Below are 53,362 nucleotides of genomic sequence, written 5' to 3' on the forward strand. Positions count from 1 at the left end.
ATGTTCAAGAACCCAAGTTTTTCCTCACCATAGACAGGCAAACAAAAAGGTGTTGGGTGGTTTTTGGCTGAGTTAATGTTTTTGAATGACAGGGTATATCGGGGACATGAAATTATGACTGACATGAATGCTCGGTTCAAGATTAGTATATCATATTCTCAAGCTTGGAGAGCCAAATGTTATGCCTTGGAATTGTTGAGGGGGTCGCCAGAAGCATCGTTTGCCCAACTGCCGGCTTATTGTCACAATTTAAAGCTGAAAAATCCTGGGTCGGTAACTCATATCAAAACAGATAGAGATGGACGCTTTGAGTTGCTGTTTATCGCCATTGGTGCTACGGTTAGTAAATCAATATAATTTTGTTGACTCATTTTTGTTAGTTACATGCATTTCACATTTAAATGATTATATTTCTTGTGTATATTATTTTGTAGATTCGTTCGTTTATTACTTGCATGCGTCCAGTTATTATAGTTGACGGAGCACATTTGAAAGGTCGATACCTTGGAGTAAACTTATTAGCAGTAGCCATGGATGCTAACAATGGGATATTGCCAATAGCTTACGGGTTGGCAAATCTGAAACCTCTGATTCATGGACATGGTTTATGGGGCATCTTAGGGATTGCATAGGTCCTATTAGCAATCTGACAATCATATCCGATAGGGCAAACTCAATTGACAACGCTGTTAGAAGGTGTTTTTCCAGATGCTTTTCATGGACTTTGTGGTGTTCATTTGTATAGAAATCTAAAATCAAGGTCTGCTGGTATAAAAAGCACAAATGGACATACTGGAAGGCTGTAAAGCTTATCGGGAAGTGGATTTCAATAAGCATATAAATTGTTTAAGACGTGTTTTGCCTCAGTGTGCTCAAACACTAGAAGATGTTGGGTTTGAAAGATGGTCAAGAGTACATCAACTTGGAGCAAGATATGGTTTCATGACGTCTAATAGTGCAGAATCAATCAACGCTCTAAGTCGTCATTCCCGAAAATTACCCATTACTATGTTAATGGAGTTTTTTTCGAGCCTCTATTCAACAGTGGTACTACAAGAAAAGAAACCATGCATGTATTATTTCTTTGAATTCGTAACTTATCATATTTATATATTTTACTAAGTATTGTTTATTTAAATTTACAGGAACATTGGAACATCGTGTTACACCATGGACTGAAAAAAAGATAACGAAACGTGTTGTGAAGTCAACGTCATGGAGAGTTGAACCATGTTCAAACACTTTGTTTCAAGTACTGGATAATAACTTAAATGGGCTAGTCGATCTAAATGCAAAGACGTGTAGTTGTATGAAATGGCAAACATCTGGTTATCCGTGTGGCCATGTTATAAAAGTTGCTCTTCATTTAAACCAAGATGATTCAAGCGCATACGCTATGGATTGCTACACTACAGAAGTTATCGACAGACTTATGCCGAGATTGTCTACCCTATTCCACATCCTTCTGAGTGGGACATACCAGATGACTTACAAACAGTTTTGCCACCAGCCATGGACAGAAGGCTACCTGGCCGACCAAAAAGTCACGATCGTATACCGTCTAAGGGTGAAGAGAAGAAGAGATCGACATGTAGTCGGTGCAAGGAAAGTGGTCATACAAGGTTGACATGTGGATCACCAGTGCCATCAAAATCATCTTTTCCTCTACCAAAATATGGATCCTCATCAAATCCAAAGCTCATATGGTGTCAAGCAAAAGGCAATCATCTTTAAAATCCCAATCACAATTGGCTTCACCTTTTGGGACTGTTAACTTAGGTGATTTTTAAATGCAAACGTTGTATTATGTGGATTTTATGTGTGAACTTTTAACATTTCAGTTGAATTAATGACTCAGGCCAACCATTTTGACTTAACCAACTCTTGTTATTCAGTTGTTATCACTATTAGGCATGCATTTGACTATCGCAATACGGAAATTACAATCGCAACGAGAGAATCGCAATGCGAAATGAAAATCCCAACATGAAAATCGCAATGCGGAAATGAAAATCGCAACGAGAGAATCGCAATGCGAAATGAAAATCGCAACGAGAGAATCGCAATGCGAAATTATAAACGCATTGCGATTCTCTCGTTGCGATTTTCATTTCCGCATTGCGATTTTCATTTCGCATTGCGATTCTCTAGTTGCGATTTTCATTTCGCATTGCGATTTTCATTTCGCATTGCGATAGTCATTTTTGCCTTCAACATAATGCAGATTGAAATCAACAAAATCAACCATTACATTTCAATCAATTAAACAAGCACAAATAAGAATTATGTTCGCATCAATTACACAAATCAACTTATACAAATCATCTTTTACAAATCAATTAAACAAGCAAAAAATAAGCATAATTCTTATTTCCGATCATCTACTATTGAATCAACTTTTACAAATCATTAAACAATCAAAAAACAATCAATTAAACTATTGAATCAACTTTTGCAGCCATACATCATTTTCACGCAGTTCACTTCTGAGATTAACCTGCAGAAACCAAACATTTGCTCAAACAACACTTTCTACACATCTAAAACCTACAAACAGCAAATTTCGGAATTCTAGGTACTTAACCAAACATTTTCAAACCAAAAGTATATAAACTTACCAATTGTTTATGGACATTTTATAACGCGGATGCAGGTAGGCAGCGTCTCGTATATATCGATTTAGCCATATAATGCCGAAACCACAAGCCTACTGCAGCTCTATCTCTATCGGTGGGAGGTAGATACTTGATGCTTCCCGTCGTCAAACGCTCCAACGCCAAGCATACGAGAGGACCACAATCTCCTCTGGCTCCGCTCGTTTGTTGTGGCGCGTCTCGTCTCTAATAACTGTAATATTGAGCTTCTTTGGCTTCTTGTTTCCAGAACGAGTCCAATAATTGATCGCATCCAAGAATTTAGCCAAATGAGAGCTCCATCCCTTAATAACATCTCTTAAATCAGCCAATGATATGTAATTTATCATGCTGTCATACACTATTGTCTTAAGGGATGGGAGCTGAAGCTCGACGAGAATCCAATGTTTACGTTCCAAAACAGGGATAAACACCTGCAATCATAAGTAATAATTCATTCATTTGCGCACTTATTTCATAAAACCTTTAAACTCATTCTAAAATAAATACTAACCTTATCGACCTCCCACCATGCAGGATAAAGTTTAGCTTGTCCATTGCCCAAATCAAATGATTCATCTCGTGCATTCTTCAAGTGAACGGCGTGAAAAGACGTCGGCATAATGTATATCGTATTTTTATTTTTCTTAAGTTTTCTTATTATTAGAAGACGTGTCACCCACGCATCGATATGCTGTTTTACAAAAAAGACATATATTAGTGACTTACATAAATTTAAAAAAAAAATTAATCAAATTGAAATATAAGAAAAATATAAGACTTACCCCCCCATCGAAATAGCCATTGTCTTCGACCCCTAATAATACGCCCCACCAAGACCGATCAAGCAACAAATAGATATCATCGGTGAGCTTGCATATGTCAGTGAAACACCCCTGGCTCCGCTCATGTAGATAAAAATCAACAGCGGTCTTAGCCCAAAGGGTGTTATCCAGAATTGTGTCCGGTAGTTGTTCCCTCTCCTCTTCAAATACCGGTATGGTACTGGCCGGTAACTCATACGAGAGCCAACTTGAATCCATCATGTCCGGCACGTCAGAGGGTTTCTCAAGAAGCCTACATATGACGCCATGTGAATCGGGCTCTTGAATGGTGGGAGGGACCTCTTCAATGATGACAGTGGCCTCTTGATCGGTGGGAGGGGACTCTCGAGGAATGATAGGGGGGCCTCTTCAACGATAGGAGTGGACTCTTGAGGGATGACAGGCGAGTCGGGCTTCTTCTTGCGGTGTCTTCGCACTATTGGGGTGTACGGAGACTTAATAGCACGTGCACGCTGTCTGATGCGTGAACTCCGTCGTGCAAGCATAACCCGACGTAAAGCATCCACTCTATCGGGCCGCTAAATAATTAAATACAAAAATCAGTAAATAAACAGACATGATATTTAAACAGTGAAAACAAAGACAAATATGTTTCAAACTTGCATTGTATTCACCCAAGTCATTATTCTATCATAGTTCACAAAATGCATCAGATAACAAAGAAAAATATGTTTCAAACTAATACCCTGAAGTTAGTATTTGTCTTTGTTTTGTCTATTGGTTGAAGTAATGCAATCCATTCAAGTTTCAATTTGCAGAAGAAGAAATAGTTTACTTTCGCAACACGAAACCAAAATCGCAACGCGAAATGAAAATCGCAACGACAGAATCGCAATGCGAAATGAAAATCGCAACGAAAGAATCGCAACGCGAAATGAAAATCGCAATGCGATTTTGGTTTCGCGTTGCGATCTTGTCGTTGCGATTTTGGTTTCGCGTTGCGATTCTGTCGTTGCGATTTTCATTTCGCGTTGCGATTTTGGTTTCGCGTTGCGATTTTAAGTTTCGTGTTGCGAAAGTAAACTATTTCTTCTTCTGCAAATTGAAACTTGAATGGATTGCATTACTTCAACCAAAAGACAAAACAAAGACAAATACTATTTCACAGTGTTAAAGAATACACAGTTTAGCAGAATTGGCAGCAACCGAACAAATTTACTTTCAACCAAAAGACAAAACAAAGACAAATACTATTTCACAGTGTTAAAGAATACACAGTTTAGCAGAATTGGCAGCAACCGAACAAATTTACTTTCAACCAAAAGACAAAACAAAGACAAATACTATTTCACAGTGTTAAAGAATACACAGTTTAGCAGAATTGGCAGCAACCGAACAAATTTACTAAGCAATCTAAGTGAAATGGCTAATCTAAGTGAAATTACGAGTAAATTTATCATTAAGTTAAATATGGAAAATCTTAAACTTACCTCGTTGCGTAGAGTATGAACCTCATTCTGCAACGATACTATCATCTCACGTAGAGCGGTAACCTCACCACGTAAAGTTGACACCTCCACACGCCATGCACCATCGTTATCGCGTAGAGTACCGATCTCCTCACGCAAGGCATTGACCTCATCACGTAACTCCCTTGACTCATCCCGTGGAGGTGGAGGTGGAGAACAGGGAGATAGGAGTCGTGGCATCTTTGCCGGTCGCCTATCATGAGGTGATGGTGGAGAAGAGGCTCGATGATGTGACGGGATAGGTGATGGCTCTCGTTCTAGAGGTGTATAGTCGGGTCGATCGGGTGATGGCTCTAGGTGAGGTGATGGCTCTCGAATTGGAGGAAGTGGATGCTGTTCATCATCCGTGCCATCAAAAAAACTCTGACTAGCTTGCCACCAATCAGTGGTAAGCTCTTCCTCCGTGGGTGTCAGTCTTTGTAATGGAATGTTGGCCTCCTAAAATATAAAAACTCAAACAAAGTTAAACGTCTACTATTAATAACTTGTTTATATATTATATGAAAGTATTTGTGTTAACTTACATTATTTATTGTCGCATATGGTATTAAGTCTTCCCAATCCAACAGAGTTTTCCTCTTCCAGGAAATAGCCCTGGGAATATCATTTGACGTTTTTATTGCATATGTACGCATGCTGGGGAAAGCCTCGAATATCCAAATCTACAAACAATATAATAACAAAATTAGTAATTGTTAAATAATTAATTATAATTTTAGAAACATTATATAGAAATTCTTACCTTAAAGGCCCAAACAAAGCCTGACAAAGTGTATTTGGACCCATCGCCCCGCAAACTTTTGCGGTCATCAAAGGCAGACGACAACTTAGTCCAGGTAGCTTTCCATATATACGAACCCCACGGAAACAGATTCCATGCATTCAAGTCCTCTACCAATATTATTAGCTCCCGATGAATAGGTTGTCTGGCCTCTCTGCCTAAAAAGCCGGCATACACAAGTAGTAGAAGGCATACTCGGACAACATCGACGTCATCCATCCGAGTGAAACCAACTTTCTTATTAAACAATTTCTTCAGGTCGTCGACATGTAGGTTCGGCTTCTCCATTGACTCATCCGGAAAAACCCGGGATAACCATGATGGGCGGGCGATATGACGAGTGTACCGGCCTACATCATCGTGTCCGAATCGTAGACCAGTGATTAAGCAGAACTCCTTCCGCCCAAAACAAGTATACGCTGGTGGAAAATGAAACCATATCTCTTCCTCACCACGTTGTATACTGTCGGGTAGATTTGATGTCATGGTCTGAAGCCATAAATGGGTCAAATTAGCATCTCCACCCGGATGCTGTACTCTCAGCCATGGCCCGAAGCAGGTTTCCTCAAACAATTGTCTTTGAGCAGGTGAAAGCTTCGAAGCAATTGTAGTGGCCAGGCTGACTTTATTTCTCAAGGTCAATTGAGCCGAAAAAAATTTCTACAAAAACAATAAACATACCAAGTTAGATATACCAAAAACTACACTGTGAAGATATACCAAAAACAATAAACATAAAAAGTAGTAGTTATTCTTGAAACTAAAATTTGCAACACTGTTTTGTCTTTTGGTTGAAATGAAAATCGCAACGAGAGAATCGCAACGCGAAATGACAATCGCAACGAGAGAATCGCAACGCGAAATGAAAATCGCAACGAGAGAATCGCAACGCGAAATGAAAATCGCAATGCGATTTTGGTTTCGCGTTGCGATTCTCTCGTTGCGATTTTCATTTCGCGTTGCGATTCTCTCGTTGCGATTTTCATTTCTCTCGTTGCGACAGTCATTCTCTCGTTGCGATTTTCATTTATCTCGTTGCGACTCTTCTGCAAATTGAAACTTGAATGGATTGCATTACTTCAACCAAAAGACAGAACAAAGACAAAGACAAATACTAACTTGAAAATCGCAACGAGAGAATAGCAACGCGAAATGAAAATCGCAACGACAGAATTGTAACGCGAAATGAAATCTAAGTGAAATGGTTAATCTATTATTGAAATGACCAGTAAACTTATCATCAGTTTCAATATGAAAAACCTACAATAATGCAAACATTTCAAAATAAAAATAATTAAAAAAACTAACCCTCGGAGGTTGATTTTCCATTTCTGAATATTGTGAGGGATTTCTGACCGTGAATGGTTGTGAGGGATTTCGCCGGAGATGGGGACGGAAATCTTCGGAGATGGGGACGGATTTCTTCGCCGTAGAGAGTGAGAGATGGAGATGGGACTGAGTTGTGATTTTAGGTTTTAGGTTATGAGTTGCGATTACGGGATTTTGTCTTAATATTCGTTTTTGTAATTTGAAAATAAAATACGCGTAGCGATTATAATGGCGCTTTAAATATCGCGTTGCGATTTACGGATACGCGTTGCGATTTTATGTATTATCGTTGCGATTTACGGATACGCGTTGCGATATACGGATACGCATTGCGATTTACCCATACGCGTTGCGATTTACGGATACACGTTGCGATTTACGGATACGCGTTGCGATTTATGTGTTCGCGTTGCGATTTTCATATTCGCGTTGCGATTTTGGAAAATCGCAATGCGAATTTGTACTATCGCATTGCGATTTTAAAGAATCGCGTTGCGATTTTGGAAACTGATTTGCGATTCTGGGGATCGCGTTGCGATTTTTATTTCGCGTTGCGATTTTGTTGGTCATTTTGGCAAATCCAAAAAAAGTTGGTTAAAATCGTATATTATAAGGCATTTTTGGTCACTGAGACGATTTTCTCTTTATAAAATTATTGAATAGAACAAACAAAACATAAAAAATATAATAGAATTATATATTTATAAGAACACAAATGCTCTTAAGAGAAACTAGGCTCTCCACGTTTGAAAAACCAGAAATAAGCTGCTGCTTGGCATAAACCGTCGAATTTTATGCAAAATTCACCCTTCAATGAGTCTTATCTCGATGATTATATATGAACAAACACCCGTCGCCTTCGCTCCTCTGAAAATCGATCACAGAGGTCATGCAATGATAAATGAACGTCAAAACAGTCCTTTTCCACGAATACTCCTTGCCATGGATTCCCAATGAGACTCCATGCACAGTATTTTTAAGAGTAAACTTCTACCATGGTACGGTCAATTATCACTACGACCTTATGATCATCGTGCAAGGCATCGTATCCAAACCCACCAAATGATGGCACTGGTTTAGGCTTCTTTTTGAGACCATGACTGCAAAGAATTATCTTGGTTTGCCTGGTTGATGGATTAACCAACGCTACATTTCCTGGATAAACAAAAACACACAACAAACCATTGCATGAATCCCACACCTGCATATTCCAACCAATATCTATGATTCTCAGGCCGAGCTTCCCTTCGTGTCCACTAAACAACCGTTCATAATCCGATTCGAACCGACGAGGAGGACACAAGACGCATGTGCCTCTCTCTGACTCAACAGATTGGCTTAGTTCCATCACACATCTCCCTCTCTTGGACTCAATAGATTGGTTTAGTTGCATCTTCACAAACCGATCGAGTATCGGGGATTAGGTTGCACCATTCCTTTACACGAATCTGCTATGGCCATATCCATAGTATTTGTGCATGGAACAGAAATCACTGGATTCCCTTTACACGAATAATATGCTAAAACTATGCTTCAAACAATTATTGGCATTATTCGTAAGTAGAGATGTAAATGAATCGAGTTTGAATTAATAAGATTGGGTTTACATTCGTTTGTTAATATTTAAAGTTGTTCATATTCGGTTTGTTCGGCGTTCGCGAATATATTCATTTAAAATTTACCAACATTTTCATTTATACATTCGCCAACGTATTTATTTAGTGTTTACTAACATGCTAATTGCACACTTTCTTTTAACCCTTTATTTGCCTACAAAAGAATAATCAAATGGATAACTCCATTAACGTGTACAAATTTCAGACACACAAACACATTTTAAAAATATACTATATTTTTTATTATTAAATTATTAAAGAATTTAGTCAAACAATAATTTTGGATAAGATCAAATTTTATAAAGAATAATATCGGTTTGGTTTTGAGTTTAGATGAAAAATCTTTGACCCGATATGAGATGATAATATAATTCTCCTATATATTTAAAGATAATTGTTATAATATCTCTCTTTTAATATTTTTTTAATAAGGTCTCTATTCTATTAAATGAAATTATTTTTATTCATGTCAGATCAAATACGAATTTTTATCTTAAAATTCAGGTCAAATTTCAGATCCGTTTAAATATGCATGAAAGATATATGATTCTCGAGTTAAATTGATAAAAAAACCGACCCAACCCAATATGTTGTATCCCTATGTAGATGAAAGGAAACTTGGATATAAAAGGCAAAACAGCATCTTGAATGTATTTTTGCTACTTTCATGGCATAATTGAATAAAAGGAAAAGACATGTACAAGTACTATGTTGACAATGTTGCAAGAAACGAGGGGGGGGGGAGTGAAAAGTTAAAAAAAATAAGGCAAGGGAGTGAAGTGACTAAACTCCAAACAAAGTAGGCACCAAAAAATACATGTTTCTCGTTACCTTCATCACTGTCATCATAGCATTGTACCCCCCCGCCCCCAAGTATCCCTTCACGGGTCTCCCTTCATCTCTTTGCTCTTCATAGGTTATAATGATCCCGTGAAAGCCATGGTAATAATTTGTGAGGGATTGGGTTGATTAGGTTTAAGGTGAAAAATATTCGATCGGAGACAATAATATATTTTTAAACGTAAATTATACGTTTTAGTATCATAATGATTACTTTTGTTTGGTTTTGATTATCCAACTATTATATTTTTGTAAGATTATATCTAACATTACACTTTGATTTTATTTTGGTCATCCGTCGTTAAAAAATTAACAGAACTACTGGCGTGATATTTTTATTTTTTAATGATGACATAACATTATCTTATGGTGACATGTAGCTACCACCGTTAAAAAATTAACGGTGGATGACCGAAATGAAACCAAAACGTAGCATTAGGTATGATTTTGAAACAAAAAATATTTAGGTGACCAAAACAGAACAAAAGTAATAGTTGGAGTATTAAACATGTTATTTTACCTTTTTTATATATGTTTAGAGATAATTACGATAATACATATTTCTCTATATTTTTTAATTAGGTTTTTATTTTACAGAATAAAAATAATTTTTTTATATTTGAATCAAACCGGGGTAGGTTTTAACCATAAATTTCGGGTCAAATTTTAAATTAAGTCGAGTGAGAGATATAATACTCGGGTCAGATTTAAATCAACAAAAAATTCGATCATACCCGACCCATTATCATACCCAAATAAAATCATAAAATTTCATTATTAAAATCGAGTCTTTTTTTCTGATTTCGTCCTTGATTTTATCATATGAATTAAAAAGAACTAAAGTTTTGTTTTCCCCCTCTGGAATCATCCCCAACTACGTGTATATATCCCATAACCTTAAACCCTCATTGGGACCAACCTACTCGTAGGTTGGAGGGGAAATTACCCCCGCTACAAAACTTTGATGGTTTAATTGTTTTTAAGTCATTAATATTTCTAAAATCATTACAATTAAGTCCTTACTCCTTCCGAAATTTGTTGGTTTAATTGTTTTTTAGAACCCTTTTAGTTTTAAAATGAAACTATGCCTTGATGTCTAATTTTTCTGGTTTAATTACTTTTTAAGACCTTTCAATTTCAAAATTAGTAAAATTAAACTATAACTCCTTTAAATTTCATGGTATATTAAATTTTAAAAATCCTATTTGTTTGAAAGTTAAACAATTCATCCCTCCATAGTTCAATCCTAGATCCATCATTGACCCTCACCGTCTATCTTCATATCCCTAGTCCCTAAGTAGCTTAATTAAACACCTTAAAACAGAAATCTCACTTCTTATACATTTTTAAACCATACGTACCTTAATGTGCATAATTTTTAGGGTAAACTACGTGTTTAGTACCTAAACTTTCAAAATTTTCAAAACCATACAAAACGTTTAGTTTTTGTTTCATTTTAGTACCCTCACCTTTAAAAAAACGTAATGTGTTTAATACCTAAACTATCAGTTTTTACCCGTTTTAGTACCTAGACTTTCAATTTTTTTTCAAAAACTTAACGTTAAGTATTTAACGGGTACTAAAATGAAACAAAAACTAAACGTTTGATATGGTTTTGAAAATTTTAAAAGTTTATGTACTAAAATGAATTGAAACTGGTAATTTAGGTACTAAACACGTAGTTTATCCTTTTTCATCATATTTTATATCAGTTAAACCGATTTTCGGGTTCGAATCAGAATCGATCAACTTGTTAATAAGCATTAATGTTTTGCTTATGATCCACTTCTACCTAACTATGGTACAATCCTTACAAACCCTAGTGATTGTTTTAGGGATGCGGACAATATTGGCATGAATATGGTACTAACAACAACCGAAGGTCCACCTCTTGTTGTCATGCAATCACAAAGGGTGTTACAGTTAAACGTGGCAGCCTTCTCTAACAATAGGGTCAAGTTCCCATTAGTGAAGGCTCGTACAAAGTGTTATGGGGACCGGAGGGGACCTGAAAATGAAGCTATTTTTGGAGGGTATGTGCTGAGATTAAATGCCATGTCTGCTATATTCATTTGTTCTTTGTGAAAAAGAAAACGTGATGGAGGAGTAAAATAATGAACCGACAACTAGTTTAATAAGATAAGACGTTAGGGTTTCTCTTTAATATGGTATAAGATTTGAATTCTGGTGTTGTGAATGAAAAAAATGGATTGGATATATCGTTTCAGTATGAATTTATATTGTACTTAGTCTAGATTGATCGATTAATATAATGAACCGATTGTTTGTTAGTTTAACGGGATGAGACATTAAAACTTCCCTTAAGTAAGGTCTAAAATTCGAGTTCTGATATTGTGAATGAAGAAAATTGAGTTGTGTGGATTGTCCCAGTATAAAATTCTACTGTTCATAATCTGGATTATTCAACTCAAGGATGAAGCCGACTTAAGGGGATCAAAGTATAATTAACCATAAAATTAAAAGGTCTAATATGATATTTACCCATGTATATTTTAAATTATAAAAATTTGGGGGCACCGACCCTTAGGACAAAGCTTAGCTCCGTCCCTGAGTCAATTAATATAATGAACCAATTATTAGTTAATTTAACGGGGATGAAACGTTAGGACATATCTTAAATAAAGATTAAGATTTAAACTTTGATATCGTAAACGAAAGAAATTAAATTTGATAATTTTTTATAAATTATTATCGTATTCGATTCAAATTAATAAATCAATAAATCTGATATAGACTAAAGTAGATAAAACCAAGACTTATAACGGTTAGTGCTGGGGCTATGTAGAGGTGGGTTTATGTGTGGACGGACAACGTTTTCCGTTAGGGACCCAAATCTCAGTCGACAAAATCATTGTATTGTTTTTTTGCATCTACCTAAAACAGCTGACGTTGAACCTCGCTTGTTAACCTTTTGTTATGAAAATAGGGAAAATTTCCATTATGGTCCCTCTATTATAAGAAGTATGCTAACAATCAATTTAAGTAAGAAGAAGCACTATGTTCTTTGTTACTTTGTATGACTCATTTCCCCCTACAAATAGTAAAGCATGCCTGTTTCGGTACCCGAAAAAACACATTATAAAAGTAAGAGACCAAGTTCTAAAGTTTATCATAGTGGAGGGACGACAGCCAATATTTGACCTGAGAAACACTATATTGTTTCTTTGTTCATATTATAACGGCGTTATCAGCCGTCACTTTGGCTATATATATATATATATATGCTCCTTCGCTCTATTCTATGCTCTCGTCGTCATCATTCAACGTTTTCTAGTTTTGAACATCTTCTTCCCTCTTTCTCTTCTTTTCCATTCTTTTAATATTCAATCTCTTTTACTCTGCAAGTTTTTTTTAATGGTTGCGTGAAGCAAAAGCCTGGAATTTTGGTGTTCTTTGGGTTACTCAAATATCTGAGCTTTGAGTGAAATTCCAGTTTTCTCTTCCGGTTTTTTCTCGGGAAAATGGGGAAGAAAGATCACTCTACGGAAGAGAAAATGAACAAAAGAGTTCAGTCCGTTCTTCAACTCGTTAAGAAACAGTCGCCATTAACACCCAAACAGGTATAACCTTTTTTCCCTCCGTTTCCCCAGATTTTCAGCTGTTTTCCGTCAAAATAAATTGATTTTGACGATGGGGTTCTCTCAGTTTCATTATATAAAAAAGAACCCGTTTTTGATTCATGGAACAGGAGAAATTTTGCAGCAATGCTTGCGTCGAGAGGTTTCTTAGAGCAAAAGGTGATAATGTGAAGAGAGCTGCCAGGCATTTACGAGCTTGTCTTGCTTGGAGAGAGAGTGTTGGCACTGGTAATTTACCCGGTTTTCACACGAGTCTCGATTATATTTAAAATAGAAACGTGTATAAATTCGATTCGACCCGAACCGAAAATCTAAATCGAAATGGTTCTTTTTGTTTTTATATACCAAAGAATCTTTCTTTTTTTGATCAATTTTGAAAATTAAAATAAGAGGTTTTTTTTGGAAATAAAAAACAGAAAATTTGACAGCAGATGAGTTCCCAACTGAGATAGCTGAGGGAGCCGCTTATATAGCTGGTCATGATGAAGAGTCCAGGCCTGTCATGGTAATTTTCTCTTAAATTTATTATTATTAATTAATTAATACATATAAAATTAAAAAAAATGATTTATTTATTTTCTTACAGGTATTGAGGATGAAACAGGACTACTCAAAGTTCCACTCACCAAAACAGTGAGTTTGTCTTGTTTAACTAACCCAAAACAACAACAAAGACCTTAACTGTGCTTTGATGTCTTCTAGGTTTACTCGTCTACTGGTCTTTACATTGGAGGTTGCTATATCAACCATGCCCAAGAACATCGAAAAGTTCGTCCTACTCTTCGATGCGGGTACGTTTTCACTCGATATTTCCGATATTCGATAATCGTATTAAACTCTTCGTTTCGATGTTACCTTTACCACTATAGATTCGAACTCTAAAATTTGTTTAACCGTGTCACCGTGTCGGATAAAGCTAGAATTAGTAACCCGTGTTGGATGTCACCGGCAGGCTTTTTCAGATCGGCATCGGCTTTCATGAACTTGCTGCTGGCAGCGTTGAGAATTGTGGGCGAGTACTACCCCGGACGAGTTCACAAGGCCTTTGTCATCGACCCACCTTCATTGTTTTCTTATCTTTGGAAGGTTTATATTTCGAAATCTTTGGCTTAAGTTTATCGAATCGTTACAAAGTAAACACTACACGTTATAAAATAGGGATAAATTTTGATTAGTTTAATGACGATTTTATAACAATTTGATAAAATTTAATGACTATTTTATAATTTTTGAAACTTTAGTGGCTAGGAAGATAAATTCATCATACTTTATTGACTGTTTGCGTCTTTTATCCTTATTTTTTAATACGTTTCCTATTATATGCCTACAGATGATATAATTGTCGTTTTGGAGGAACTAAAAATAGTCGTTACGCATAATAGAATAGTGACAATTTTAATAAATTAAGGGTAAACTACGCATTTAGTACCTACACTATCAATTCCAATATGTTGTGGTACTTAAACTTTTAATTTTTAAAATCATACTTAATATTTAGCTATTGTTTCCTTTTTAGTACCTTACTTTTAAAAACTTAACGTATTTAATGCCTAAACTATCAATTTTGATCCATTTTAGTACCAAAACTTTCAATAACAAAAAATCAGAACTTAACGTTAAATTTTGAAAGGGGTATTAAAATAAAAATAAAAACTAAACTTTATGTATGATTTTGAAAAATTTTAAACTTTATATACTAAAACGAATCTAAACTAATATTATGATAATTTACTCTAAATGTAATGATAATTTTATAAGAATTTAATAAGATAATTATATCTTTAAAACTTTAGAAATTAAAAATATCATTTCATCATTATTTAGTGATTGTTCATGTATTTTATCCTTTTTTTTATATAATCTTAATGATATGCCCATGTATGATATTATGAAAGTAGTTACTAGTTCGGATTATGTCAAATTAAAATGTAAGGAGTAAAGTTTGAGTTTGAATATAATAGAGGGACTAAAACTGATATTTGACATTTTCTCCATCATTTTGCAGGGTGTTCGTCCGTTTTTGGAATTATCAACGGCGACGCTGGTGGTTTCATCGCTAGACTACGAAGAATCAGTAGAATTCAACGGCTTCACATCTTATCCGAGAGCATCATCGCTCCGATTTGACCCATCGTCGATCAAATCGACGGCCAAGAACGGCTCGTGCTCATCGTCCCGTTTCTCCTTCACCGTATCCCATCATTTCGACTCCCTCAAGCCATGGTACCTCACCCTGACGACCGACACGTCATCATCCAAAGTCGAACCCACCGCCAGCCCATCGCCTCTCGGTCCGGCCTTAATCTCGCCTCTCAACGCGCGGTCGCTCTCGTTCGCATCTCCAGGGACGCCGCGGGGCAACATCAGCATGAGGAAGAGCTTGTTCCCGTCTACACCTCTACCGCAGCGTAGCAAAGGCTTCGAGTCCGTCAAGGTAAACCCCCCGCGGACACCACGGCCGTCGTTCCTCCAATCGCCGGCGATGTTTTTCAGGAGGGATGGACACGTCAGCACTAAGGCGGAGAGGTCTCGAGAATCGTTCTTGCCGTTTTTGAAAATCTATCGGGCTCCGTACGATGAGATGATCTATCGGTCGATGATGAGACCTCCTTTAGGTGGCTTAATCTCCATCGTTAAACGTCGCCACATGTCTGTATCTCAACGGTTCTAGACAAAAAAAAAGGAAATGAAAAAAGGGCAAAGAGAAGAGTGCATAAAAAGGGGGGAAATACTAATAATTCGATTAATTATTTGTTGATTTATGTCCAATGTATTCAATTATTTTTATTAAGTTAAATTAATTATAAAATAATATCTATTTTAAATGTTTTTAATAATTTTATAATAAATATTCAATTATTATGTTACAGGCAAAGAGGAGTTTATAAAAACGGCGTCAAGGCCTACACACCTTCGTTACAAGATATCTTTTAAAAAGAAGAATGTTATAGGTAACAACGATGTACAACAATCCCTTTTTGATTTTATGGGGGTATTGGAACAGTTGAGAATGATTTGGCTGGAAGGATAGGTTTACTAGTGTGTAGGAAGCATCGTTTTTCGGTTATTACCATTATTATTATCAACACAAATAATATTATTATTACTAACACAAATAATATTTTCGGTGAAAACATATAATATTTTCGATAAGACTTTTAACCGGTCACCTATTTAATCAATCACACCGTTTTTTAGCAGTACATTCCGCCTCACAGCAGAACCTCCCTGATTTTATATCTCCAAAAGTTTTGTAAAATTGTTTAAACCGGTAATAATTAAAAGTTGTTGCCTTTATAAAGCTGCTTATGCCTATTTACTATTGTTGGCTTTGTACAGCTGCTTATGCATATATACTTTACTGAAGAAATGAATTACTCTTCAAACTTTATACAGCTGCCTATGCATATATGCTTAACGTGTTCCCATCACTGAAGAAATGAATTGTCATCCCCCACATAACGGAATTGCCTTCATTATCGTCCCCGTTGTTCAATCTTTCTATCGAACCGTTTGTTTTTACACCAATTTCTACATTTTCTATCTTTCTATCACACTCTTTGTTTTTACATCAATTTCTACATTTTCTATCTTCTTTGTCCTTTGAGATGAGTATCCAACCTTGCAGCAAATGCTGTCACTCTTCCTATAGATATGTTGAGAAGGTTGAAAGGAAATGTTGTACAGAATGTGTAGGGAAGATCTCGGTCTCTGATGGTGCCTTTGCTTGCCAAGGCTGCGACGTTTTCCTTCACAAATCATGCGCTGTTAAAAAGCGTCGTAATCTGTCTCATGAGATAACGCACCCACTTCACCTGCAGCACCGACTTCAACTCAAATGGCTTGATGAGGATTTCATATGTGATAAATGTTTGTATATATCTGCTGGCTACAGATACAGATGTGTTTCCGCCTGCGATTTCAGTCTTGATTTCGCCTGTGCCTCTTCGGCCAGTGGTACTGAGCTTCCCAAAGATGAAGATCCGCTGAGGTTTAAAGATGGGAAGAGAAAGACAATCCAGCATTACAGCAATACTCTGAAGCTGAGCATCTTCAAATATAGGAAGATACACGAACAAGACTTGGATTGTTTCTGGTGTGAAAAACATCTATCGGGAGTGTGCTATGGTTATACAGCACGCAAGTTTTATCTTCATCAGGTGTGCAGTGATAAGATACCAAGGAGACTTGCTCATCCTTTTCATCCTGCCCACCCTCTTCGCTTAAGCTATCTCGATTTTGGTGGGGTGGACTGCAATGCTTGTAATAGTTATGTTTCTCATAACACTTGCTATAAGTGCGAGAAGTGCAGCTTCTGTCTTGACATGAACTGTGCAAAACTCTTGCCCACCCTAAAACTTGCCTGCCACGTTCACCGTCTCGCTTACTTCAGAGATACTTCTAGGTTGAACTGCCGTGCCTGTGGCCTGGTTTGCAGTGGTATTTATAGTATTTGTCGTTGTGTGCAATGCGATATTAGTTTCCATCCAAAATGTGTTTTACCATCAGAAGCTAAATCAAAGTATCATAGGCATCCACTTATCCTAACAGAACCGGTCAAAGAAGATGATTCTGATGAATTTTGTTGTGATGTTTGCGAGAAGGAAAGAGATCCGAAGCATCCTGTCTATTACTGTCAAAGTTGCACCTTTGTTGCTCATATTCAATGTCTACTCCCTGAGGTAATAATTCTTTTCACCATTCAATTTAATTTATGCAGTAAAAATATGGAAGTTATTCGCTTTGATTAGACTCTCGTGATTCATATTTTGTTCGGTGAATAGGATCAAATTGCATCCTCCATGGAAAGCGAGGAAGCCTTGTCCGAGAAGCAAATTGAGCAGAATGAAGGGAGTGGTGGCATCCACACACTGGTTTGCAATTATTCTGCCTACGCAAAATTAAGATATATATATATATATATATATATATAATTCTCAAGAAATGAGTTTGTTCATCCTTTGATATTATTGTTTCTTTTTAAATGCAGTTTGAAACTTTCATTCACGAACATGAAATGTACGAGGTAACCGAGGAGTTGAAAGGCGAAAAATATTGTCGAGGTTGTCGTCTGGTACTTAATGGTCCTAGCTACTTCTGTAAATGTTGTGGTGACTTTTACCTGCATGAAAAATGCACTAAATTGCCATACCAGATACGACATCCTTTTCATTCTACCCATCCTCTATACCTCTATGCTTCGACTCTTCTTCAGTTATGGAGAACTATATTCATTACATGTGATGAGTGTAAAGACATCAGTGAAGGCTTCATATATTTGTGCGAGCAGTGTGATTTCAAGCTTGATGTGAAATGCGCTGCTTTAACATCTCATGAAACTGGGGTTTCACGAGAAAAGAAGCTAGATAGAGTAGCCGAGTTGCACCATTTCAGTCACAACCATAAGCTTGTCCTTGGCTACTACAATGACCGTATAACAGACGAAAAATGCACAATTTGTGAATTGCCAATCTTTGGTCCAGTCTATTTTTGCTCCGAGTTCGATTGCCTTTTTATTGTTCACGAGTCTTGCCTTAGGCTACCACGAAAGATTCAAGTCCCATTTCATTTAAAACATATGTTGGTCATCCAAAAATCTCAGAAGTTCTCAGACGCACCATGTTATGCCTGCCCTTTGAGCATAAAATCATATAACTTTACGTATAGTTGTGAAGATTGTCGACTTGATCTCCATCCTATATGTGCTAGGTACTTAAAGAGACCCTTGAAATGTGAGTCCCACTTAGATGACCTTTATTATTTCGGGACAGATTATTAGTTAATTCGTACAAAGTACTCCTATAAATCATGGGAAACACAATTTTCCTGTCATAAATGTGAAGGAAGTTGTAAAGGAGAGCCCTTTTATCGTTGTCTACGGTGTTCCTTCAACTTTCATTTGAAATGTGTTCCCATACCAGACACTGTCAAATCCAAATATCACCGTCATCCTCTAACCCTGACGGATTCCTTTGTTGAAGATGATTCTGAAAAGCATTATTGTGATTTCTGTGAGGAAGAAAGAAACCCAAAAGATCATGTATATTATTGTAAAGAATGTGACGGCCAGACCATCGCTCACATAGAATGTGTTATCACTAGAGAAGTAAGTTAATTACATCTCTGACTTCTTAAGTATAAAGATGCAATATTTTTTTGTCGCTGTGGCAAATAACTAACGGTTGTAAAGAGAGTTCGCAGATGAAGCGACGTGAAGAGCTCCAATCACAACCAATGCCTGTTTCTCTTCAACCCGCTGTTGAGAAAGAGGTGCACCTCTATTTTAATGTTTTCTCGTTCCATTTTTCTGTAAATTTTGATATGCTAACTGGTTGTGTCCTTGACTTGATTGGCCATTGGGTTGTTGTCATAACGTTCACTTACTTGACCTCAGCTGGGAGCTATTCCGGCCATGGTTAGGAGTGCTTGGAGTGATGATAAATATCTGCAGCTTAAGGCAACCATTCAATTCAGGAATTTGCTTTCAATTGGTGAGAAAATAATGCTTCAAAATATTTCGTTTCAAACTGATTTGAATTATATACTTCAAATCCTTTTGCTATTTATCATAGAAAAAAGTCCACCTATTGACAAAGTGATACAAGCTGGAGTTGTTCCTCGCTTCGTTGAGTTCCTTGAGAGGGAAGATTTCCCACAGCTTCAGGTTGGATTTCCTGTCTGCAGAGCTTCAATATCATGTTATTACTAGTTTAATATATTGTAAGATAGTTACTACTAATTCAAAAATTATTAGTTTGAGGCAGCCTGGGCTCTCACAATTATTGCTTCCGGAACATCTGAGAACACAAAGGTGGTAATCGATCATGGAGCTGTTCCAGTATTCGTCAAGTTACTTGGGTCCCCAAGTGATGATGTTAGCGAGCAGGTATACATGCATATGGAATGAATTCATTCAAGTTTTATAATCTTAAACATTAAGTGTTTTATAATTAAATTTGTTGTTTTGAAATCCAGTCTATGCGGGCACTGGGAAATGTTTCCGGTGATTCTCCAACAACTCGTGATGCTGTTCTTGGACATGGTGTTTTGCTGCCTTTGTTGGCTAATTTGAACGAGAATGCTAGGCTTTCGGTGCAGAGAATTGCCACATGGACCCTGTCAATGTTTTTGCGGGGCAAGCCCCGACCCAGCTTTCATAAGGTTAGACCCTACTTCCCTTCTTCTTTTTGGGGAAACTGTCGTTGGTTTAACATGAATTAGCGAAGTTAATGTCTAATAATATTGCTTTACAATGAAGAATCATTGTATTATATATTTGGATTAAACTATGCATTGCAATGAACTACTAACATTAAACTAGAAATTGATTTGTATCGATTATAATCATACTTATTATTCAGGTGAAGCCTGCACTTCCTACATTGGCACGTCTTATTCATTCAAATGATGAACAAGTCTTGTGCGATGCATGTTGGGCACTCTCGTATGTTTCTGATGGCACAAATGACGAGATCCAAGCTGTTATCGAAGCGGGTGTATGCGGGCCTCTGGTGGAACTTTTGGTGTGAGTTAGATTATTTTCTGTTGATCGATTCTGAGAGATTCTATTTTGATTATTTTGTTTGTTTTCATTACCAAAATCAAAACTTATTTTGCTTCCATAGGCACCCATCTCTTTCGGTGCGAAAACCTGCTCTTCGCACAGTTGGAAACATTGCCTCTGGAGATGATGAGCAAACCCAAGTATTGGACTCTGTTTTATTTTTTATTTTCATTTTACATATATATAATATGAACCATTTTGTTTTTTTCCCATTTATGGGTTAAACCTTGTTGGTACGCAGTGCATTATCAGTCATCAGGCATTGCCATGCCTGTCAAAACTTTTGACCAATGACCATGAAATGAGCATTAAGAAGGAAGCCTGTAGGACAATCTCAAATATCTCATCCGGAAATAAGGAGCAAATGCAGGTAATATTTTGACCTCTACGATTTGCTTGCATTGATTTGTACAGTGAAAGGATATTCAATGCCATGAATTTTACCGGCTGTGATTGAAGCTGATATTATTGCTCCTCTGGTTCATCTGCTTCAAAATGCTGAATTTGATATTAAGAGAGAAGCTGCACGGGCCATCTCAAATGCGACATCCGTTGGTACTCATGATCAGATCAGGTATGAAAACGGTTTCCTATATATTAATTGTCTGAAATCATGTCTTGACAGGATGTCAATGATAAATTACCTCATCTGGGGTGGTACATATCACAAATGTTGTAGGTTCCTTGTAATCCAAGGTTGCATCAAGCCGTTGTGTGATCTTCTTTTATGTCGCGATCCGATTACAGTTAAAGTTTGCTTGAAAGGGATTGAAAACATTCTCAAGGTAGGAGAAGATGATAAAATTACGGGCACAACCGAAGGAGTGAATCTCTATGCACAAATAATTAGTGATGCAAGGGGTCGAGAAAAGATCGAGTCTATACGGTCTCTTTACGGATGGGATTATGAATGCCGTAAGAGTGAATTGTATCCCGACACCATTGAGACTTATGAAAAGGCTGTGGAAATTCTTCAGAGATATTGGTCCAAGTAAGATGATGCCACTCAATCAAGGTTTAATTCTGGAGGGATGAGTCCTTTTTACTTTCATGGAGATATGTATAGAAATGAAAAGATCAGGTTATCTGTTCAATACTGTCATATATTTTAATAAATATATATCACTGTATTCGATATAGTGCTCTCTAATTTTATTATTTTTAGTCTTTATAGTTCTGTTATATTATACTTGTATTATTTGAGGCAAGACTGAATTTTATTTTGAACAATGGCAACTGAATATGTAAGAGCATATGACCTATAAGTTCCTCATCACAAATCAGCCTTTCAATTATATACATGTAAGAGCATAATAGACATATATGCTATAAGTTCTTCATCACAAATCAACCTTTCAATTATATACATGTAAGAGCAAGAGAGAAAACAGTAGATTCCACTGAAGCAGCCATCAATGTGGCTAAGGCCTAAAGGAAGGGTGATTACAAGCAGAAAATAACATCGAAATAATTAATCAAAAAAATCACACTACAAAGCCTTGAAATGGACATCAGGGAAGGACTTGCATACCACATAACCGTGTTTTCCCGTCTTTTAATGGTTCCCCACTTCCTTCCATTTGGAGTCTTTCAGAATAACTCGATATTTTATGGTCTTCACTTGTCTTAATCTGTTTACCGTCCACACTGTCATAAAATTGTGTTAGGTATGGCTCATAAATATACCAGTAAAGAGGACAGGAGATGGAGCGGAGTGAGCGAAGCGAACATCAACTGTCCTTACAAAGAAAGTCTCGTTGTGGGGTTACAAATTATGTGGGTTGGGGGTGCGGGGGCGCAGCCCCCGCGGTACGGTACAGTGTTGATTTTGTAATTATGTACCAGGGTTTTCTATTATAAATAGAGATGTAACCTAGACCTAAAAAAAAATCATTGAATAAAACTTCTAGCGCCGCCTAGGCACCGAGGACGTAAGCACATTGCCGAACCTCGTAAAATTCTCGTGTTCTTTCGTTTTCTTTACCCGTTTTCGTCAACAATTGGTATCAGAGATCAGGAGCAAAATTCGAAGTCGCGAAATTCGATGGTCAGGGTAACTTCGGATTATGGCAAACGAGGGTGAAGGATCTATTGGCGCAGCAAGGGATCTTGAAGGCTTTGCGACCTACAAAGCCGGCGTCGATGGATGAGGAAGATTGGGAAGAATTGCAGCAGCGAGCGGCAGGAACCATACGATTATGCTTGGCGGACGAGGTCATGTATCACGTCATGCATCTATCGTCTCCAGACGAAATTTGGAGGAAGTTGGAAAGTCAGTTTATGTCCAAATCCTTAACGACAAAACTGTATCTGAAGCAGCGGTTGTATGGGCTGAAGATGCAGGACGATCACGATTTGGCGCAACACGTGAATGTCTTCAATCAAATCATTTCTGATATGGCTCGGCTTGATGTGAAAATTGAGGATGAAGACAGAGCGATGATTCTGTTGTGTTCGTTGCCTTCCTCTTACGAACACATGGTGACTACTCTTACATATGGGAAAGAGACTATCAACGTTGAGGAGATTACTGCAGCCTTGTTAGCTCACAACCAGCGGAAGCAGAATGCAGGGGAAAGCTCTCAAGCCGATAGCTTATATGTCAAGGGTAATCGAGATCGTGGACGGAAGCCAGAGAAGGTAGGGTCCGGGAAGCGGAATTCCAGATCCAAATCCAGGGATAAGAAGACGATTCACTGTTACAAGTGCAAGGAGGCGGGACATATGAAGCGAGACTGTCCGAAGTTGAAAAAGCAGACTGATGAGAAGCGTGATGGCTCATCCAAGTCTGTGAACGTGGTCGAGGATGATACTTCTGATTGCAGTGAGGGTGATATGCTTTCTATTTCAACGACACAATTGACAGATGCTTGGATTCTTGATTCTGGATGTTCTTATCACATCACGCCAAATAGGGAATGGTTTTTGACATACAGGCCGGTTAATTCTGGTTCGGTTTATTTGGGTGATGATCGATGTTGCAATATTGTTGGTATTGGTGATGTCAGAATTAAGATGCACGATGGCTCCGTTCGGACGTTGAGTGGTGTTCGACATATCCCAGACTTGAAGAAGAATTTGATTTCCTTGGGCACTTTGCACAAGAATGGTTTTATCCCTAAGGCTGACGAGGATAGGGAAACCATTCGGATTGTTAAAGGAGCATTGACTGTGATGAAAGGCAAGATGACTGCAGGGAATATCTACAGATTGTTAGGGAGTACCGTTGCAGGTGGAGTTCACTCTGTTGAGTCCTGTGATGATACGACAAGCTTGTGGCATATGCGCCTTGCTCATCTTAGTGAACGTGGTATGGCAGAATTACACAAGAGAAACTTGTTGCATGGTGTCAAAAGCTGTAAGCTCGATTTTTGCAAGTATTGTGTTCTTGGTAAACAGACTAAAGTCCGTTTCAAGACTGCGAAGCACACAACTCAAGGGATTCTTGATTATGTGCATCCTGATGTATGGGGGCCTTCCACGACATCGTCTTTGGGTGGATCTAGGTACTATGTTACTTTTATTGATGATTTTTCACGGAAAGTTTGGGTGTATTTTTTGAAACAGAAATCTGAAGTTTTTGAGAAGTTCAAGCTATGGAAAGCTGAGGTAGAAAACCAAACAGGACGAAAAATCAAGTGTTTGCGGTCTGACAATGGTACGGAGTACACAGATTCACAGTTCCTACAATTCTGTAAGGAGCATGGGATTCAGAGGCATTTTACAGTGCGCAAGACACCACAACAGAATGGTGTTGCGGAACGAATGAACAGGTCGTTGAATGAAAGAGCCAGATGTTTGCGGTTGAATGTGGGGCTTCCCAAACACTTATGGGCTGAGGCTGTTAACATGGCGTGTTACCTTATCAACAGATCGCCAAGGGCATCGCTGGCTGGGAAAGTTGCAGAAGAGGTATGGACTGGTCATGATGTTAGTTTTGATAACTTACGGATTTTTGGTTGTCCTGCTTATGTGCATGTACCTGCTGATGAGAGATCCAAACTTGATGCAAAATCGAAGGAGTGCATTTTTCTGGGTTACAAGAAAGGTGTCAAAGGATTCAAGTTCTGGGATCCAGTTGTGAAGAAAGTTGTGATTAGTAGAGATGTCGTTTTTGATGAACAGTCTATGTTGCAGCAGAAGCAAGACACGACAGTGGTAGATTTCGAGCAGTTTCCAGTTGAGAAACCAGAAACTTCTCAACCGACTTCTGGTGGTTCCACTACGGATGATTTGCAGGATTATAGTCTCGCCAGAGACAGGGTGAGACGGACGAATATAAAGCCTCCGAACAGATTGGGTTTTGAAGACTTGGTATCTTTTGCACTTACTGTTAGCAATGATGATCCAGTTACTTTTCATGATGCCGTTACTAGTCAGGAAAACGACAAGTGGATGGCAGCCATGGTTGAGGAGATGTAGTCTTTGAATCACAATCGCACATGGGAGTTAGTTCCCCTTCCTGAGGGTAAGAAGCCGATTGGTTGCAAATGGGTGTATAAGAAGAAACCAGCAGTAACAGAAAAAGATGGGGAGAAGTTCAAGGCTCGTTTGGTAGCGAAGGGTTTTTCACAGTAGAAAGGAGTTGATTATGATGAAATCTTTTCTCCTGTGGTCAGGCACACTTCAATCCGAGCAGTACTTGCATTGGTGGCTAGTTGGGATTTGCATTTAGAGCAGATGGATGTTAAAACTGCTTTTTTGCATGGTGATTTAGAGGAGCAGATCTACATGCGGCAACCTGAAGGTTTCACTCAACCTGGAAACGAGCATTTAGTTTGCAGATTGAAGAAATATTTGTACGGGTTAAAACAGTCTCCGAGACAGTGGTATAAACGGTTTGACTCCTATATGATCAAGATTGGCTACAACCGATGTGAGTATGATTGTTGTGTCTATGTTAAGAGCCTTGATGATGGTTCTTTTATTTTTCTATTACTGTATGTTGATGATATGTTGATTGCTGCGAAGAACATGGATGATGTTATCAGTTTGAAAACTTTATTGAGTCAGGAATTTGATATGAAAGATTTAGGTGCTGCAAAGAAAATTCTTGGAATGGAAATTTGCAGGGACAGAGACTCAAGGAAACTGCGGCTATCTCAACGGGGTTATGTTGAGAAAATGCTAGAAAGGTTTGCGATGAGCAGCGCGAAACCAGTTAGCACTCCATTGGCGAATCACTTTAAGCTCTCATCAGAACAGTGCCCTAAGACAGATAAGGAAGCTGAAAAATATGGCAAAGGTTCCGTATTCTAATGCTGTTGGCTGCTTGATGTATGCGATGGTATGTACTCGTCCTGATTTAGCTCATGCTGTTAGTCAAGTTTGTAAGTACATGTCTAAACCTGGTAAGCAACATTGGGATGCAGTCAAGTGGATCTTTCGGTACTTAAAGGGTACTGTGGGACATGGAATTGTTTTTGGGAGTCAGCGGGATAATCCTTTGGTTGTAGGATATGTGGATTCAGATTATGCAGGTGACTTGGATAATAGAAGATCTACGACAGGGTATGTGTTTACTCTTGGTGGAGGGCCTATTTGCTGGAAGTCTACTGTTCAATCTGTCGTGGCACTATCTACAACTGAAGCTGAATACATGGCAGCGGCTGAAGCTGCAAAAGAAGCTTTATGGCTTACTGGTTTAGTGAAGGAGTTGGGTGTTCAACAAGATGGAGTTCAGTTGCTTTGTGATAATCAAAGTGCTATTCACTTGGCTAAGAATCAGGTGTATCGTGCTAGAACTAAACATATTGATGTAAGGTTCCACAAGATCAGAGAGTTTGTTGCATCTGGAGAGGTTTTGTTTCAGAAGGTACATACTGATGAGAATGCCGCTGATATGTTCACCAAGCCAGTTACGACAGACAAGTTCAAGCATTGCTTGGACTTGTTGAATGTTTCGAGTTGTTAAAGAAGCAAGGTAACCCAACCCACATTGAAGTTTCCAAGGGGCAGGATATTCGCCAAGGTGGAGATTTGTTAGGTATGGCTCATAAATATACCAGTAAAGAGGACAGGAGATGGAGCGGAGTGAGCGAAGCGAACATCAACTGTCCTTACAAAGAAAGTCTCGTTGTGGGGTTACAAATTATGTGGGTTGTGGATGCGGGGGCGCAGCCCCCGCGGTACGGTACAGGGTTGATTTTGTAATTATGTACCAGGGTTTTCTATTATAAATAGAGATGTAACCTAGACCTAAAAAAAAAATCATTGAATAAAACTTCTAGCGCCGCCTAGGCACCGAGGACGTAAGCACATTGCCGAACCTCGTAAAATTCTCGTGTTCTTTCGTTTTCTTTACCCGTTTTCGTCAACAAATTGTATTTGGTCATAAGTACTCTTACCATAAGAGAAGCATCATTATAACAGTGGAATTTGATCATAAAATAACTTAGTAACCTTAAAGATCGTACCAATTGGAATAATAAAGAATAGAAATGCATACTTCATAAAACAAGCTGAATGTCCAACATTTGCACATTGTGCGAAAAATTTGTCATCATCATCGGCCCAAACCAGAAGCAGTGTTGCTGTTTTTTTGCAAACCAAATTTTCTGCAGGATATCTGAAGAAAACATTGTACCTCAAAATTGAATGAGAAGGCACAATTTATTAACGTTTCTCGGTGATTTTTCTTGTAAGGTTTTCATAAGCTGGAACTAGTAGATAGCTCTGTCACTAAAAAGTAATTTTGGTTTCAGGACACACACAATCAAGCTGGTATTGCACATATGGGTGGCTTGGTTCCTTTGTTGAAGCTTCAAGATTCAAAGAATGGATCTTTTCAACACAATGCTGCATTTTTCTCTTTATGGTCTTGCAGATAATGATGTATGGTAGCATTTCGTAGTTGTGAACCTGGGAAATTTGTTGCATCGATTACTTGAAGTCATGTAACACTGTTTTACTATATTTTGGTTCTAATCATCTTTTGTAGGTTTTGAACCATTTGATGTATCAGATGAGTGTTGCTGGTTTTTGGCAAACCAAATTTTCTGCATGATATCTTAAGAAAACATTGTACCTCAAAATTAAATGGTGAAAAAGCATTTTTTCTTTGCAACACAATGCTGCATTTGCTCTTTATGGTCTTGCAGATAATGGTGTATGGTAGTATTTCGTAGCTGTTCCATTATTTGGTTCTACGAGCCCTGAACAATAACTCGATGGTGCTGTACAAGTTGGGCGATAAAGCTATGACTCTTTCTCCTATGACTGCAGCTCCACAGGTGAGTTTGCTAATTTTGGTTTATACGGTCCCTTGCATTTCCAAATGAAAAGCCAATAATAGGGATTATAAGAGCTTATTAGAGAGATTCTTATTTTCACTCTTCTTTTCTTTATATATCATACTTTGCTCTTCAATTTTTATTAACTAGGGAATCGCTAACTGCGTAAAATTTTTACAAAGTTGTTGCCTTTATGCAGCTGCTATTACATAATATACTTTTGTTGGCTTTATACAGCTGCTTATGCATATACGCTTAACGTGTTCCCGTCACTAAAGAAATGAATTATTCTTCAAATTTGGAATGGAAAATTGTTGCCTTTACACGACTTGTGCATATACACTTTGCGTGTTCCCATCACTGAAGAAATGAATCATTCTAAAGTATAGTTTAGGTGGCAACATGTATCTATGGGTTTTCCCTCACATAACACAATTGTCATCCCCCATTGCTATATCTTTCTATCACATTCTTTCTTTTTACAATGTCAATTTCTATCTTCTGTGTCCTTTGAGATGCTTATCGAATATTTCAGCTTCCCATGTTATCACAGTTCCTATAGATATATTGAGAAGGTTGAAGCTGGGAAATGTTGTGAAGAATGTGGAGGGAAGATCTCGGTCTCGGATGGTGCCTTTTCTTGTCAAGGCTGCGACATTTGCCTGCACACATCATGTGCTATTAAAAAGCGTCGTAGTCTGTGTCACGATATTACGCACCCCCTCCACCTCCAGCACCGACTTGAGCTCAGATGGCTTGATAGGGATTTCATTTGTGATAAATGTTTGTATATGTCTACTGGCTACGGATACAAATGTGTTTCCTGCGATTTCATTCTTGATTTCGCCTGTGGTTCCTCGGCCAATGATGAGCTTCCTAAAGATCAAGAACCGCTGAGGTTTAAAGATGGGAGGAAGAAGACAATCAAGCATTACAGCCACATTTGCCAGCTGAGCTTCTTCAAATATAGGAAGATACGCCATGAAGACTTGGATTGTTTCTGGTGTGAAAAACATCTATCAGGAGTGTGCTATGCTTGTTTAAGAGGATGCAAGTTCTATCTTTACCCCGGATGCAGTGATAAGATACCCAGGAGACTTGTTCTTCCCTTTCATCCTGCCCACCATCTTCGCGTAAGCAATGTCCAAGGGGATTGCTATGCTTGTAAAAGACATGTTTTTTATTTTGAAAAACTTGGGTATGCGTGCGAGAAGTGCAGCTTCTTCCTTGATTTTGACTGTGCTAAACTCTTGCCCACCCTAAAACTTGCCTGCCACCCTCACCTTCTCACTTATTTCAGAAACCCCACTTATAAGTTGTATTGCAGTGCCTGCGGCGAGGATTGCGGTGGTGCTAGTATTTGTCGTTGTGTGCAATGCGATATTAGTTTCCATCTAGAATGTGTTTTACCATCTGAAGCTACATCAAAGTATCATAGACATCCACTTATCCTAACCGAATCGGTCAAAGAAGACGATTCTGATGAATTTTGTTGTGATGTTTGTGAGGAGGAAAGGGATCCGAAGCATCCTGTGTATTACTGTCAAAGTTGCACATTTGTGGCTCATATTCAATGTCTACTCCCTGATGATAATGATGAGGTAATAATTCTTTTCACCATTCAATTTAATCTGTTGATCTCTTTGCTATTTTCAAATGATTTTTTTATAAAATTAAAATAGAAAAAGTATGAATTAAATTGGTGAAGCTCTTGGCTTTGATTAGACTCTCCTGATTAATATTTGTTCGATGAATAGGATCAAATTTCATCCTCCATGGAAAGCAAGGAAGCTTTGTCTGAGAAGGAAATGGAGCAGAATGAAGGGACTAATGGCATCAACACTCTGGTTTGCAACTATTTTTTTTTCTTTTTGTCTCATAACAAAACATGGTAGACGAGAGCTCCATAACCAAAACACAAAACATAGCAGCTCAATACTTACCGCCCCGTACCCCCGAAACAATATTATTCAACCCTTTCATCATATGTGATGACTTTGATATCTACTTATAATATAAAAATTATTCTGCCTATGCAAAATTAATAAATGAGTTTGTTCATCCTTTGACATTATTGTTTCTTTTTAAATGCAGCTTCGGCCTGTCATCCACCAACACCAAATGTATGAGGTAACTGAGGAGTTGAAAGGCGAAAAACATTGCAATGGTTGTCGTCTGGTACTTAAGGGTGCAAGCTACTTCTGTAAACAATGTTTGGGTGAATTTTACCTGCACGAAAAATGCGCTAAATTGCCAGACGAGATACAACACCCTTTCCATTCCACCCATCCTCTTTACCTCTATTCTTTGTATAGCCCTGGGAATCGAATGATCACATGTGATGAGTGTAAAGACATTTGTGGTGGCTTCATATATGTGTGCGAGCAGTGTAATTTCAAGCTTGATGTGAAATGTGCTGCTCTAACATCTCATAAAACTGGGGTTTCACTAGAAAAAGAGAGAGTAACCGAGTTGCACCATTTCAGCCACCAACATATGCTTTTCTTTTGCTACTATAATGACCCTATAAAAGAAACAAGATGCAGAATTTGTGAATTGCCAATCTTTGGTCCAGCCTATTTTTGCCACCTGTCTTGCTATTTTATTGTTCACGAGTCTTGCTTTAGGCTACCACAAAAGATTCAAGTCCCATTTCATCTAAACCACATGTTGGTTATCCAACAACCATGGGAACATTCAAACCCACAATGTTATGCCTGTCCTTTGAACATATCATCAGATGATTTCGCATATAGTTGTGAAGATTGTCAACTTAACCTCCATCCTATATGTGCTAATTACTTAAAGAGACCCTTGAAATGCGAGTCCCACTTAGATGACCTTTATTATTTCGGTACAGATTATCAGTTACTCTGTGCAAAATCCTCTCCATCATGGGAAACACATTTTGCTTGTCATAAATGTGGAAACATTTGTAAAGGAGAGCCCTTTTACCGTTGTCTTGAGTGCTCCATCAATTTCCATTTGAAATGTGTTCCCGCACCTAATACTGTTAAATCCAAATATCATCTTCATCCATTGACCCTGACGGATTCTTTAGTTGAAGATGATTCTGGAAAGTATTATTGTGATTTTTGCGAGGAAGAAAGAAACCCAAAAGATCATGTGTATTATTGTAAAGAATGTGACGGTCAGACCATCGCTCACATAGAATGTGTTCTTACTAGAAAAGTAAGTTAATTACATCTAATTTTTTAAGTATAGAGATGAAATATGCGTCTCTGTGGCAAATATCTAACGGTTGTAAACAGATTTCGCAGAAGAAGCGACGTGAAGAGCTCCAACCACAATCAATATTTCCTGCTGTTGAGGAAAAGGTGCATTTTCTCTTCTTTTTTTTTCTTTTTCTTTTTTGTTGATATGCTTGTTCAATTGTTCTCATGACGTTCAACTACTTGACCTCAGCTGGGAACTATTCCGGCCATGGTTAGTGGTGTTTGGAGTGATGATAGATATCTGCAGCTTAAGGCAACCACTCAATTCAGGAAATTGCTTTCAATTGGTGAGAAAATTATGCTTCAAAATATTTGGTTTGATACTGATTTAAATTATGTACTTCAAGCCCCTTTGATTATTTATCGAAGAACCAAGCCAACCTATTGACCAAGTGATACAAGCTGGAGTTGTTCCTCGCTTTGTTGAGTTCCTTGAGAGGGAAGATTTCCCACAGCTTCAGGTTGGATTTCCTGTCAGCAGAGCTTCAATATCATGTTTTTACTAGTTGTATACATTTTCAGATTGTTACTAATTCAATAATTATTTAGTTTGAGGCAGCCTGGGCTCTCACAATTATTGCTTCAACGACATCTGAGACCTCAAAGGTGGTAATTGATAATGGAGCTGTTCCAATATTCGTCAAGTTACTTGGTTCCCCAAGGGCTGATGTTAGCGAGCAGGTATGCATATGGAATGAATTCATTCACGTTTTACGATCTTACTTAGTATAAATGAAATGTTTTATAATTATATTTGTTGTTTCGAAATCCAGTCCATGCGGGCTTTGGGAAATATTGCTGGTGATTCTCCTGCAACTCGTGATGTTGTTCTTGGACATGGTGCTTTGCTGCCTTTGTTGGCTCATCTGAATGAGAATGCTAAACTTTCTGTACTGAGAATTGCCACATGGACCCTCTCAATGTTTTTGAGGGGAAAACCCCGACCCTGCTTTCATCAGGTTAGACCCCACCTTCTTTGTAAGATGGTGGTGGCGTATTTGTCAGATTAAACTATGCATTGCAATGAAGTGCTCAGATTAAACTATGCATTGCAATGAAGTGCTAACATTGAACTAGAAAGTGATGTGTATTGATAATTATAATCTTACTAATTATTCAGGTTAAACCTGCACTTCCTACATTGGCACGTCTTATTCATTCAAACGATGAACAAGTCTTGTGTGATGCATGTTGGGCATTCTCATATCTTTCTGATGGCACAAATGACGAAATCCAAGGTGTTGTTGAAGCAGATGTATGCGGGCGTCTAGTGGAACTTTTGCTGTGAGTTAGAATATTTTATGTTGATCGATTTTGGGTGCCCATCACTCTATTGATTTCTGCAGTATTTTGCTGGTTTTCATTACCAAAATCATAACCTGTGTTGCTTCCTTCCATAGGCACCCATGTCTTTTGGTGTTAGAACCTGCTCTTCGCACAGTTGGAAACATTACCTCTAGAGATGATGCGCAAACCCAGGTCTTGAAGTCTTTGTTCTATTTTGATTACAGTCTGCATATATATAATATGAACCATTCTGTATTTTCTCATATATGGGTAAACCTCGATGCTACACAGTGTCATGCCTTTTGAAACTTTTGTCGAATAATTACGACAAGAGCATCAAGAAAGAAGTTGTCGGACAATCTCAAATATCACATCCGGAAATAAGGAGCAGATACAGGTACCTTTTGGACCCCAATCTTTTTCCCCCTCGATTTATCGATTTCGGATCCAAGATTCTGTTTGCATTCATTTGGACAATGAAACGATATGTAATGGTATGGATTTTACAGGCTGTGATTGAATCTGATATAATTGCTCCTCTGCTTCATCTACTACAAAGTGGTGAAACACTTGATATTAAGGGAGAAGCTGCACAGGCCATCTCAAATGCGACATCGGGTGGGTCTCATGATCAGATCAGGTATGAAAATGGTTTCCTGTATATATATATATATATATATATATACATATATACATATATCAATGATAAATTACCTCGTTTGGTGTGTTATATTTCAGGTTCCTTGTAAGTCAGGGTTGCATCAAGCCGTTGTGTGATCTTCTCTTATGCCGCGATCCAAGTATAGTTAAAGTTTGCTTAAAAGGGCTTGAAAACATTCTTAGGTAGGAGAAGATGATAAAACTATGGGCACAACCGGAGGAGTGAATCTCTATGCACACATGATTAGTGATGCAAGGGGTCGAGAAAAGATGGAGTATATGCGGTCTTTAAACAAATGGAATTATGAATCTCATAAGAGTAAATTGTCTCCCGACGCCATTGAGATTTATGAAAAGGTTGTGGAAGTTCTTGAGAGATATTTGTCATACCCCAACTTTTGGATTCGTTATTCGATTGCTTAGATTAATATCTTGATTTTGTTGGTCCGATTACATCAACCTTCGAGCATGGAGAAGTCTTTGCTTGCCAGTGTTGAATCTGAAATTGATTAAACGTTGATTGATGTCAGGGTAATGCACCTGAATCCTTGTGCACCTTTGCCTATGTTTTTGCAATTTGTGTTCTGAACTACATAATTCATTAGTTGATTGTCACACATGTTTCTGGATTATCTATGAGATGTTCGAACATATTTCATGTATCGTGACTGTCTGTACTCGTAATGCTCTTGAAAGTACTTTGATTATTGTATCACATGTCTTGTGTTTTCCTGTAATATGTATAAACATGTACACTTGTCTTGTTTCATTGGTTGAGATGTGGAGGAAGTTTACTGGTCCACCATTCCTATTTTAGTAGTTTATTGCTCCTCGTGGTGTATCCGTGATATGATTCCTACAAACTATTTTTCAAATTTTCTTGGTCATCACCATTATTAATGCGATTCGTAGTATCTTGTTTGGTGTTTGGTTGACCGCACTGGGCTCCATAGCTCACCTCTCTATTCTTTTGCTTTCAGATATTTCAAGATTTTAAGATTGAATCGGGATCTGGAGATAGAGAACAAAATTTGGCTCGACTAAAAAAAACTCAACTCGAATTGACTTCTATTTCATAAACTCGAAAAAAAATAAAGTTCAAATCGAGTTGTAAAATACAACTCGAATAAATCGAAATTTTTAGTAATTAGTAGACCTATTTTCATGTTTGAGTCGAGTCCCTTAACTTTATATGATATATGTATATCACATATGAAAAAAATAAAGAAATATATATATATAATTGAAATCAAATAATATCATAATATTATAAATATTTATAATTAAATTTAAACAGAAACTCGAAAATTTGACTCAACTCGACTCGGAAAAATTTCAAGTCAATTTCGAGTTGTAAAATAGGATTCATCAACTCGAATAACTCAATTTTTTTAACTCGACTCGATCGAACACCCACCCCTATTTGAATGATCAAAGTCTCATATTTAAATTATGTTTTAATAACCAAACTCTCTACATTCATACTTTATTTTAATTGTGGTATAGGACGATACAATTAAATTATTTGGAAAGACATTTCTATTATATTACATGTATTAATGTGTTATGATATAAAACTCAGATAATATCCGAAGATCGTATGAATATTTGTTAAATTATTTAATGATAAAATGATAATAATTAAATAAATTATTTGCAAAACTGGTGACTTTCAAGATTCGATTATAGCGTCTAACCCAAGTCTAGAAAATTATAATATTGGTTTAATCCTGGAGGGATGAGTCCTTTTACTTTTATGGATATATGTATAGAAAAGAAAATATCAAGTTATGTGTTCAATGTTATCTTATACATTTTAATTATAAAATATAAAGATATTAATATGAAAAGTATATTTTTTAATATTGAAATTAAGTGACCCGAGCTCTTAAAATATCATCCCCTAACAGACCCCTACACTATAAATTTTCACCACGGAGAAACCTTTCAATTATATACATGTAAGAGAAAGAGAGAGAGAACAGAGAATATTCCATTGAAGCAACCATTATGGTTGAAAAGAACTAAGTGACCTCCGTAGTAAAAAATGTATTACTATTTGCAACCGTTGTTTGTTTAACATGAATTAAACAAGTGTATTATCGATCATCAGGCAATGTCTTGCCTGATGATCGATAATACACTGTGCAGGAACAAGGTATTGGATTCATTTTGATTATCATTTTGTTTATTTATAGTATGAACCATTTTCTATTTTCTCGTATATAGGCAAACCTTGTTGCTGCACAGTGTATTATCAATCATCAGGCATTGCCATGCCTTTTGAAATTTCTGACCAATAATTATGAAATTAGTATCAAGCGGGAAGCTTGTCGGATAATCTCAAAAATCACAGCCGGAAATAAGGAGCAAATACAGGTAACATATGGACCTCAATCTGTTTTCCCCTTGATATTTCACTCGATTTTATCGATTTCAGGTCTAAGGTTCTGTTCGCATTCAGTTAGAAAATGAAGTGATATGTAATGGTATGAATTTCAGGCTGTGAGTGAAGCTAACATTATCGCTCCTCTGGTTCATCTGCTTCAACATGCTGAATTCGACATTAAGGAAGAAGCTGCACTATATCAAACTCGACGTCTTGTGGGACTCGTGATCAGATATGGTATGAAAAAGGAAAGAGTACATTCCATTGGAGCAACCATCAATGTGGCTAAGGCCTAAAGACAGGGTGATTGCAAGCAGAAAACATCATTGAGATAATTAATCAGAAAAAGCCTTGAAATGCACATCAGGGATGGACTCCACAAGGAGGAACTGTGGAAGTGGTGTCGAAATCTAAGAAAATAAGAGAGGTGTTATCCTTTGTTCGCAGAGTTCGAGCCTCGTTCAATAAAACATCAGCAATCTTCTCTGCCAAATTCCCCTTATCGTTCGAATATCTCTCCCTCATCTAACCGGTAAAAGATAAGATCAGGTAAAAGAAAGTGTATGGTATATACTATGTTACAGTAACAACAATAATACCTGTACAACTATCTGAATTGCCTTCTTAAAGCTAATAACATCCCACAATCCATCACTGCACAAACCAGATCCACATTTCAACTATGTGACAAACAAAATGTCCAAATAATAAACAATACAAACAAGAAAAATACAACTCCGGGAAGGTAAGCAAAACAAAAGTTCTAGTGATGACCTACAACGTATCATACTTGGTAAACCTGTCAATTGAACAATCCGATCAGTTTCGGGTCAAGTCAATCTGGATTACTACTTTGGGTCTTTCAGGTCATTACAGGATCAACTATTTCAAGTTGTGTTTGGGCAATTTTGGGTAAGAATTTGTTTTGGTTAAACTTAATTTGGGTTTGAGTTTAGACTGATCAGTCAGGTTTTTAGGGTTATGTCAGAATGAGTAGGTTTAATATTTATGTGAGATCTATTCAAAAAATATATATTTATCTGAACTACACAATAAAAATAAAACAAAAGGTTTTACTGGCAAACTATACCGGCTTGGGAAGCCGGTGTCTAATATGGATATCCTTTCAATATGGGCATGCTCAATATTTCTTAAAGTTTTTTCATATACTTGGAAGATCATAGCCCTCATTCCTATGTCCAAATATATGTCAGACACGAGTACTTTAGGAAAAATGAAGAGTACGAGTGAAGTAGATGAGAAAATACCACTACAACATCGGTAATACATTTTATTATATGAAAATTCCGACAGTGACAGAGAAATAGTCACCTTGCCAGTAGCGCAAATGCCCTGCTTGTTTTATTGATACGCACAACTTGACTTATATAGGGCTCAGAACTAAAGCGGGAATCTTGCTGTTTCACAAATTTGTCTCCAAGCATTCTAGCGAGGTTCAAACCTGAAATTAAATGGTCAAATATGAAACGATGTACCTTAATGCTTTGATGCTGCTGAATCCTGAGTGTAAATATTACACTGGCATACCACATAACCGTGTTTCCCCGTCTTTTAATGGTTCCCCAGTTCCTTCCATTCGGACTCTTTCAGAATAACTCGATATTTTATGGTCTTCAGTCATCTTAATCTGTTTACCATCCACGCTGTCATAAAATTGTATATGGTCACAAGTACAAATACGAAAAGAGAAGCATTCATTATAACAGTGGAATTTGATCATAAAATAACTTGGTAACCTTACAGATCGTACTAGTTGGAATAATAAAGAAGAGAAACGCATACTTAATAAAACAAGCTGAATCTCCAACATTTGCACATTGTGCAAATAAACTGTCATCAGCATCAGCCCAAACCAGAAGCAGTGTTGCTGTACAGCCCTGCAAGTAAATAACTATGATGATATGCAAACAATCAACTTCAATTAAAGCAGAAAAAAATTATCCATACTTGTAAATAAACCATTAAATTTAGTGAAGACAAAAAGGCCATGTAAAGCCAAAGTTGAAGAAAAAGCAATAACTTGCAGGATTACATTTTATTCAACAAGAGTTGTAGCTTAGTACAAACTACTACAAAATGGATAAGGAGAAATAATTCTATGTTACAAGCACTCTTCAATCTCCTTGTAATGCCCAGGTCTGACGCTTACATCCGACACATATTTGGACATAGGTCGGGGGTATGATCTTTCAAGTAGATGGGAAAACTTTGAAAAAAAAATGAGAATACATGTTTCAGACAGATGGCCATATCTGAGGCCTCCAAATCCATTTAACATAGAGGATGTTAAGGTGTATAAAAGCATTCCACTGCACTATCAGAGATTTCCCAATGAAAAAAAATGAAAATGAAAGGTATGCAAAGTAAAGAGGAGAAACAGATGAAGGAAAAACCTCATAATAGTTATCCATATGTGCTTCTGTCTGAGAGAATGCATCTCTAAGAACATCTGAGCAGTCATGTTGGGAAACAACCCTCTCTCTTTTTACAGAATCTGATAAAATGGTAGCAACCATCTCAGGCAGAATCCTAGAGACCATATGCTTGAAACATTAGCAAAACAGTTATTTAAAAATCAACACATCTAAAAGAATGGCAGAACTGCTAGTATTTTGTCCCATCAGAAACCTTGGATCTAAAAATTAACTTTGTATTGCCATATTAACTCTCAATCTGTAGAAAAAGGGGGAAAAGATGCATATTGCTAGTCTCACCCCTTGCAGACTATGATAAATTATAGTGAACATGATTTAAGATATGTGGAAAAAAAAGGTGTAGCGGATAAATTAATCAAAATATGAGAGGTATAGGAATCAACCCCAAACCATGGCAATGAAACACACTAAAGATGGGATAGGATACTAACTTGCTTGCAGATTTGGCCGCCTCAACACCACCATGTCCATCACAGATGCCAAAAACTCCAAACTGCAACATCAGCACAAAAATGAAACCCACCACTTCTTGGTAGAAGCAGAAAAATATAACTAAAACATCAAAACTTGAAAACCTGATCAATGCCAGGAAGAGGCCATTGATAATAGCAGACATCTTCCATAGGAAACTTCTTTCCTCCTCGACGCAATGACATAGGGTCTGAAGTCATACCAACTCCAAAAGGGACCAAGTGATCATTTTGGGATGAAATATGAACCTATCATGGGAGAAAATTAAAAAGGCGATCTGTAAAAATAGCTTCAAATCTAATATGTCATGCATTACAAACTGAAACGATCATATTATATGCACTGACCACAAAAAAGTAATTATTTAACAAGAAAAGATACCATCAGAAAATTCAAGCTGTTATAAATAATCATGTCAACAATCCCGTTATCCATAAACAATTTGAACTTATTGATTGGACATATAGAAAATGAGTTATGAAACATAAGTTACATAAGCAAATGAGAGTTACAAGAGAATTAATAAATAAAAAGCAAATGGTTATGTACTTTTAGAATCTCAGAAGTATATACTGCTTGTGGCATATGACACAATTTCTTAAAAGGTACCTTAGAGTATGATGAATTAATGATCTTGACCGTCAGGCGATACAAAAAGGAAAGAAAGATGTCATTTCTAAAGTAATGTTCCCATATTATGACAATCTTATAAAATTGCTAAAAAAAATTACTAGTTTACAAATACTCTTATATCCCAAAGAAGTGTGAATAAAGAGAATATCTTGTCCATGCAAAATCCAATACAAATAGATATATTAGAATTTATCCAGAATATTTTGATAATTTTAGAAGAAAAAGTGCCAGAACTATAAGTAGATTGAAAAGCAGTCGACTTACATAAATATTTGAGGTTGTACCAACAGTTATTTTGTCTCCACTTGCAAGTTCCACCGGGTTACCCCATTGCCTACTTCCAGAACCAGGATGATTAATTGGACGAGAATTCAACAGTGTTCCATTCAGACTACCCATGTCCACCAGCTCCCATCTCAATTTCTACAATGTTTGTAACATTTTAAACACTTAGTACACCATACATAGATAAAGCAACCAAATGCAAACTCATGAAATACAAATAAGTTTACATTTGAATTCCAATTTATCCTTGCATGCTTTCCGGAAACCTCTAAATCTTTCAATAATAAATTACTTGGAGGAACTCTTCCAAGGGTAAACGGTTCCTTTACGGTGCTCGTTGACAATACAGAACATTGAAGTCCACAAGAAGGACCCGACACAACCTCAAGAGAGAGGCAACTTCCTGCACTTCTAACAGAAAGATATAATTACATGCTTCACAAAATCCATCTAACATTCCATCTAATAGAAAGAAATCGACCTATTAATCTCCTTATAGAGAAAGAAAATTACTTTGATCACTGGTGGCATTTGGCCCAGACTCCTGTGGCCTATCATTTTCTGCACCAAATGTCAAGTTTTGACTTTGTTTTTCTGGCCTACCATATTTTTGTAGTTGAACAAAGTGCTCTGTCCCAAATGGACGCTTTAGTGTCTCACCAACCAAAATACCCTGTAAAGGATCAGATACATCTAGAACCACACTATCACCTGTACATAGTAAATCATTATAGCTTGTCGGTGTCTAAACTGAACAGTTAAAGCATGACTATAAAAATAAAAATAACAAAAGATGAAAGCATAAAAGTTAATACCCAGAGCCGAACAGGGAGATGCAAAGGAAAGCCGTTGTTTGTGATTAAGTCCTTGAGTACGACGAGGTGACCGCAGAAGAGCTTCAGTTCGGTGACACTGTCCGTCTAAATCATAATTTCTTGTCAAATTGTTGCTTTGATCTAGGGCTACATCTACATCATTTGATACAAGAGATCGCTCCAATTCACCAACCTGTAAGAACAAATGTAAAGGGTCAAATGTATGTGGACCAAAAGAGTTTCAAACAAAACCATAACAGTTTCCAGGTTTTCTTTTTCTTGTTTGGTCCGGGGGTGTTGGACCAAACAAAACAAAAAGATTGAACTCTTTCATTAGTCTTTGTACTATACAAAGTTATAGATTTAGTCCCTATACTTTAATTTGGTCAATTTAGTACCTATGCTTTTCGAGTTTTGAAATTTTAATCCTGGCCCGAAAAGTACAAGGACAAAATGACTAAATTAAGGGAACTTAAATGATCAAATTATGGAACGGGAACTAAATCTACAATTTACGTATATTACAAAAACTTAATAACAAAATACGACTGAACAAATTCAACTGCTACTGTTTAGGTCAGGACTGAAATTTCAAAATTGTAAAAGTACAGGATCAATATCCAACACTTCCACAGTGCAGGAACTAATAAAATAACATGGCCTAAGGTAAATAGTAAATATACACAAATGTTATTACAAGTTCCACATTTAGATAAACAATCACATAGTTTGTGAGGGTCGGTTTGTGTTTGGGTCGGTAGGAGAAAAGATGAAGGAAGTGAAACAGAGAGAAATCAACTGAAGTGAAATTTAATTTCAATATTGTCATTTTAATGTATGAGAAAAGAAATAAAGAAGATAAGTTAATTATAAGATATTAGAATTGTTGATAAGAAGAAGTGTCAAGACCTTTGTCCATATTTCAATCCTGGCCCGAACAGTATAAGAAGAAGATTAGTTAATATATGACACAAGATATGAACAAAGGTCTTGACAATTCTTAAAGCTAATTCTTTATAAACAAAATAAATAATCGTTTCCATTGAAAACAAAATAAATACACCTTCAGCTACAATAATGAATGCATATATATTTCTAAAAATGATAACTCAATAAAGTGTCATTAGGATAGGTATATTTATCTGAACAAATATGCATTAAGTATTCAGTAATTGTCAACGACCACAGAATGGATGTCATGGATCTCGGGGCACATTACTTACCATATTAAATCCACCAAACTACTTGCCATAACTGATATTCATGGTTGAAATCTACAGTTAGAAACAGCTGGTAAAAAGAGAGTACACATCAAATATCATATCCAGAATTCAATAATCAAATTCACATTTGCAACAGCTAATATAAAAAGGATAACATTTTTACTCATCTATCATCTTTAGATCCTATTGAAAAAAAATTAGATCTTCCTCTAACATCAATATAAAATCTACAGCAATGCAATATGAATAAAAAAATACAAAAAAAAAATTAATGAAACGCATTTCAGGACATTACTAATTAACCTCGCCGGATTGATTCATTGCAAATCATTCCCGAAATCATTTTTTAATTGTATTAACAAATAAAACCTCAAAAAATAATTCAGATCTACCTAGAGCTCAAAAGGCGATGATCATAACGCGGATGAAGTAGATTCGGTTAAGATCCAAAGAAAACTTTGCCTAATTAAAAAAATGAATGATGAATAAATAAAAAAAAATACCTTGACGGTGCGAGAGTGATAGGAGTAGAAGAAAAAGCGCCATGGTCTGAAGGCGAAGACGAGGATGGCGATGCTGAGAAGGTTCAACATAAAGAGAATGAGAGTGAAAACGACAATGCTTTGTAGCATCGCCACCTTCGTCCCGTGCTCCCTCTCATCATAGATTTCGGATTGCGCCCTTCTTAGCGAGAACCTCGCTTTGAATCGGTCGCCTCGCACCTCACTGCCTCCAATTTTATCTCTCTCTTCTCCAAATGTCTGTATTAAATATAATTTGTTTTAATTGTTTTTTTTTTTCTCTTCTTCTTCTCTTGCTCAAATAATTAAATTGTTTTACGTAAATATAAAATATTAAGAATGTTAACTACAAGCCTCGTGTATCGACACGTGTACGTTATCTCTTTGGTGGCACGTTTTTGTACCTTATAACGTGGATCGAATTTGGTGGTTCGGTGTATTTTATTATATGGTTAAATCCAACACAAGTCCCCATACTATCTTTTAGATTTTAAATTGGTCCTTAAGCTTCCTAATATTTTAACTAATCACCGTTGTATCAATATTGTATCAATCAAATGCTTCATTGTGCTTAACCGTCAATTTATAATTTAAATGCAGGCCATATATGACAAAGTATATTGAAAATGTTAACGTAATGATCTACGTGTAAATGATAGATATGGTAAAAGAATTTAATTGATTTAAAAAATAAATTGAAAAAACAATATAGTCCCTTGATAATTCTAAAAGAATTCAATTAAACCTTCAAACTTTATAAAAAAAATAATTAAGCCCCTCTGTTATATTATTATCACCATTCACATTTTGTCATATCAATATCACCATTCACATTTTGTCATATCAATATCACCATTCACATGTAGATTACCACATCAACGTAACTATCGACAACGATTATCGTCGATCAAAAAAGAACATCGACATAATTAGCGAAGTTCAAGAGCTAAATTGATAAAATTAAAAATCTGGGACAACATAGTTTCTAATATAAACAACAGACAAAAAGTGAAACATTACCGATATGATCTTTGTGTAGTCCTTCCTAAAATGATATTTTGAATGCCATCACCTAACAAACACCAAAGAAAGTGTACTTATTTGTAACCCTCTGCCAATCAACAACGAAAACTCGATTCTGGTCGTAAAAAGTACGAAGCGATCACGACGAGGAATAGCAGGTGATAAATTGCACTCGTCTTGGAAATCGGACTAGCCGCACTGGTGGTAGTAGTGGCTGTAGCATAGTTTCCTTCAGCTGTGCTGGTTGTCAGGACAACGACGATCCAGTCTCCATCTGAACCGATCCCGATTCCTGTATACTTGGTTTCGTTGAGATTGTCGGAGTATTGAGACTGCGTAAAGTTAGTGAGCACAAGGCTTGGAATTAGGTTCGGGACGCAAGCAGGCATTACTGCGCCATCCCTTGTGACTGAGGCATTCAAATGGCATTTGGCTAAAAGGTTTGGGTAGTTGGGAAACTGTGGTTCGGTGCCTGGAACCGTGTTGGCACCGGTGGAGTTTGTGCAAGGTTGGTTCTTGAATCCATCGGCTAGTTTATCGGCAAGGCACTCGGCGTTATCGTTTTTCGTTAGGGTAGTCAAGTTTAATGAAGCACGATAAGCGTTGATGCCTTTAAGAAGATCATCCTCCTCATCTGTTGATTGTCAAGATGAAATCCGGTGATTAGACACGTACTGGAGTTGTTAACAAAGTAAGATCAAATTTCTGAAAAACGAAACGAAAGAAAGACATTGCAACTCAAAGTCGAACCAATTAATCCATAACAAGGTCAGATTGTTCCGGATTCTTGCACAAGCCAAACCTCATCAGTCATCTTACCGTATCGGAGAACAGCATTTCATATTGAATACAAGTCATTCAACTTGACATACACTTCTCTCATGAATGACATTTCAGAATACAGGAACCGGTACTGTTTTCCGGCTTTCCGCAGTTAGAGAGCAACACAAAAGCTTCTAGTTAAAAGAGTAAAGTGTAGGACTGACAATCTCAAAACCAGATTCTAGTGATCTGGCAGCACCTATGTAGCTTGGAGCTCTTCATTTTTCTTAAAGCATCCGATACATTCTCGTATCGGACACTCACATCTGAGTTCGAGTTACTCAGGGAAGCACAGCATACTTTTACAAGAACCGAGAGAAAAACAATAGCACAGTCAACCTTCTAAAGACTCACATACACACCAAATATGTCAAAATGATAACATGTTTGATCAAATAGATCCTAAATGAACCCTCATGTTAGCTCATGTGAGCCTAATTCCAATTGCTGATCTCAAGCAATATATTGAACACACACGCAGATTATCATGCGGTTCGATCTATCGATCCACGACTACACATTACTACTTAAATTTCAAACGAAATAGCAAAGCTATTACGATGTTGTCGATAACTACCTCACGGTTGTTCTAATTAGTTATGCTCGATTTTCTCATCAACCAAAGAAACCAGAACGGTGTTTTACCTATAAAAAAATTAGTATAAGCTTTGAATGTCAAGAGTTGAACCTATTACCTCAATCTTCTTCAAGGGACTAAGATAAACCCTAATTGTGAACTTACATGAGTTGCCAGACTAACACGTTTCCAACTAGCATTAACATCGGATCTATTCGATATCAGTTAGATCAAGTTGTCATCTAATTTTTATGTTTTAACCCAATCAAAGAACAAGAAACAAGGAATAATGATAAGCAGTATGAATTGCAACCATCCAAGATCTTCAGACAACAAAGACCAAAATGCTACAACAGAACATCACTTGAAACACGTTTAGGCTCATAATTCGACAAATAACATACACACATACATGCGCACATGCATACATACATACATACATACACACATACATACATACATACATACATACATATCTACAAGATGCATCCAAATGAGTTCTAAATTGGGTTCATAGATATGGATGAACAAGTAGAAAAAACCCAGATAATACCCACATTGAAAAACCCCATAAAAAGGACAAATAACACAGAATTCAGAGAAATAAACAAGGTAAATGGTAAAAAAAACAGTGCTTGAGCAACAAAGCAAAAAACCCATATCCAGAAGTTCAAAAGAAAGGTTTACCAGCTTCACAGAAGAAAGGGGAGCTGATGAAGATGATGGAAAGGAAGAACGGGAATAAAAGAGAAATCTTTGAAGATGCCATTGATTGATGCTGATGAGATATTGAGATGGGGAGTTTTGTCTGAAACAAAGCAGAGGGTGAGACCAGGAGGGACCGACACAAATTACAACAGGGTTTTTCAAACCGCACCCATTTTTTTTTGTTTGAGTAAACTATGCAGATAGTGCCTTATGTTTTCGGTATGACTGATTTAAATTATTAATTTAAAAATTAAGGGGAAATGGTCCTAGCGTTATCGATCCATTCTACTTTAGTCCCTAACATGATCATCGATTCGTTTGATTTTAGTTCCTCAATAGTAAACTCTCATTAGATTTTAGTCCCTCAGCCATGTTATAGACTTCAACAAAAGGGACTTAGACAAAATGGGGTTAATGAAAATTAATGACCGAGAAAGTAAAATCAAACGGATCGATAATTTTATGGATCATTTCCCCTTAATTGTTAAATTGATGACCAAAGTCGGATAAACCCTAAACATAGGAGACTATCCGCATAGTTTACCCTTTTTGTTTTTACATTTCGGTATCAAACAAAATTTAAATATTTATTTATTCATCTTACCTTAAAAGAGCACATGACGATACTATAATTTTATATTTTTAAAATTATTCAGATCCAATTCCATCGATACTCATTGTATATTCATTACATGAATAAATTTTTAATTCCAAGTTATTCATTTACAAAATTAGTTCAAGATCCTAATCTTATTATACTAACTAATAATTAATTATATCAAATAATATTTTGATTTTATTTATATTTTATAATTTAATTAATAATTATGTGGCACATGGTTTTATTAGGTAGCACTAATTTTGTTGATTTTATTTCTAAATAATTTGTATCAACGTGTCGTTAATTATTATTAGAAATATGAATAAATTATTGATTTTTAAAAAATAAAAAATACAAATGTATTACTTTACTTGCAATGATAATAAACAAATCACTTTGTCGATGTACTATCATAAATATTTTAAAATTCCCTTCATTAGTGTAGACACTCAAGTCACATGTGGCCCATCAGAATACCTCAAGTCCAACACGTGCACCCCAACACTGGACCCAAATCGATCCAATAGAGCATTAAAGTTGGTTAGGGTTTGAAACCCTAACCCCATCCTATCCAGCCGCGCGCCGCAAGCCTTCTCGCCCGAAGTCCCCGTGCATCACGCTCCTCGTCCATGCCACGCCCGAAGTCCCCGTGCATCACGCTCCTCGTCCATGCCACACAGCCGTATTTGATGCCGGTTATCTCGGCACCAACGGCACTCCAAGCAACAAACCGAGAAACCAACAAACATTAAAATCTTAGTTCGAATAGGACTCTAAAAATAGTTTTTTTTTTGTGCTATAAATAACATGTAAACTAGAACGCCAGGGAGGGCAAAAAATTTGGCAAGAAAGACACATACAATATTGAGAGAAATATCAAGCAATTTCGAAGCCTTTTGTAACAATTTCGAAAGGGAAATAAGAAGAATGTAGCATCTTTTACCTCTGTTCGCTCGTCTCACTATTGCATGTTGAGTGTTGCTTGAGATTTGACTTCAAACAAAAAAAAACGTTTTGGCCGATGAACGAAGTGAGGCCTTTATTTTCGAAACCTATTTCCCAGATTTGCGTTTTTTTTAAAGCAAAATTCCAGAAGATCTATTGGGATTTTTGGGCTGTGGGAAGAGAATGGTTTTTAAAGAAGCGTGTTTCAGGGTCGACCATCGCCGATGAGCGGCGGCGAGGCGGTGGCCACCATTCTCAGGCGGCTCACGGCCTCTGTTCTTGGAAGCTCAAGAACATTGCAGAGAAAAGGGAAAGGGAGATGGCTCGGGTCTTTTGAAATGAATCAAATAAATTTTTTTTCTTAATTTTTTCAGCATATGTATCAGACCCACGTGTTTTTAAATAAAATAGGGTAAACTACCCTTTTGGTCCCTCGTATCTTTTGAAGAGTTATTTCACCCCCCAATTAAAATTAACCCTTAATATTGCTTTGAATTTTGACCCCTAGCTTATAGTTCTTTCAATTTAATCCTTTTTCTGGATTTTAATTTTATTTATCTATTATCTTTTTATATTACATTATAATGTTTATATATTTTATTATTATTAGTTTTTTTACACTCGTATATATTATTAGTATATATTATTTTACTTATATGTTATATATATATATATATATATATGTGTATACATTTTGTATTTATCTTATTATTTCTTTACTTTTTTTTCTTATTATATTTATCTTCATTATTTAGTTTTTCTATTACTATTATATAGATTTTTTTCCTCCCTCTCATATTTAGTTATTATATATATATGGTATTAATATTATTATATGTTTTTATTAACTTTATTTATTTTACTTTATACGCTATTATTTTACATTTTTTTAATTTTTCCATTATTATTATATATATTTTCCTCCCTCTCATATTTAGCTATCATATATATGGTATTGATATTATTATATGTTTTTATTAATTTTATTTATTCTACTTTATACGCTATTATTTTACATTTTTTATATATACATATGTACATTTTATTTAACTCTCATTATTTTACATTTGTATATATTATTTTATTTCACTTTTATTATGCTTTCCTTATTTATTTATTCTTTTCTTTTTTCTGTTTTATTGTGTCTTATTTTCTTATTTTTTCATTCTTTCATTTTTTTTACCTTATCATATGTTGTCATACTTGTCTTCATTCTTATTTCCTTCATGTTCTATATCTCCATGTCGATTATGTTACCTTTAGTGTATCATTTATTGTTATTTTGTTCTTCATTTCGTTTTCTTTATTTTTTTCAATTTTAATTTATTTTTATCACATTTTCTAATACATATTTTGACTCTTAAAGAGTTCACTTTCAAATCAATCAATTGTAAGTAGTCGAGATCGCTATTTTACCTCTTAATTTAAATTTACATTTTTTTCTTAACTAAAGACAACTGGAAATTACGTAGTACCGAAAGGGCAGTTCAAGGGTGCTAACCCTTCATTGACTGTAACCGACTCCCGAATCCGACGCATCTTTGGTAAAACGCAGATCAGGTAAGAAATAGGGTATCCGATCAACCCATTTATTTTTAAATAAATGATTGGTGGCGACTCCAATCCACATTTTTCAAGTCCAAACCCAATTACGGGGCCCAACCCGAAAGACGGTTAAGACAATTAGAAATAACATTATAAATATATTTTATATTTTTAAATAATATTTAATTTATTAAATAACATTATATATATATATATATATATATATATGATTAGAGAAAATTATTTTTATAGAAGTCATTAATTTTATTTAAAATAGAAAATATCCCGAATTACAATGAATATTTATGGTCATAATCGTAAATCGTAAATTAAGCACGTAATTAAAATAATTTTCTATAATCATTGAAATAAAAACTAGTAACTTAAGATAACATAATGATCATACAAAAAAAGATTAAAAACCTAACCAAGAAACTCGAACAAAAAAAGATACAAACAGATCTGATCGCATCTGCAAACGAACCGCAAAGGGAATCAAGCTACTGAAAGACCAACGACAAACCGCAAATCAGACTCGAGCGACATGAAAAGCTACCCACAAACGCAAATCGGGTATCAAATCCCATCTGAGGGTCCAAAGTAGTGAAGATCAACAAGATATCATATAAAGGTCATCTTAATTAGTCGTAACGATATCAAATCAACCCTTATAAAAATATAAATTAAAAAAAATTCAAACAAAAGACAGATGATATGCCGAAAGACATATGAAAATGTGTCATATAGACAAACTTATTGAAAATAAAAAAGAAAAGAAAAGAAAATGACAATAAATAATTTTTGTCAGTCGGATCAACAAAGACCAAAAAGAAAAATCATTTAAGTTAGAATCAGATTGTATCATAATATTATAAATAACTACAATTAACTTTGAAAAGAAACTCGAACAACTCGATTCACAGATTTTTAAATAAAATCTAAATCATAATATAAAACCCATCAATCTGACTAATTAAAAAAATTAATTCGGCTCGATTGAATATTACCCCGTTGTATCACGTCTCAAAACCTACCAAAAAGTAAATCCTAACCTAATGATATACTTGAGTGCCCAAGCCTCAATCCTCTAATCTTATTTTATGACCAAACTTGGTTCCCAAAATTAGGGTTCTCCTATCTTAAAAGAATGATAATTACATATTTATCCTCCAAGGATACCCAGCCACAGGTATAATTTGTCCTACAACTTGGTTCCCAAAATTAGGGTTCTTCGGTCAATATCAAGTCTATCTAAAAAAAGGGGTTTTCCTTCATAATCACTTCCAAATGATGGCCAAACTTGAGATCATATGCCAAAAATCATTGTAAACTTGCTCTATGTTCCGTATAGGTCGTGTATAAATTAGTGTCTTCAACGGTGGATCACACATTTGCTTCGTATGTCGATGAATCGAATGTGTGATTAATAGAATGCTTGAGGAACACTGCGTAGAATAGCTCGTTCCATGCGTCGGGTACTCCGGGTAGGCACCAATGACTGCAGTCCTGCCGATGAACAGGAGCTGGACTTTCCTTGGGACCTAAGTAATATAGCGATGCATGACCGTCTTTCCTCGGTGCTGTCATTTGAGTGACGCTTAATATGTTGAGTTTTATTCCATTTGATGAATTCGATTGGGCTGATAACACGTCCTCCACTATTTCGAGAAGTTCCCAAGTTTCTGTTGGCACCGACGACGTTCCCAGCTCCGGCAGCATCTCTAGGTGGCAGCTTCCCACGGTTTTCCAATCTCCTCTGCAAAAGTCACCATTTGAGTGTAGCATATGAATATTCAGACAGAACAAGAAACCAAATGGGAAAAACAGAATCATGTCATAAACTTCAAGGCCGATTTTCAATGTCGAATATTCGATTGTTTAAATACAGATATGCAGAGGTTGAAACAAGCAAGCATGCAAATTGACAAAACTAAAACGAACCTGAAATGCACGGGAGAAAATGTGCGGAAGTAGACCTTGCTCTTACTTGTGTTCACCTCATTACGTATCCACCGCATCACGGTCTCTAAAGATCTCCGATATGCATGTTCTACCGTCATCTCCGTTTCGATTTTCTTCCCTTCTTGAAAGAAACATCCCCTGACGCACACAAATGGGAAAAAAGATTAAGATCAGATTATCGCAGTTCCTTCCATCAATTACATCAAGCATACATGAATGTATATGATTACTACAAGCACCGACTCTCGATTTCGAATCACTACCGGTCTTCTCTATGTTAGTCGTGACTACGGCCATAACGACCCTACTAATATAGAAGCAGAGTTCTACTAAAGCAACTTATCTCCAATGTATAACAATATAGCTTACATTCTAATGGTCTTCTCATGATTCCACCAATGAGCGGTGTTGAAGACCAGGAAATCTGCATCTTTCCACCTGATAGAATTCCAATCCATTTGATCCAACTTGAGGGTTGTCTTGATGTTTTGCGGAGACCCGGGAGGCGGCCTGCTCTGTAAGACGAGGAAAGGAGATCGGTAGTACTCGACCGTGCAATTATAATCCTTGAACTTGAACACCAAGAACCCTTTATGCTTCGTGATCGGATTGCCATTCACTTCGTATATCGAATCTTTATTATCGACATCGGAAGCAAGCATGCAGAGGAGCGATTCCCATTGGTTCCTTCCGATCGAATCACCGACGAACACCAACCGCTTGTTCCGCAACATCTCCAACATCACCTTCCCATCGAATCTGTTTGATCAATGCAACACACATAAATCGAGTGTTCATGGAAGGTAAGTTGAATGTGATAGACAATTCACAGTCACTCAATCCACAAGGAACTTGAAAAAGAACAGAAATGAACAATTGATAAAATTGACATGAAAGTAAAAAAGACAAACTTTAACAAAAAAGGCAGTCATTTTCATTGGACATATAAGCATAATATTAAATTGATGGAATGTGTCGTAATAGCCGCATCGTAACGTTTATCAAAATCACATCTATAATTTAATATTAATTTAATATTATGCACATAAGATCTATGACTAATAACTAAACCAACAACATTAATACAAACAAATAAAAAACACATCAAAAATCAAGGAGCTAAATAGGAACCTGGGGAGGTTACAATGCTTAGGCTGCCACCTCCACTTGGTGTAGAACAAATCCAGCCGTCCATTTTCAGTACACCTAAACCCTTCATCAAGAAAGCTGCAATCTTTGGATTCATAAAGAGGGTACCTTTCATCCCATACCCAATCACCATCGAACACGTCACACCCTTCGCCTTCAAGGCTCAAGAAATCAACTCTTTCAATCTCACTTATCGACGAAGAAGAAGACTCATCTAGTTTAAGCCACATGAATCTTTCACCCAGATTAGGAACCATATACCCTTTAGCCACAGCCCTATAATCCAAGTAGAAGAAGCAACAAATCACACAAACGGAAACGAGGAAGAAGCCGAGAACACCCACGGATGGCTCGAGGAGTTTGAAACGCTTGAACCTCGTGCAATGATCGAAACTTGGCATGGTTTCATGGTCTTGTTGAACCGGAACTTTACACATTTGGATCGTTAAAATGGAACTGTAATCTGGGTTTTGTTAATTTTCAAAAACTGAAGAGAAAAAAGGGGCTGAAGGTCTGCTTTTCAAGCAAAATAATGGTGGTGAACCACGTTTCTGTAGGGCAGTTTTGTTTAAAGTTATAAATGATGGGCAGCAAGAGAGAGAGAGAGGGTAACAAAAAACAGAGGAAAAGGTGTCAAGGAAGCAAGGGAGCATTCATGGTGGAGTTAAAGAATCAAAAATATTATATAAACTACTGGTAAAATGGATTAATTTCAAGTTCAAGAATTGAAAGCAAGAAGAGAGATCATGGGAAATTCAGGGTTTATAGAAACAAGAAGAGAGGATTTGTGGGATTAAAGACATGGTGTGGCTAAGTTTTTGAGTTACAGTTTCTTTTCTGAAGGAAATTAGTGGGGGAGAGGGCGGGGTTCAGGGGAGGTAACGGATAGAATAGAATTAAATACTATTATAATTTGATCCTTTTTAATATCCTTAAAGTAAAAATAAATATCTAAATTATGTTTTTTAGGTACTTAAATTATTAGATTTAATTACTTTAGGTCCTAATATTTCAGTTAGAAAATCATCTTCCGATAACCTAATTTAACTAAAAAATCTTGATTACGAGTAAAAATTATAATACTTAAGTCAAATTCAAATCGTTCAAAAATCTAACCCTATTTGACTTAAACTATCCTAAAGTACATTTATAATTACAAGTAATAGTTTCCTAAATAAACTACAGTCAAAAATTTTATTGCAAATCACATTCAAATTAATAATGTAAAATTAATAATGCAATATTGGACTAATTAAATGAATATGCACATTTTTTTTATGTTTATTTAATAAACGAACATGAACATAAACAAATGTGTTTTCAATTTGTTTATATTCACAAACAAACTAGTTTACTCGGTTCTCTTTTTCTTTTTATTTTTTTACATTTTATATATTGGTGAAGATAATGACTAAATTGAATATACGGTGAACTTTAAAGTTCAAACTATGAATTATAAAGAAATCAAGGATTTGTCGTGTAATTTTACCATTTTTTGCTTACAAATTAAAGGATAAAGAGTATCGGTTGTTTAATATTAAACGAATTTATTCATGAATGCTAAATGAAAAAATATGATACTAAAATTTTAAGTAACACGGACTGAATATAAATATCTTCAACAATAAATAGCCGAAGAGGAACAACTTTATTCGTTTAAATTAGATTTATTTACGCCCGTAATCATGGGTGAATGTGATTGCACAGTAAAACAAATCCGACCGTGTTGGGTTGAGTTGCCGGCTCGGCTTTGTTGAGGAAGGCTGCAGCACTTACTTTCTAGCATAAAAGTACCGCTGATATCATTGTACACTTGGGGCAAAGGAACCTCACTTCTCCTCTCCATCATGGGAATGAAATTCAAGTAAAATAAAACTTCGATCTTACCATTTACTTCCGACGATGCAGTTTGGAGGCGATTTGTCCGGCATCTCGATAACGGACACAGACACGGATGTTCTTCTGCACCCGTACTCACGGATAGGGATGGCAAACGGGCGGGTCGGGTGTGGATACCCCCTCCCCCATCCCCGTACCCACCTAATATTTTTCAATCTACCACCCGCCCACCACCCATGATGGGTACAAATTTTCAAATCCACACCCGCTCACGTGGGTACATTTTCAAATCCATCCCCACACCCAC

The 53,362-nt window shown here is 36.5% G+C and overlaps 4 protein-coding genes and 1 pseudogene across 9 annotated transcripts; 2 read left to right on the forward strand and 3 right to left on the reverse strand.

The window, feature by feature from the left end:
• The first annotated feature begins 12,854 nt into the window (after positions 1 to 12,854).
• On the forward strand, positions 12,855 to 15,833 carry LOC120114938. Its single transcript, XM_039135706.1, has 7 exons — positions 12,855 to 13,094; positions 13,223 to 13,340; positions 13,529 to 13,617; positions 13,699 to 13,745; positions 13,815 to 13,903; positions 14,065 to 14,198; positions 15,118 to 15,833. Exons 1-7 carry the CDS (start codon positions 12,996 to 12,998, stop codon positions 15,781 to 15,783), a joined length of 1,242 nt encoding a protein of 413 aa, XP_038991637.1. The 5' UTR covers positions 12,855 to 12,995; the 3' UTR covers positions 15,784 to 15,833.
• A 6,217-nt stretch (positions 15,834 to 22,050) lies between these two features.
• On the reverse strand, positions 22,051 to 42,145 carry LOC120115002 (protein phosphatase 2C 70-like). Of its 6 annotated transcripts, none has more exons than XM_039135769.1 (15): positions 41,907 to 41,990; positions 41,364 to 41,416; positions 40,141 to 40,333; positions 39,839 to 40,036; positions 39,553 to 39,728; positions 39,305 to 39,463; positions 38,512 to 38,655; positions 38,368 to 38,429; positions 37,895 to 38,030; positions 37,284 to 37,378; positions 37,029 to 37,144; positions 36,813 to 36,942; positions 36,080 to 36,134; positions 35,831 to 36,005; positions 22,051 to 22,174 (listed from the first exon to the last, which is right to left on the reverse strand). In XM_039135769.1, the coding sequence occupies exons 2-14, from the start codon at positions 41,364 to 41,366 to the stop codon at positions 35,844 to 35,846; spliced, it is 1,629 nt and encodes a 542-aa protein (XP_038991700.1). In that variant the 5' UTR covers positions 41,367 to 41,416; positions 41,907 to 41,990; the 3' UTR covers positions 22,051 to 22,174; positions 35,831 to 35,843. The 6 variants fall into 6 exon arrangements, with proteins under 6 accessions (XP_038991700.1, XP_038991704.1, XP_038991702.1 ...); XM_039135773.1 differs by having other exon boundaries at positions 40,141 to 40,245; positions 41,360 to 41,416; positions 41,907 to 41,973; XM_039135771.1 differs by having other exon boundaries at positions 41,364 to 41,430; positions 41,867 to 41,929.
• Positions 28,439 to 33,767, forward strand: LOC120115005 (annotated as a pseudogene).
• A 715-nt stretch (positions 42,146 to 42,860) lies between the features above and the next one.
• On the reverse strand, positions 42,861 to 45,131 carry LOC120115004 (uncharacterized GPI-anchored protein At5g19250-like). Its single transcript, XM_039135776.1, has 2 exons — positions 44,994 to 45,131; positions 42,861 to 43,541 (listed from the first exon to the last, which is right to left on the reverse strand). Exons 1-2 carry the CDS (start codon positions 45,073 to 45,075, stop codon positions 43,003 to 43,005), a joined length of 621 nt encoding a protein of 206 aa, XP_038991707.1. The 5' UTR covers positions 45,076 to 45,131; the 3' UTR covers positions 42,861 to 43,002.
• A 4,328-nt stretch (positions 45,132 to 49,459) lies between these two features.
• On the reverse strand, positions 49,460 to 51,733 carry LOC120115003 (protein trichome birefringence-like 10). Its single transcript, XM_039135775.1, has 4 exons — positions 51,199 to 51,733; positions 50,437 to 50,826; positions 50,047 to 50,205; positions 49,460 to 49,861 (listed from the first exon to the last, which is right to left on the reverse strand). Exons 1-4 carry the CDS (start codon positions 51,651 to 51,653, stop codon positions 49,489 to 49,491), a joined length of 1,377 nt encoding a protein of 458 aa, XP_038991706.1. The 5' UTR covers positions 51,654 to 51,733; the 3' UTR covers positions 49,460 to 49,488.
• Between the last annotated feature and the right edge of the window lie 1,629 nt (positions 51,734 to 53,362).

This window comes from Hibiscus syriacus, unplaced genomic scaffold (genome assembly GCF_006381635.1).
Source record: "Hibiscus syriacus cultivar Baekdansim isolate YM2019G1 unplaced genomic scaffold, ASM638163v2 tig00110257_pilon, whole genome shotgun sequence".
Classification (NCBI taxonomy): Eukaryota; Viridiplantae; Streptophyta; class Magnoliopsida; order Malvales; family Malvaceae; genus Hibiscus; species Hibiscus syriacus.

Bases quoted from the DNA above. Each gene is read 5' to 3' on its own strand.
- LOC120114938 (XM_039135706.1), top strand. From the start codon at position 12,996: ATGGGGAAGAAAGATCACTCTACGGAAGAGAAAATGAACAAAAGAGTT. The intron at 13,341-13,528 runs GTAATTTACCCG...AATAAAAAACAG, and splicing joins GAGAGAGAGTGTTGGCACTG to AAAATTTGACAGCAGATGAG. The intron at 13,904-14,064 runs GTACGTTTTCAC...TGTCACCGGCAG, and splicing joins CGTCCTACTCTTCGATGCGG to GCTTTTTCAGATCGGCATCG.
- LOC120115002 (XM_039135768.1), bottom strand. From the start codon at position 41,995: ATGCTACAAAGCATTGTCGTTTTCACTCTCATTCTCTTTATGTTGAAC. The intron at 40,037-40,140 runs GTATTAACTTTT...TACTATGTACAG, and splicing joins ATCTCCCTGTTCGGCTCTGG to GTGATAGTGTGGTTCTAGAT. The intron at 36,943-37,028 runs GTATGCCAGTGT...ATTTAATTTCAG, and splicing joins CGGGGAAACACGGTTATGTG to GTTTGAACCTCGCTAGAATG.
- LOC120115004 (XM_039135776.1), bottom strand. From the start codon at position 45,075: ATGGCATCTTCAAAGATTTCTCTTTTATTCCCGTTCTTCCTTTCCATC. The intron at 43,542-44,993 runs GTAAACCTTTCT...GACAATCAACAG, and splicing joins CCCTTTCTTCTGTGAAGCTG to ATGAGGAGGATGATCTTCTT.
- LOC120115003 (XM_039135775.1), bottom strand. From the start codon at position 51,653: ATGTGTAAAGTTCCGGTTCAACAAGACCATGAAACCATGCCAAGTTTC. The intron at 50,206-50,436 runs GTAAGCTATATT...TGTGTGCGTCAG, and splicing joins CATGAGAAGACCATTAGAAT to GGGATGTTTCTTTCAAGAAG. The intron at 49,862-50,046 runs GTTCGTTTTAGT...TGACTTTTGCAG, and splicing joins TTTTCTCCCGTGCATTTCAG to AGGAGATTGGAAAACCGTGG.